Source organism: Scaptodrosophila lebanonensis, unplaced genomic scaffold (assembly GCF_003285725.1).
Source record: "Scaptodrosophila lebanonensis strain 11010-0011.00,11010-0021.00 unplaced genomic scaffold, SlebRS2 tig00000118-arrow-arrow-pilon, whole genome shotgun sequence".
NCBI classification, from domain to species: Eukaryota; Metazoa; Arthropoda; class Insecta; order Diptera; family Drosophilidae; genus Scaptodrosophila; species Scaptodrosophila lebanonensis.
The window spans coordinates 808541-878349 of record NW_022060578.1 but is presented as its reverse complement, the minus strand read 5'-3'; the positions used below and the strand labels follow the sequence as shown (position 1 = coordinate 878349).

The following is a 69809-nucleotide window of genomic DNA, read 5'->3' as shown; positions in this document are numbered from 1 at the left end:
CAAACTTTACAGCAGCTTTACAGCCGTAAACACCTTATGAAATTTTAATACTCTTCAACGTTTGCCCCCAAGCTAAAAGCAACAAATTTGGAGTATTAAAAAGCTTTAAGTTCACCAAATACTGGGCGGCTGTGGGTATTGATTTTTGAGTGGACGGCAGACTAAGTCCGAGGTTGCCGCACTATAGACTTACTCGTGCCTTATTGACTTGCCTCTTAGTGCGAGAAGTTGGCTGGACTTCTCTCATACAAGTAGTGCAGCACAGCTTAAAACTCATACTTGCAACCACTATATGTTGTAGTATGTAGTACAAGTATATAGTGTGTACGAGTACATAAGTGCGTGAGCTCCTGAGCATTCTCACATTTGCACATTACTAAAAGTGTCAATTGGGCTTATGAGGAAACGACAGTTATAACGACGTTATAAAGCAAGAGTTCATTGTGCCATAAGTAAGCGTCTAAGTACCATACTAGACACAAAAAAATAAATGCACATCAGAGACTGCATTTGCTTGGTGGCTGTTTGAGTCAAAAGGTGTTTTCCATATACAGGTAAGTATTAGTGAAAGGCTGTATTTGTCAGTGCCCGTGTATGAGTAGCCAAGTGAAGAGGCCTAATGAGCAAAATACCTTTTGTTGCCAGCGCTTTGTCTAATACCAGAAACAGCACCAACAGGAGCACGAATGCAATTCATTGCCTGCATTTCCTGGCAAATACCTTGGATGTCACCACCCACAGATTCACGATATACTTGTATAAGTAGATCAATCAAGTGTAGGTAACCCACAGTCCATGAAGTTGTGCACAAAGCCTCGTTTTGAGTGAAGACCTAATCACAGGCCACTTAAAATTGCATTTAGAAATACTTTTAGGAAAGTTCGTTCCAAATAGAGAAAAATATACAACATCAAAAACATATCCCATTAACACTTTACAAATACCTCTAATATGCACGGATCTCGGTTTGCGAGCATTATGTATGTATATTTTTGAGTTATCTTAAAGAATTTTTAAAGGGGCAAGAATAATTGTACATTTGAATGACATACAAAACACGTAACTATTGATTTTTTTAGGTATGTAACGACCGGATTTATTTTTGTTCGTCATAAATATTGTACCCATATATGATACAGTATAGCCTATCCTGAGTCAGAGACAGAATTGCTCGATTTTGGTCGACTTATCAATTATTGTTTACTAATTATTTTAACACTGCTCTGTAACTAACATACGAGTATGTCTGTAACTTGACTACGTCTGCAGAGCTCTCTTGCTCGAACTAACATAATGTAATTTGACAGCGCTCTCTCGATCTGTAAAGCAGCTCCACTGTTAAAGCCTTGCGCTAACCGAAATTAGTCCAGAAGTTGTTAGCTACATATGCAGACGCCAGCTTTGATCCAGCTTTTTGATGCTCGCAGCGAAGGAGACGGTCGGTCGAAGCCACAGCCATAATATAATTATAACATATAGTACAGTGGCTCACAGCTTATTGTTCCAGTGCTTTCTGTATTAAGTTAAGACATCGACTTAAAAAAATCGACAAATTAAAAAGAAATTGTCAAACATTTTATTATTTTGAATGTTAAACAAATATAAATATTCTGTACCAACTTCAAAAAAGTCTCAACTATTTTTAATTGCATTTTTTAAAACATAATTAATTTCATTAATTCAATTAATATATATAATTTAATTTAATAATAATATAATTTGTACTACTGTATGTGTGTAGTATAGAGTTCAGCAGCAACAACAAAACACACACACAAATGCTGTCGGAGCATGAGAAATTACAATTTACAAAAACAGAAGCACTAACCGATAATTGTCAAATTTGAGTAGAATTATTGTAGTTATGGGAAATAACTAATAGCAGGGGAATGCATCAAAGAATCTGTTCTAACTCCAATACTTTCCAATACTACAACGCACCATGTATTTATTGTCTGTCATAATATCTTAAGGAAATTGCTAAAAATCTGGGAAAAATTAAAAATATTTTTTTTTTCAAAAACGACAGAGTCCACATTAATCGAACTTGGTAGGTAGATTGCAACGCAATCTACATATATACAATTATTTACTTTTGTTTTTAAATTTCATCCAGTACTACGCCCACTAACTGCAGCTCTTCTTCTTCTTCTTTTTGCTTCTGCTTAAGGCGCATATAACTCAGTGCCGGAATTTTGTCTGGGTAAAGGGAATTTTACTGTGGGGCTTGCTCGACTGCAGCGTTCTCTCTTGTTAAAACTTTGTGGCGATGAATTTTATAAAGGTGTGCATTTATTTTCAAAAGTTTTCCAAAGTTACAATTAAGGAATGTAGGAATGAGTGTGAATTATAAATGCAAATATTGAATGTTTTCTACTGAAAAAGGGTTTGCAAGTTATTAAGTACATATTAGTGGGGAGTAATCAGGAGCCAATTCACATTTCAAAACCCCATGTCTACCCACAAACTCTGCCACTCATCAATGCGTGGCGAAATTACGTATCCACATCGCCGAGCAATGGGAAAGTCCCAAACCGGTCCCAAGCGCAAACAGCTGCGGTCTGCTACGATATTGTTGGCTCGGTTGCATGTTGCCAAAGTCATTGGAGTTGCAGTTTTTGAAGAACCAGGTCAAGGTTGTGGAGCTGTTTGTAGACTGAGTCTCAGACTGAGCTTCGACCATGATTATGGCAATGTTGAAAGTCAGGTTTTCATGTTGCAGTTCGAGCCATGATCAGTTGCGGCAACATGTTTGAAGCACTCTTGCCACGAATTGGCGGCCTGTCCGTTTTTGCTAAGACGGGGCATTGCTAGTACTGGGACGACTTCGTTCTGGCCCGCACTTGCAAGTCGGAATGCATGAGTAATAACACTGCCAGAGACATTAAGCAGCTCGAAATGAAATTCTTGCCCCCATTTTATCGTACAAATCAGACTACAGGCTGAAGTTCAAGTTTTGTATTAAAAATTGCTAATTGTTTGGACATCGGACGCATTACGACCAACACTTTGTGTTAACACACTTCGTTGTCTTCCACTGACATGTTTATTGTTCGTGAGGTATTGTTGTTCAATGTTCTCTCTGCAGCCGCAGGTTCAAGATTGTGCCGGTTGCTCGAATGCTGCATTAAGGCCCCCTCAAAAAAAAAATAAATAAATAAATAAAAACAGTGGAGCTGCCATAATGTAAGGGGGCGGACGCTGCCTGGTGAGACAGACTTAATTGCTCAAATGCGCTGGCAGTTATTCATTAAGAGGCCATAATTAGCTACCTGTTAAGGCAATTTTTCATAATTTTTGGCAATTTTTATGCAACGCTTCGTTGCATTGCAAGATGGTGTCATGACAAAATAGTACATTTGCTTCAGTCACAGCTGGTTAACTTAAGTTCAACGGACTCTGAGTGCAGGCTTATCCGAGCGCAGACACGACCCCAACATACCCACAACCCGCCAAGTCCAACAGGCCAGACAGAGCTCATCATTAAAAACAGAAGCCGTCGGAGTTACGATTATGAATGCAATGCACTTCCTGCTACAACCTAATGGCCTTTTAACATGCGTTTTAAATTAAACGCTACCGACACTTAAGCTGATATGTCATAGCGTCGATTCCAGTCGAGGGAGGTGGTGGGGTCCACCACCACCTGCCAGTTCTAAGTGCATTGGCACGCCGATTAATCATACGCACTGTAGTGCACATTTCTGTTTAGCGGACCTAAGGCATTTCCTTATTCACTTGTACGAGCATGTGCAAGTTGCTTTAAGATTGGAATTTACTAAGCTTGCAACGCTTCATAGTTGAATCTTATTATTGCAAACTAAATTATTTAAAAACAACAAGGGAAAGCTAAAGTCGAGAAGGCTCAACTCTTAAATACCCTGTACCACCCCACAAAAAAATATTTTAAAAATGTAATTAAATTAAAGCATACATACATTTACATTAACATTAGAATCGTGTCTATGCGTGTTTGTGTACTTGTACATATGTATGTGTGCATTAAATAATTTTGTTAAAGAAGCAACAAATACTGATATACAAAAACGGATACATAACTAACTATCACTAACTGATGTGACCAACAAATTGTAGTTTAAAATTCCAAGAAGCGGTGGAGTGGGGGGGTGCATCGGGAAAAATGAACAAACTCGTCCTTTCTCAGGTTTAGAAGAATGTGAATACCAAATATGGTTAATCTAGCTCTTATACTTTCTGAGATACTTGCGTTCATACAAACAGACAGAAGGACAGACAGACGAACATGGCTATATCGACTCGGCTTGTCATCCTAATCAAGAATATATGTATATACTTTGTGGGGTCAGCAACGCCTCCTTCTGTGTGTTCCATGTACACTCTCACAAAACTAATATACCCTTTTACCCTTTGGGTACAGGGTATAAAAATTAAATTTAAATTATCCGGAACTATAAAATGTACCATCAAGATACGAGTTTTATCGAAATAAATACAAATGTTCACTCTGGTGTCTTCAAACACACTATATATTGGCTATCATCCATATTTTATACACATAAGCATTTTACAATATTGACTTAAAAGTAAAATACTATTTATTATTATACGACCTAAAGGGATAAATGGTAGATCACATGTTATTGGAACTATATGTAAGTATAATCAGCATACAGACGTCTGCCTTTTCATCTAGCAGCTTTAGATCTATCAAACTACAACTTTTCCCTATTCTGATTCTTTGTTATCATGTTTTGTGCTCTGTACAAGAGTATATTAGGTTTGTGCAAAATGGAACATCTAACAGACAGAAGGAGGACGTCTGTTTGTCTCTATGAAAACCGAGATTCCAGAAGCTATAAGAGCAAGAAACACCAAATACATATTACGCACAAATGCCGTATATGAGTGCGCAGTACAAGTGTATTTCGATATTTTCCTCCGACTCCACCACAATTAGTGATTTTCCATAACTCACGTAACTATTCAAATGTTCCATTCACATTTGGTAAATACTTTCAGTTAGCGACAATGTCATGGTAGATCAATTTGAAAGGAAGTTAATCTCTGCCCAAGCTCTGGCTGCAACTATTGTTGTTGCTGATTTGGCTCAACTCCAATGCGACCACTTCATGTGTAATGATTTCAACTGCTCTCCCCTTTAGCTATTACAAAATTTTAGATCCAACAACTTACGCAGAGCTTTCAGTAAACACCATGGAAGACTGTTGGGCATGCAGGCTGTTGATGTGCTGTGGTTGATAGCCCTTTCCTTCCACCTTTCGGTAAGTATCCTGTCTGAGATGAAATGGCTTATAGATCAGCCCAAGAGTCTCTTAGAGACTTCTCCTTCTTGTAGCTGAAATGTTCTTGTAATATAGAGCGTTACTAGTCCATTTATCTCATAGTATCCCACAGATTCGATTGATTCTGGCACAACAGCCGTTTTTGGCAGCGTTCATGAGATTCGTTCGGCAGCGAAGAACGCTGTTCAATTCATTGTAACTCGGTTTCACAGTGCCCATCGGCACACTTATTGAAATAAATAAAATATAAAGCTATACAAAAAGATTCGCAAGTATTCGAATTTTCTAGTGACGTCTCAGAAAACAAATGGCGCTGTGTAACATGGTCTAAGTATTTCTACGCTAAAAGAATGCAGATTTTACAATGCAAAAGGCCAAAATTATTTTATTTTAAAAACTGTAACGACAAAAGAATCGGGCTCCTTAATTACTAAGATGACTCGACTCCAACCAAATATACATAAGTACATAAGTATACGTACATACAAATTCTAAGCGAGATTACAACATTTGTAAGAGGTTATATTTGCTTTAAAATGCTTTCTAATATTTACATTTTCAAAAACAGGTCCTTCGATTGCTTTCCTTTAGGAAGTAAAAAAGCACCGATGCATCAACGATGTTTTTAACATGATGCATTAATGTTTTGCGATGTTTTATTAGATGCGGTGCATCACCGAATTATGGATGTTTGCCCAAACATCGAACATTATTCATGTTTTCTTGGACGGTCAAAACACACAGAAAGAAATTATGGTCTAGCGATACGAATGTGTAGGTAATTTTGATTTTTGTTTTTATTGTTTCTTTATTAAATGGTGCATTTTATGATATATATTTCATATTGCTAAGCATTAGACCTCCATTCTGATTTGTGTACTATAATGTATGTATATTTATTTGCTTAAAAAGAATGCGTATAGTCACTCTATTTGCATACAGTTTGGATTTCCCCGTAATATGAGGGTATTTTATATGAAAATGTAATAATTATAAACATTGATGGTTTTATTCGATGCATCGATGTCACATCGATTTTTTGTTAAAAATAAAGAGAATCATTTCATAAAACTGCTCGTCTTACTCTATAGTACAGAATAAACTTATCAGTCACGAGCACAACAGAAGCCACAGGCTGAAAAATATTTTCCGTCTATCGACTTGCAAGACGACCTTGAACTTGGTATTAGATTTATTGCGTTTTGTTGTTGCGCTGATAACCAGTTGCCGTTGTCGTTTTCGCAGCCCTTTCCGACCCCCATTCAATGCTATTCTCCGCTTGAGCTGAATAAATTAACTGCGAAATTAAAGTCGATCCTATTTTTCCTGCAACAGCAGCAGCCACAAAAAGGCCAATAACAATTTTAATTGTTGCTAACAAAGCAGGGCATGGAAGGAAAAAGAACACGAAAAAAGAAAATATCTTTCCATAAAAACAGAAACCCTTTTCAGAAAGCCCGCCTAGTCGGTGGTCCGCTGTTACAAATAATGAAAAGCCAGCCCCAACATGTTCTAGGTGGCTAATCCGCATAAGCGTACTGCTAGAAGGCCCACAAACAGCATATTCATTAAGTGCCAACGCCATGCCGAGAAGCGCGACCGCAACAGCTCCTGCCACCCACCACCCACCACCCCACACCGCACATCCTTCGTCCTGCCAGTTGTGCCTTTCAGTGCCTGGGAAGTGGGGGCCATTTCAACTTTTGGGCGTGTTAGGGCAGTTAACGTTATCGGAAGCTGTAAAAAAGAAGCGGGACGTGATGCTGGAACCACAGTGCACATTTCTTTGCTACTCTTTAAATGTTTCTAGTCATTAGCTGCGAAAATTGTTAAAGTTGGACCACAAAGTATGCAATTTATTTGAGGTGTAACCTAATGACTTCCTCTAGCCCCCTTGCCAACTCCAATTCGATTAGAACATGTTCATTCATAATTTTCAGTAACATCTTGTCAAGCTATTATAGCTTAAAATATCCCAAAAGCTCTCATGCCATTGAGTTACAATTATAAGGGAATTTTAATAATAATAATAATTTTCAAAAAAAAAAAATTCCAAAATATACATCATCTGCGTATTCACATAAGGCATCTGGGACTAAAATTTGGTGTTCCTAGGTCCTGTAGTCTCCGAGATATAGGCGATTATACGAATGGAAAATCGGGAAAACCCCCATAGGGGGGAAGTGGGGGGAAAATCAAAAAAATAAAACAAACTCGTATAGAATACACACATAACGCATCTTTGTGCAAAATTTGGTGTCTCTATCTCTTATAGTCTCTGAGATCCAGGTGTTCATACGGACGGACAGACGGACAGACAGACAGACAGGGCTAGATCGACTCGTCTCGTCATGCTGATCAAGAATCTATACACTTTGTGGGGTCTGCCAAGCCTCCTTCTGCCTGTTACATTTTTCAGCTCCCGCAAACCTAATATACTTCTGTACATTTCATGTACAGAGTATAAATATATCTTATGTTTAACTATGAATATAGGTGCCATTTTACAACTAATATTAACGTAAGCGAAAGCGTAAAAAATTAGCTGAACGAGATGGATGTGAAGATAAAGGAAAATCCGTGCTGCATTCTGGAAAAAGTAAAATCGTCTCTCATGCCCCAAACTCCCTCTCTCTTCCTCCCTCTCTCTTTCTCTCTCTCTCTCTTAAAATTTCTAACTTACTATATTAAATGTAGCTCGTAAGTATTATGTTTTCCCTTTTTAATAGGTTTTTTCTTGAATTTGCTTGCTTAAATTATTCGTTGATGGTTAACAGTCTCCTTCCTTTTGAGCTTGCTTTAGTTAACTCGAACTTTGGTGGCACCTTCCACCTTTCGAGTTACTTTTATTTATAGCCAGCAGTTACTTAAATTACTTAATTAAAATTTGTATTTGTGGATTCGATGATCACATTACACTAGAACTGGAAAGGCTATCTTAATCATTGCTGACTGACTGAAGATTGCAAAGAATTTTGTAAATTTCTCGCCAGATTAAAACGCTTACACACATACAAGTACTAATACATTTGCCTATTTATATGTACATATCTAGCCAGCCATTTTACAATTTAAATACACCAGCAACAGCTGAAACGAATAAAGCGAAGGGCTGCCCAAAAAGCCGTAAAGAAAATTTTGTATAAACGGATATCCCTAATGTCTGTCTCAACGCTCACTTGAGCTGACAGTCATTTCCGTTTGGAGTTTTTCATTGCTTCCGCTAAGCACAGCAAGCGATTTTTGCGAGACCTGTTGCATCGGTCCCTACATGTGGGTATCTCTCGTCCAGGCTCATCGGCAGCAGAGCTGTTTGCTTTTACGGTTTCTATCGTAAAATATAGCAACTGAATCTGCCATCTGAATCTGTCGGGAATTTAATTTTAATGCCAAAGTGTGCGTGCGTCCGAAGGACTAAGAATGTTGCCTCAGTTGCCTCAAGAAATTTTTAGGCATTTCAATCACAGACTAACCGCATCTCGTCTCTATGTACGTATGTATGTATTTTTGATACGAGTATATGAATCATAACACCATGCAAGACAATTCCATGTAGTGGCGAAATCAGCAGATACCAGATGGTCGATGTGAATCGAAAGGTATTCAACACACAATTAAAGAATTGATTTCAATGCGTTTAAACAAAAAGACACCATTTTTGATCCTGGATATGATTTAATATTTATTTCTTAAAGCTATGTGGACATTAAAATTTAAATTCTGAAATATATATACTATATGTATATAGGCAAGATGTAAAAATAGCAATATATGGTTGTGGATACCGAGCCCCGATGACTGCCATTTCTTTTTAAAAAGGCGCACTTTATTTTATAACATCATATATCAGTAATTTATTTAAATAGTTTGTATTTGACAATTGTTCATCTTTACTTTCAATTTCTCTCTTACATACTATATATAATTGTACCTTCTCTCCTTAATAGGTTTGTTTACACTGCCACTCTAGTACGCAACTCCTTTTTCCCATCTGACTGCTAAATGATAATTGCAGGGGACTGTAATCATTATAAGTGTTATTAAAAAAATTACAAAATAATGATTATTTTTTAATGTTATTAATTTGCTCACAGTTTAATGATTAATTTTGAGTTTTACAAGTTTTATTTTATAAGTTTTATTTTTTTGCTCATCAATAATGATTATTGGTTAATTTTTAAAATTAATCATGATCATAATCATCATAATCATTAATCATCGTGAGCGAATGAATACAAATTAAAATTTACAAATCATGGTGAAAATACATAGATAATGTAATGATGTCAGTAAATTCCTCGCTTTCCAAAAGTTACTATAAGTGAAGGATTTTTTCGTTTAAAAAAAAACAAAATAATCATTATTTGCGGTCCCTGGATAATTGTATAACTGACTAGAATTATATATCTCTAGGAAAAATTAGTGCTGGAAATCTGGTGATTTGGCGCCTTACTTTCGCCACTAAGTTTTTTACCTCGTCAAGGGGATGTTTTATGTTATACATCATACACACATATATATGTATATATGTATATAAATATATATATAAGTATATATGTATGTACACCTTGCGCACACGCGCCGCCCATTAAACCAAATGCCATTTTCGTCTAACGGAAGTTGTCTGTGTTAATGGAATTACATGAATTTCAACTCTGAACCGCAAAGACTGGCAGGGACACTTCCGAAAAGGGCAGACGAACCATAAAGTTCCCAGTTTCTCCCTATCCCTCTGTATGGATGTAGGTATGTGAACGTGTGTTTGTGGGCGAAAGTTTCGGGCACAGGAAATGATAATAGCGTACTCTGCCATGTCGAGTCAAGTCGAGCCAAGTCGAGGCAAGCCGACTGCCGGTAGAAATGTGTGTCAACTCCAAATACATACAAACAAACATGCGTATGCGTGCAAGGCTGACTTCGGCAGGTTGTCATCCTGCATTGCATAGCCATAATCCACTTTAGGTTTGGCAACCAAAACATATGAAAGGAATGCTTAGCTGAATTTTCAATTTTCTCTAAATTACTTAGCGCTTCGCAATCCCCCTTTTGACCCGACGCTAAACTACTGAACATTTTTTATACCCTGTACCCGTAGGGTAAAAAGGGTATATTAGGTTTGTGCAAAGTATGTAACATACAGAAGGAAGCATCTCCGACCCCATAAAGTATATATATTCTTGATCAGCATGACGAGAGAAATCGATCTAGACATGTCCGTCCGTCTGTCCGTCTGTCCGTCCGTCTGTCCGTCCGTCTGGATGAACGCGAGGATCTCAGAAACTATAAAAGCTAGAATAACCAAAGTTGGCATCCAGATTCTCCTAGGTCCGAGTAAGGACGAGTTTATTTTATTTTTTGGAATTTTCCCCCCCTTCCCCCGCTACAGAATTTCGTCAATAGCGTCCACATTTCAAATGCTACATTAACCAAACTTTGCACACATAATTTATATATAATTGTCTACTGTTGTTCAAAATTTTATTCAATTCGGTCAATTCTAAGAAAAGTTATTAGCGAAACAAATTCTCGCCAGTACAACCCCCACAAACTGCAGCAACAAGTTCGCTCTTCTTCTTCCTCTTTTTGCTGCTGCTATGGGCGCATATAACTCAGTGACGGAAGTTTACCTGGGTACAGGGTATTACACTGTCGGGCTTGCTCGACTGTAGCGTTCTCTCTTGTTTTATTTTAATATGGTATGCAAATATTATTAATGTTTGCGCTTCGCAATTTATATATCTTCCATTGATTTTCAGGACGCACACACCACTTATGCATGTCTTGCTCGTTTCTTTTCAAATGATACTATACGAGTATAGTATTTAATTTTTAATACAGCTTAAAAAAATTGTTTGGTGAAGGATATACGTGACTTACAGTCTTTGCGACGGCACATACGGGCCGATTTTAAGTCCAGTTTTTGGCTGGCCCAATGATACAATCTGCTGGACTACCACTTTCAGCCTCGTCCGTTTCGGACTCAGAGTTCCACTCCGCACTATTAGTTTTTGGTATGGCTAGCAATGCTTCAGCTAACACAAAACGACAACTGAGTAATGCATGCGTATCCTTTGGTTGTTTTCCGATTGCTCGGCAATCCATTCGATACACCATCCACGCATTACAGCATGCCAAGTCTATGAAGTGTATAATTACATTCAATGGTTCTAGGGTTTTGAAAAAGCACCGATACACTTCCACCCATTGATTCAGTGTATTTGTGCCACTACAATAAATGTATATTGGTTTTGAGTCGACTTTGAGTCTTTCCATTATACAATGACAACTTTATCCTCAAGGCAACAAAACACCTCCAAAAAACAAATTTCCTTTTCCAGAAGAGGCAGAGTTGTGAAGTATCTGTCAAAAATATCCATTAAACCCTTCTATTTCCATGAAACTACTAACATCAAACCAAGGGCGTACGCAGCTTTTTCCAAAGGGTGGGGTTCAAAAAATTAAAATTTATATTAAATAATAAACGACGATTTTCAATAATAATCTATGCATATGATCAATAAAAAATACATAAAATTCAAATCAGTTCTATTTTGGGGCGAAAAAGTAAAGTGAATGAAGTAATAATGAATGTGTGGTCGACTTCATATTCCGAAAATTTATTAAGGGGGAGAAAGGCACAACTTCCCTCTGGGTATACCCTCGCATCACGCGAATCTTCCACTTCTAGGAATTAAATTTCAGGAAACAACACATTATTTTATTTATATTCGTTGAATAGAAGTGGAAATCGATGCATCAGGGTCTGAAAGGTACATGAACAGAATTACCACCAAGGAGTAGCAAACCAATTAAACATGAACTTTCGTATACATACTTAAACACATATCAATAGTATTTTCGGGTCCATTTGCGATAGTTTTTCACTTTTCTCTGATAATACTATAGAGAACGGCACTCCAAACTGTCCAAAAAGTCTTCATCTGTTTCTACCAGAAATTCCCCGTTCTCAACAGTTAGCAGCGAATTCGTTTTGACACATTGTCGAAACCGATATCGAAAGGCTTGAGTTCGACCTCATTTTTCTGCCGGAGAAGCGTCCTAATAAAATGGTGGATGGTGGTATTTCCGTTTTATATATTTATATATTTAAGCACAGATTAGCGCGTGGGTCGAAAAGCAACAATGGCAGCTACCTTCTTGCCGAATATGCTCTCTTCTGTGATATCAGGCTACACTATGAGCAGCTTTATTAATAATAGTAATAAAATAGAAGTATTTAAAATTTTGCGTTCGACAACTTATCCGATTTCCCTGGTTTGTATTCCACTAAATGATGACAGCAACTTCCCATTTTTTTTACCGAATCTGACAGAGTTCGCCATGATGACAGGGCGCTTAAGCCATCCATCAAGAATCAAAGTAGCCTTTGCTTTTAACGAAAAATTTACCATTGACTCAAGGCAGAAAAGTTGGTTCAGTTTACCGAGAGAGGTCGGACAACTAACATCGAAGTGTTTGCGAAGAAATTATAAAAAAAAAAAAATTATTGTCAAAAAGTAAAAAGGAAACAATTGGAAACCTACAGTTTTCGGTAAACCGTGGAACGCGCACAATACGCAAAGTACGATTGAGTGGGCTATGGAGCTGCCATCCATGGTGGAGCGCGCCGGTGACAAGCTGGTCGTGCGTAGCTTGGTGAGCGGATCGGCGGTGTATCAAACGACCCTGCCGATGGATGAGGTGGCGAAAAGCCAGAACGCAATCCACGCTAGTGCTTCGTTGCCGCAGCATCCGTTGATGAGTGCCGAAATGCTGGAACGCCAGTTGGAACACTATCGCTTGAGCACACACTCGGCTCCATCGATGCCGCCAAGAGTGGCGCAGACTTTTGCGAAACCTGCTGCACCGGAGCCGGTAGAAGCGAATGAGGAGGACCTGCCGCAGTGCAAGATACGAAGGAATTACAGCTGCAACCAATGCGCCTTTTTTACGCAGAATCCGCGCAGCCATCTCTCGCACCTGCGCGATGTGCACGGCGAGCGGATTGTGATAAACGAATGCAAGCTGTGCCTATATGCCTCGCGTCACTTCCAGAAGCTGGTGCGGCACATGAAGATGGTGCATGGATGTGTGGACGATGCGAATGCCAATGGCAGTGGCAGCGGATTAGCGCAGCTACGCGGCAAGAGGACCAACAATCGTGAGGCGCGCAAGAGGCGTCTGGAAGAGAGCGTCGATCCCGCCAACTTTGCCAAAATGATGCAGAGCGGGCCATCGTTGGACCAGGTAACACATCACCCTAGCACTCACGTACGTCTCACAAGTATTCCAACTCCTACAGCTAAAGTATGAGCTGCAACTGCAGGAACAGCAACTACAAAACAATGTCCAGGCCTACAATCGGCAGCAGGATCTGCAGCAGCTTCAAAGGATTGTGCTTAACAGCGATAATATTTTTTCCATGGCTTTTGAGTTCCAGACGCATGTGCAGAACCAGCTGCAGCTGCGTCGGTCCACAGCGACTGTGGCTAACATTAATGTGCCGGAGCAAGAGAACTCCTCGACGGATTCGGAAGCCTCGTCCCCGCCTGATGACTCCATGAACTTGAGTTCTTCGCCTTCAACATCAGCTAGGCGCGCAGATGAACCCATGGATCTATCCCATGCTCGTTCAAACTCGCCATTTCGTTGCAAGAAATGCTCTTATTCAACGCCTATTAGGGCACGCTTCAAGAAGCACGTAAAGTACCACTCCATGCCGCTGATAAAATGCGTCTCCTGTGACTTCCACACTCCATACAAGTGGAACCTGGACCGGCATACCAAAAATCATGGGGCAAACGGGATCCATCGTTGCAGCTCTTGCGATTTTAGCACAGATATTAAACAGTCCCTGACTATACACGAGCTAAACCATCACGTGCGCAAGGTTAACTTTCAAGCTGAGACCTGTCATAATGATGAAGAACCGGCCGCCAATCCCCTGATGGGTGAGACCGCCCAACCCCCAGGGGAAAGCAGTGAATCAGCCATCAACACGCCAAACAGTGCCGGCGCGACAGTGCCAGAGCTCGCACCAATTCACTGCTCCCACTGTCGGGAGACTGTGCCAAGTGCCCTCGACCTGCTGCAGCACCTCCAGCACTGTCCTCCTGCATTAAGGAGCACCAGCCAGCACATCCAGGCGACCGTTTGTGAGATGGAATTGGACTTTTCGATGCAAACAACAGAGGATGAGGTACCCTCCAGCAGCGACCTAAGCTACTACGGTGTGGAGACAGCACCCGGTTATGGCGAGGTGAGTGCATACCTGCAGGAACTCAAGTCCCGCGAGGTTAAAGCTTAGAAATTGGGAACCCATTGCTTTTTATTCTTGTTAGTATCGGCAAATTCATTACAATCGATCTCATACCTCAAGAGCCATTGAAAATAACTCAGAGCGGTACCCATTTCTGCAGGTTACAGAGCAGTTGATGCCGGAGGACTCTGTTGCTTTGAATGCACTCAAAAAGGTCTTTAAGTGTCCACACTGCACGTTCTGGGCGGCCACCGCATCGAGATTTCATGTACATATCGTTGGCCACTTAAATCGGAAGCCCTTCGAGTGCTCACTTTGTTCTTATCGTTCCAACTGGCGCTGGGATATCACCAAGCACATACGTCTTAAGGCCATGCGTGACAAATCGCACACCCACGCCGAGGTGCTGATGAACGATGAGACCGGACGGCGCAACTACGCCAAATATAATCAGTACCTAACGCTGATGAAGGTCAACACGGATATCGCCGACATGAAGCCATCGAGAAGTGGTGATGTGTCGATAAACGAACCTATTGAGGCTGACAAGACCGATCATCTAGACAAGCTGGATGCGAACTCTGCTTGCTTTGAGATGGATGAGAACGCACAGCGGGGCCTTGAGTAAGTAGAGCAGATGGCATAAATTAATCAGAGATCCTAACTTTTTTCCTAAACAGGACAAAGGCAGAACCAGATTTTTTGCAGGGCTTGGATTTACGTGTTCCACTCAAGCATACCGAGCAGCAAGAACCGATCAGTTTCGATCCCAAGGTGTCAACTCAATTGGCCAGCACAAGTATCAACAACACAGCCAAAAGCCAGGATGAAAAAAAGTACAGCATACATTCTGAAACTGAGGAGATGTCGAGCCCTAGCCCCACAATTGATGACTTTCAGGCTTTAGACTTGAGCAACCCTAGTGCTGGCGCCAACAACGAGGACGCTCAATACCAGACATTTCGTTGCGGCTTGTGCCACCAAATGTCGCATTGGAAGCACGTCATCCAACGCCACTGTCGTTTGAAACATGCTGGGGCCATATGCATGGAAGTGCTCGTAAACCACACTTACCAACCAATGAATAGTGTCCTTGCCGCAAAAGAAGATACTGAGGGAGGCCCCCTATTACCAGCGCTCGAGCCAATACCTATAGAATCGCCTCAAAAAAGCGATGAGGACAAGGCAAAGGTACAGCCGGAATCAGCCAAGTGCGAACTTTTCGATTTCAAGGGCCAAACCAAGTCCGAGCTGCGCAGGCATCGCTCCTTACATAAGCAAAATGTCCGAAAGTGTGAACAGTGCGATTTCGCTTGCTCGGGAAAAATAAAGCTGGCCAGGCATGTGCGCCATGCTCACATCAACAATCCCACAACAAACGCAGAGTTGAGTACAGAGCCCTCAACATCATCATCGATGCCGGCCATGGTCGATGGTGTCCAACTATCTCATTGCCCACATTGCCCGGCTCGCTTTCTACAAAGGACATCTTGCGATGATGACATTAACTCTGAGATGATGCGACATCTTGCCGGTCACGACCTGGTCGAGGGTTCCAGCCGCCGCTACTCGTGCCGCTACTGCGCCTATTACACCGATGACGAAGCGGAGCAGCGCCTTCACCTTTCCGTCCACAGCTCGTTCTACCAGTCAAGGAGCCAGACGCTGTTCCAGAACTACAAGATCAATGACAAGTTTCCGGCGCCCTTGCTGACCCAACTAGAGAGCGACTCTATTGGTCAAGAGCAGCCTATCTGGGTGGTGATCAACGATACACTAAATGATGTCGAAGACGTGGCTACTGAGAGCGTGGACTACGACGAGATATTCTTCTGAGGTCATGGCCTGGATCATTGGGCGCTTATACTCATGACTATATGACTCTGAGGCCTGTTTTGTAAATTTTAAACCTTGAAATAGGTTGAAGTCAAGCATAGATGAAATGTAAATCCAGAATTTCGTTCAAACAGGCACATTAAATAAACGCACATCCCAATGCATCCCATGGTTGTATTTCCTTTTGATTGCGCTAATGTCAAAATCATGAGCTACTCGTGCATATAAAATTTGGCGACAGAGCATAAGTTTTGTTAGTTTATGTTCAAGTAGATCCAATGCTCTCTGGGAATAAACGTATTAATTTCAAAGTTCAACAACTGATAAGCCTAGAATGTGCAAAAATTTGCTTCGTCTTTCTAGTCATTCTTCGAACTCGAAGGAAAATATTTATAAATACATATTTTATATATATGTATATATATTTTAGTTTGCAAAACAAGCAAAACATGTATATAATATAGTGACTGTTAAGTTTTTAATTTAAAACGTAGAATTTTGTCGGGCTTAAGATTATACATACACATATATAGTTAGTTCTACCTATTAGTATTGAGATACGTCGGCTAAGTTATTGGAATCGTTTCGCACGATTTCCCTAACATATACTGTAAAACAAATATATCTTGATCACGGTCCATGCTCACAGCAAACATTCGCAAATGAAAAATAATACTATGCAAATTAGAACGACTAGCGGCACAAAGAAGCACACTTCCTCCAGGCTAAGCGTGGTCAGAAGGTACCAAAGATAGAACCAGCACTAAGCTGTCTGGCACTGGACGCTCTCGTAATGCGGCGATTGGCCGTGTTCCTCATCATCCTCTGGATGTGAAGTACGAGGCTTAAAGTCCATTAGGTCAACCTCTTCAGCTCCAGCTGGCACATTAATGCGCTCACGTGGTGGCAATAGTTCCTCGAGCATAGTCAGCTGGGTTGAAGTGGCGAAATTGTTCTCGGGAAAAGTTACCTTAAACTTGACGTAAAGATCCCCCTTTTCTGCTGGCTTGTTGTACACCGGCATTCCCTCAGACCGCAGTATTTTTATGTGGTTGTGGTGGAGGACCTCACCGGGTTGTGTGCGCATGCATATGTTGCGCCCGTCGAGATGCTTAAAGCAGTGCACATAGCCGCACAACGCCTCCGTGATGTTAATTTCCAGGTCACGCATATAAAGCTGCGAGTTACGTCGCATGAAAACAGAATGATCCGCCTGCACGACCACCACAATCAGGTCGCCGTATTCTCCATTCCGCAATTGGTGGCCCTCCCCGGGGAAAGGCATCTTCAACATGTGCGGTACACCACACTCAATTTCCACCTGGCGTTTCTTGCGCTCCTCAATGAAGCCACTGCCGCGACAAGTGCTACAGCGCATATCTTCCTTTATTGTATAACCTCGTCCTTCGCAAGTGGGACACAACTGATTAAATAAACAGCGTAAGGTAATGACATTTTTTTGGAAAGCTTAAATTTACATACCGCATCGAAGGCACTCAGACCCATGAATGTGAAAGCAGCTGCGCGACCCATACCACCGCAAGCCTCACAACTTACGCGGCCCTCTTTCGGACCACCCTCCCCATTGCAAGCGTTGCACAGACGATGACGTTTATAGTCTACAGTTTTCTCCATGGAGCCCACATAGATCTCTTCCAACGTCAGGTCTAACTTTATTACTATCTGGCCCTCACGCTTGCTGCGGCCACCACCAGCGCCGCCGAAGGGGAACCATTGCGCGAAAAAATCGGAGGAATCGCTGAAGCCATCGGCGCCCTCCTGTAAGCCTTTTAGTCCGTAGCGGTCGTAGATACGACGTTTCTCTGGATCAGAAAGCACCTCATAGGCGAACGAAATCTCTTTGAACTTTTCACCAGCATCGGGATTCTTATCTGGATGGAATTCTTTTGCCAATTTACGGTAATTCTGCGAGAAAATATAAAATCTATATGAATAGGAAACATAAATGTTTATGAATAAAAACTAGAGAGGTCTCTTTTTGCTTTGCATAAACAGCCCAAAGCGGGAATTCACTGTAGCTTAGACGCCAAAGCAGACAGCCTCTTTTTTTTTGTAGTGCATTAATCCAAACATATTTGTTAGTTGTCAAACAATAACTTAAAAACAAAAAGAGTTAAGACCATTTCAAAGCCAAACCTTCTTTATTTCCTCATCAGTTGCATCTTTGCCCACACCTAACACATCGTACAAATTCAAATTTTCCATTGATTGCCTTAAAAACTAAATGTAAGTCCCAAATTAGATAAAAATTTCAACAGCTCCGCTGTTATTCTACTACCGCTTGAAAAATATTTATAATATTCTTGTTTGACAGAAAACAGGTGTTATGGGAACTACCAGATTGTTTCCCATGGTAGCCACTTCGGTGAAAAATGATTATTTTAGGCCAGCTGGTAACCACGCCCAACTATTCGGCCAGAGTTGGTAAACACCATGCTTATTTCATGCAGCTCTCGAATGCTGACGGGTAAATTTAGCTCGTTCGCGTTTGCCACGCTACGGCTACACTCGCCATATTGCTTTTCACGTCACATCATCGGAAATTTTCCAGAAAATAAGTGAGATAAATAACGAAATAATTAAATTTAAATTAGTGGAGAAATTTGCAATATCAAAAATAATCATAATTTAATAAGATAAAAGCTTCCTGATTAGAAAAAAAGCGCATATTATTGCATCTGGAGAATTTTTTCATCCATTAAAAATCAGTGCGAAGAAAAGACGTAAAAATTTTGTGTGTACCAACGAAAGAGCGGTGAAAACGTAACGCGCGAAAGGAGAAAGAGGAAAACGTAATAGCGTGGCTAGAAGAAGCAACAACCGAAGTAGTGTTGTTCGCTTGTGCGCACTGTGCCTAGAAAATGATGGAAAATTATGAGGACATCAGGCTAGCGCACATAAATTCGAAGGAAATCGTCGATATGCGCGAGGTCAAAATCCAAAGTAGTAATGAGTATTTGAATTTTGACCGCACACAAGCAAATTTCGGTTTTGGCGCCGAAATGTTGTCAATAAATACTGCGCCAACGTCGACGACGGCATCGGCAGCAACAAGCGAACACCAAGGCAAAGCAAATTGTGAAATCAAAACAAAAACATTGCTTCCAACAGAAGAACAAGAAATTGGCGGCAACGCCGACACATCGTCTGGGCAAATTGAAAGTGATTTAGAGCAGTTTGAAGACAAAAAATCGCTGGAAAAATCCAATGGCTCAGATCCCGATGATGATGATGATGAGGACGACGATGAAGAAGATTGTGAAGATGATGACGATGACGACGACGATTCCAGCTCAGAATGCTCTTCTCTCGGTCCAGATTGGAAAATGCGTTGGCTTCAACGTGAGTTCTACACAGGACGCGTCCCACGTCAGATAATCGCCAGTATAATGCCACACTTCGCCACAGGTCTGGCAGCCGATGCGGAAGATTCGGTTCTATGGGACTATTTGGCACATCTGCTTAACGAGCCAAAGCGTCGAACCAAGCTCACAAATGTGAACACCTTTGATGATGTGATTGAATTGGTACAGAAATCTGAGAACATCATTGTGTTGACAGGCGCTGGCGTCTCCGTTTCCTGTGGTATACCAGATTTTCGTTCCACCAACGGGATATATGCACGACTAGCGCACGATTTTCCCGACCTCCCCGATCCACAGGCCATGTTCGATATTAACTACTTCAAGCGTGATCCGCGGCCGTTCTACAAGTTTGCTCGCGAAATCTATCCTGGCGAATTCAAACCGTCCCCTTGCCATCGATTTATTAAAATGCTCGAGACAAAGGGAAAACTGTTGCGCAACTACACGCAGAATATCGACACGCTTGAGCAGGTAGCGGGCATACAACGAGTTATTGAGTGCCACGGTTCGTTCTCAACAGCTTCGTGTACCAAATGCAAATACAAGTGCAATGCCGACGCATTACGGGCGGACATATTTGCCCAACGCATTCCCGTCTGTCCTCAATGTCAGCCAAATGTGGAACAGAGTGTCGATGCCTCTGTGGCAGTCACCGAGGAAGATCTAAAACAGATTGTTGAGAATGGCATAATGAAGCCCGACATAGTATTCTTTGGCGAGGGTGAGTAAATCAAAGGCCATTCATGCCCCTTTATCGCTCTAATTTCACTTTTAATATTTTTGTGCAGGTCTGCCTGACGAATACCATACGGTCATGGCCACAGACAAGGACAAGTGCGACCTCTTGATTGTTATTGGATCATCGCTGAAGGTGAGGCCTGTGGCTCACATTCCCAGCAGCATACCAGGATCGGTGCCCCAGATACTTATCAATCGTGAGCAACTACATCATTTGAAATTCGATGTGGAGCTACTGGGCGACTCCGATGTCATCATCAATCAGATTTGTCATCGCCTGGCTAAGGAACCAGGCACCGGATCCAATGATTGGTTGCAGCTTTGCTGCGACGATGCCGTACTGAATGAGTCCAAAGACCTGCTGCCCATTGAGCATCTGCATCATCACCGCCACTCCACCTCGGAAAGTGAGCAACAGTCACAATTGGACACAGACACGCAGTCGCTGAAATCGAATGGTTCGGCCGACTATTTGCTTGGTTCAGCAGGCACCTGCTCGGATAGCGGCTTCGAGTCTTCTACATTCACATCAGTGCACAGCAAACGCGTACAGAGCAATGCGGCCGATCGTGCTGCCATTGAACGCATAAAATCGGACATACTGGTCGAGCTAAATGAGACGGCAGTGCTGAGCTGTGACAGATTGGCTGCGCCAACTGTGGTGAATCGTCATCTTTCGATTGACTCGTCGAAGGACAGCGGCATCGAGCAGTGTGAGTTCTCAAATCCCGCCCAGCCTGAGCCGTGCAGCAGCAGCAGCTGCAACAATGAAGCAACCCAACACAACATTTATGTTAGCAATGCAGGGACAAGTGGCGATGGTGGTGGCCACTGCGATAACGTCGTGCAAGAAACCAAAACCGCAGCTCCTAGTTTGACGCCAACACCACCGCAACGCAAACGACAAAGTGCAGCTGAACGTTTGTTTCCAGGCACTTTCTATTGCCACACAAATAATTGCTCCTACGTCTTCCCAGGAGCACAAGTATTTTGGGACAATGACTACAGTGACTTGGATGATGACGATGATGAGGATGATGAGAGCATCGCCGGTGGCGAGGATGACGACGCCTGCGATTTGAATGCAGTGCCTTTGTCGCCGCTGCTACCACCATCGGTGGAGGCTCATATAGTTACTGAGATAGCCAATAGTGCGTTGGATGTAACCGAAGAGTGCAGTCCCACCAAAAAGCGTCGCTCAGAAACTGCAGAAACCGCGCTCGATAGCTCGATAAGTGAGTCTCAGATGCCCGCCTTGATTTGCAGTCCCCCTCCGATTAAAAAGCGGCGATCCAGTGCTGAGAACTTGCCTGACCAAACTCAAGGTACAGAATCATCAAAAGAAAAATCAACGGCGCTTGCAATTGTATAAAGCTTTTGGTCGTATAATAGATTAATATATTTATTTAAATTACTTTTACCGCCAAGATCATCTCTTATAAAGTCTACGTTTATACAAGGCTTAAACATCTTGTATTGAATTCATGAATCATTTCCCTTTTTATGCATACGAAATATTTTTGTTTGAAAATTAACATATGTTCATGTTGAAAAAGAGTGAATGAATGAATCGTTCTATGTATTTCGATCCATTCGCAAAACTTAGAGTTCGAAAATTGTTCTATCCCATTAACTCGTGGTTGAATTAGAATGTATTGCAAACGAATGATTGAATCATTCAATTTTTTTGCAACCATTGTCAAATTTCGGGTTATGGTGAGACAGCAGTTTAGTTAAGTTTCATTTTCTTAGATCTGTAATGTTATGCATTGTATAAACGTAGGTATAGCTTTGTAGAAAATTGATAAGACACACACATAACCACGAGACCACTACGACTGAAGCTGAGGCCGTATAATTTGGAAATATGTTTTTCACCCAAATTTCTACGTCATTTTAAATCTATGTGCTGTCGAGGCAAATTAGAGCCCCATCATTCAAAATAAATGCAATATTTTTTCCATTTTTATTCAGCTATTGCACTATGCAGCTTTTATATTTTTGGTACGATTAAGGTTATAGTTGAGTAGATTTTTAATTTATGTTGAACTAAATCTAAACACCAATGTAAATGTTAGAATTTTTTATATTAATTTGTTATTGAGGCCTTTTTAGATAAAAAGCAAGCGTATACATATTTTAATGAAATATTGCCTCAACTTCAAAACTAGGCTAAGAACTTAAAATCTATATTTAAGAGTGCGAAAAGTGAGTATTTCAGCTGGCAATAGCCACAGACGACACACCCTGTATATATGCACACATAGGAGCTAGACATACGGTACATATTATTATTCCTATCATTATCAACTTATGCTTATTATTTTCGTTTTCTTCTTTCTATCGGTTATGGCTAATTCCCACACAAATGCTTACATACACACAGTTTTTTGGAAGCACTATATATTTATACCCTATATACATACAAACAAATGTATGTAATAAACTTTTGTCATTAGTGTACGTGCTTTTTTGGCTTTCAAGTCTGCAAGCACGTGTCACTAAAAGTGTTAATCAAAATCTAGATTTAGAAGAAAATAATAGCAACCAAATTAAATTTAACGTTATTTTATAAGTCCTAATTGTAAAGACATCCAAATGTATTATGCGAAATAAATTAAAGGAAAATTTATGTTAACAAAAAGAATATTAAAAAACGTGGTCATGTTTTTAATACACACTTTTCAAACCACTCAATTCATACTGATCCAATCCAATCCATACTGATTCCCGGATCGACCTTGAGAAGGATCCCGCAAAGCCTAAGCAGCTTAGGTACAAATTTTGTAATTCCCCGTTTGATTTTGCATCCAATCACATAACTTTTGGGAACTTAAGCAGGAATAGTTTGAATTTCATAAGGAACTAGCGTTCCCGACTTGCGTTGCTGCGCCACTGAATTGTTGTGCCTTTTAATCTTTCCCACGTCACATCTTTCCCAATACGTCCTTCGCTATTTATGGCTTCGATTACGTTCTTGATTGATTGCCGTCCACCTTTCGTCGTCTGTCCAAAGGATGTCTGTTGGTGTTTCTTGGATCAGATGAGGGGGCCCTTTCGCGCATTTGCCGGAGTCTCGACTTCCGTTCTTGTTTCGTATTGATGGCCCTAGACGTAGATGCCCTATATATGCCCTCTGTCAACTAATTGTTTGCAAAATGTCACACGGACTTCTTGCAGTCATTGTAAATATTATTGGCCAACTCCCTGAGTTGCTTGCGGTTTGATTTCAATGCTTTTTAAAATTTGTGAGCAATCCTGCCGAGAAAGCTATGGAAATCTGCCTTGAGAGCTGTTTAATTCTCTTTTTCGGCGCGGTTAATGTTATTATAGACTGTTCTAAGCTTAATTCGAAATGTTTTGGCCAACTGTTTGGCTGTTTTTCCGTTGCTATAATGGAAAAACACTAGCTGTATCAAATCATCATAAGTGCGTTTGCAAAAATGGTCAAAGTGACAGATACGTTACCAAACTGAAGCAAATTTTACAAGGAATTAGTGAAAGGAATACTAGTAAAAAAAATGCGATCGGTCCTTTTCGATTTGGCCGTCCCGTTACTTTTTCTATGGTCTTCTTTCAACCAGTGTTTGCATTTTGCAAACAATTAATTGACAGTGTCGTAAATGCTGTTGTTTTGATTTCTTCGTTTCTTTTACGTTTTCAATGGAAATTTGTCTCTCTTTTTTTTGACATACTCATAGCTAATACATATCTTAATAATAATTGATAAGCAAAATATTCCCAAATAATGCCATTATTTATAAATTTAATATTAAAGTTGAAATTTGGTGACAAATTTCATTTTGCAACCAATTAGTTGACAGACTGTATATATAGATAGAATCTAATTCGAGCCGAACTTGGATCATCAGTCAAAACTTTTAAACATATTCATATGTACTTGTATATACATTTGTATGCTTTTGAAGCGCATCCTGGCTCTATGTCACGTTCAGTCTATTTATTGCCCTAGCTTTCGCAAAGTAATTTGCTGGGTAGTTCGTAGAGAAGCATAAACATTATGGAAAGAGAATTAGTATACATATGTATGTACATATGTACATACATATGTACTCTATAATAAATGCATAAATGTACCTGTACCTAAGCAAACTCCCGGCACTGAGTTGTACGTACCCATAGCAGAAGAAATAATAAAATGATCTCTGATATCTCAGAAAGAATAAGAGATAGAATAACCAAACTTGGTATCCAGATTCTCCCAAGTCTGCGAAAGGACGAGTTTGTGGTTTTTTTTTTCTGATACACCCCTCCCTTACCCCGCTATTTGCAATTTTCCATAACTCCCGTAGTTCGTGGAATTTTGACTTCAAATTTGACAACTATCCCGAAGTGATAATATGTCCCGTTAGTGAGAAAGTGTTCGTATCCCAAGTATCATAATGGTAGGTCAATTATGAAGAAAGTTATAGCCATATATATTATATGTATATTTATTTATTTAGTAAATCAACAAATAGTGCTGTCGATACATATACAAAAACTATGATTTATATTATGATATAATATTAAATTATTAAATAAAGATATTTAATAACACAACGTTATAATTTCAACTTAAAAAATAAGAAAGCCTAAGATAAAACTATACAATAACGTCTACTAATGCCTCCGACCCGTTGGGGGACATTATAGACCTAACAGGCTAAAAAAAATAGTAATTACAGAAGGAAAAGTAATTCTAATTAACAGCTAATTAAGCATTAAGAGAAAGAGTAAAAGGGAAATCTCCAACCCGGTGGGGGAAAATTTGAAAGCCAGTCCGGCAAGCTATATAAGCACGCATAGACATGATTCTCATGCTGTTGAAGCTGCATATAAATTAAGTCTCCACTTATATTCATACTAACGTATCCGACTTGTGTTGCTGTGCTACTAGATTGTTGTGCTTTTTAAGCTTTTCAAAGTCACATCTCTCCCAATACGTCCTTCGCTTTTTATGGCTTCGATTAGGTCCTTGATTATATTTGAGTACCCACTGTCGTGCACCTTTCTTCGTCTGCATAAAGGATATCCGTCGCCTCTATTTGGTATTTCTTGGATCAGATGCCCTTTCGCGAAGATCTTGCAAACGTGTTTTTCGTGGGGGAATTCCCGATTTTCCGTTCGTATAATCACCTATATCTTGGAGACTATGAGACATAGGGACACCAAATTTTAGTCCAATATACCTTATCTGAATATGATGTAAATGTGTATTTTGGAATTTCCTCCCTTCCCCCTCTCCCCAGCAATCTCTGATTTTCCACACCTCACGTATTTCTTGGAACTTTTGAAAAAAAATTTGCAAATAACTTCAGTTAGTGATTTTATGTCCGCGTGTCAAGTTTCATTATGATAGGCCGATTTAATAGGAAGTTATAACCATATATGTAATGTCAGGCCAAGCACTTCCCGCAGCTGTTGTTGTTGTTGCTGCTTTGCGCAGGCACACGAGACATACACAGACACACACAAACACACGCAAGCACGTGAGACACGCATATTTATTCAACACATGTATGTAAGCCTCTCCACTTGTTTGCAAATATAATATAGCCTATGTTGACCGGGAATAGTGTAGCTTCCCAACAGAATCCTTTAAATCGACCCAGTAGTTTCTGAGCCTTTTCATTAAATAAACAAACAAACAATCATTTGTATAATATTAGTATAGATATGTATATATATTGTACCAAATGTACAAATTACAAAGATACTAGTACCAAACTATAGCATACCTTGGGGAATACTTTTTAATGTTGCAACCAATAATTGTATTGATACCCAAAGGTTACAAAGGTTAAATTACAAAGATACTAGTACCAATGTACTAGTTTGTTGCCTATGTACATTTACTAGTTACAAGTTTTGAATTATTTGGGGAATACTTTTCAATACGCATTTACACACTTCGCAAAACCAATAATTGATACTAGTAACAGAGTTACTAGTAAAGAGGGTACTAGTTTTTAATTTTTATGTGTTTGTCGGTGATGATCAAAAACGAGTATTACGAATGTGTACGGATGCATCACATAAGCGGGTCTTAAGTAGGTACCAGTAGTCACATTTTTACTGGTACCAACTAAAGTTAGAACGGTTCTAGTTACAAAGGTTCTAGTAACAAAGTTACTAGTGTTTGTGTTTGTCTGTGATGATCAAAAACGAGTATTACGAATGCGTACGGATCCATATCATGAGCGTGTCTTAAACGTACAACCAAATTTCTATCAAGCACAAAGTACAAGTAGTACTAGTAGGTATTAGTAACAGCGGTACTAGTTCTTGCAGAAGGGCATAGTGAATTTAAAAATTCCTTTGGGTAATGGACTGTGTCTTCGATATTACTCACGGTGCAGATCGATTGGTAATTTTTTATTTGTCTGGGGACTTTTAAATAATATTGCCTTAATATTTGAAGTGACATAATGTTCTATGATGATTCTGAACTAACAGTATCCCGTTCAGGAATTACATACATAGGTAATTTGTTGGTTACATTATTGGCGTTTTAGTAACGATCTCTACAATGTACACGAGTAAAATAGGTTTGCGGGAGGTGAAAAAATGTAACAGGCCCCACAAAGTATATATATTCTTGATCACCATGACAAAACGAGTCGATCTAGCCCTGTCTGTCTGTCCGTACAATTTTGAACAAAAATGCCTTATATGTGTACGCTATACGAGTTTGTTTTATTTTTATTTTTTTTTTTATTTTCCCCCCTCCACTTTCCCCCCATTAAACAAACTTGCACAGCGTAGGCCTGAGACCCAGGTGTTCATATGGACGGACAGACAGAATTTTAAAATGGACCAAGAAATGATTCCAAAAATATCATCAATATCAAAACTCTCCAATTAACTTGGCAATTGGTATGTAAGTATAATTTAAAACAAATTGTATTCATTATTTGCAATTTTAAATTCTTTTTATTAAGTATTTTTTGACATTAGCTGCTATATTTCCTTATATGTACGTAAGCTAATAAATAAGTAAGGTTCCTTTTTAAAAAAAGTACACGCATATGATTATTGCAAACTAGAATATGTGACAAGTTTCGAGATGAACTTCTCATGTAACTGTTTGCTTGTAACTCTGACTTACAGACTAGGTGCGGTTTTTTTTTTAAACTGGATGATGCTCTACAAGCTGTCTGATTTGTAGATACCTTCATTATTGGGCTTTAATATAGTTGGTTGAGTTAGCTTGCGGCTGAGTTTCCACACAAGCACAAAACCTATGTACATTTAACAATCTTATATATTTATTTCCTCTTCACTTATTTGAGCTATTATAAAAATATGTATGTGTAATAAAATTTATACCTTTTTCAATTCACGTTCTATATATGTATGTATATAGAAACTCGGACTGATAACATTGCGTATTACTAATCGCGACTAATCGTACAAAATAGCGCGATGTGAGACTTGAATTAGTTGTTATACAAATTGTATGTGGATATTTTATTCCATTATAGGCAACGTATGTGTTTCAATTTCAAGTTCTAACAAAATACTATATGTGTAGTATAAAGTAGTATGTATATGCAAATGTGTACGTTAAAGGGCATGTGTCTATGAACTCCCTGTTCGAAAATAACAATTGTGTGATCAACTAAGATGTGCAATAGCAGCTTATGTTTGTTATTTCATTTTTCACACATGTGTTTATGTATATTCTGCTTTTCCTAAACCTTCAGCCGAATTAGCAGCATTGGAAGAGTGCGCCAACTTAACACGCACTATAAAAACGACGTCTTGTTGGTTTTGTGCGATCGAGCCTTACCGGGATTTATTTTGCACTTAAGCTGGGCAATTAGATCGGAGATTTTCAGCGCTGGTCCCACTTTCATTCCCAGCAGGGGAATGATATCGTCCTTGGTCAGCTGCAGCAGCCGCTTGCCATCGATTTTGTTCCGACTAAATGTGTCGCAGTGGGCAGTGCAGTCGTTGACCCGCAAAAATTGCGACACATCGTAAACGTTCCAAGATTCGGGCATAAGGTCCACTTGAGCTTCATTGGAATCTATGTCCGCGAGACGTGGAATGTACTTGCTGTTGGTCACCGCTGAGTTCTATGGGAGCAATAAGAAATATATTAGCAAGCACTTACAGAAATACAAGTGGGGTTAGGGCTGTGGCTAGGGACAGGATAGGGTGTTGGGAGATAGGTGTGTGATATAATGAAATTGTGGCAAGTGGCAAATAACAGTGCGTAAACGAAAATTATGTTTATACTAGGGAATCGAACCGATATTCTTACCCAAGCTAAAATAATGATCAACGCTACGAAAGTTCTAGGAAACTATTTACTCTTAACCTATCTTACTCAATTTAATGGAATAATATTCAGTTTGATTCCCCTGCCTTTTACTCGTATATACATATTATTTGATGGTTGTTTATGCGAATGACCGACGCTTATGAGTTTGTCCAGCGATCATTAAGCGGCGGGCAGGCAGGCAGGCGGGCGGGCGGTCATGATTTTAAAGCTATACGCACTATTATCCACAAGTACTCACCGCAATGTAGCTAGTGGCTTTGCGACCCACAGTTGGTGGCGCAGGAGATTTAGTAGTGGAAGGTTTCTTTACCGTTGTTTTGTTGGCCACAATGGGCGTTACCGCTGCGGCTGGCGTTGTGCCGGCTCCGCCGCATCCCTGATCGGTGGCAATTGATTGTGTAGTTGACTGCTCGGATACATGGCTGGTGCTACCGTCCCCATCGGCATCTCCATACTCATCATCCTCCTCCTCGGGCTGGCTGTTTTCATAGAATGCTGCATTGTGATGTTCGGGCTTCAGTTCGAGCTTAATGCTTAGCTTGGGCAAATGGGGCGTTGTCTTCAAAGCGATTGTGCGTGATTTTACTGTCGCTGTGAAGGATAATTAGTGGATGAAGTGCAAATGATATATGTACTCTGAACATGCTGAGCGATCACCTACCTGTTGTTGTCTTGGTGTCAGGCGCTTGCTTAGTAGCTCCACTAGATGGCGAGGCACCATTGGTGCCTTTTTTGGTCTTCTTCTTTTTCTGTACCTTTGTCTTTGGAGTTGCTTTGGGCACTTGCTGCTGCGAAACCCGCGGTGGGCCTTCAAGTTTATGACCTACAAGTACACACCAGCCAACTGGATAGATGTCCGCGGACTCGCAGTCGAGCCACTGGTCATACTCATCCGTCCAACCGTCAAAGTGGACCTTCAACAGGCGACCAACAACGCGTGCCACAGTAGCTACACAAACGAGCCGGGGGTCCATAAGATCAGCACACTCCAAGCTCATGCCGGCCTTATTGGATGAGATTTTTTTATGAGTGTTTAATGATTGATGCTGATTGATTGGTTACATACCTCAAAGCCGTGATCAGGCACCACACGATGGAACAGATGCTGACCGGCCGCTATAGCACCAGTATCGCGCAAATAGCCATCCCAGGTGAAGGTGCGTGCATCATAGCCATTGGGCGGAGTCACAGTAATATTGTTTGAGGCACAAAAACCAGCTGGGAAGATGCAGGGCGACTTCTCGTGGTAGCAAAACCTGCAGATATTTGAAATGTACACACGCACAGTCAGTTAATTTGGCACTGGTCAATCAGTATGCGTTTTTCGCTCACCAATCTGACCCTGATGCGTCCGGCTGGTACGAATCTATGCGTATCATCATGTAGCCAAACTTTAGGACCGCCATAACAGTGGCCGGGCAAATAGAGCTAAGGTTGAGTGGATCAACTGCTTCAATTTTCATGCCTTCGATGAAGCCGTTCGTCTTGCCATCCAGGAAATATTCGTCAAAGGTGAAATTCATTTTGAAGAGTTCGATTGTAGCATCGTCCTCATGCACCTCAATCATGGCCTCACGACCCGCTGTACAGAATGTAATGAATCAGTGTTCCTGTATATTACAAACTAGACATTGCTTACCTAACATGCGCTCCAGATAGTCTTGTGGCGCAGCCAAATTATGTCCCACTGTAGTAGCCCACCCCACGGGGTGTATAATGGGCGAGTCCTCATGACACCAAAACCCATCGTCCGAGTCAAAGTAGCGCAAGAAGAGGCGCTTGCCTACAATTTTGGTGACGGTGGCTAGTCGCACTTGGGATATGCGATCCTTATCGACGCACTCGAGATTCAGACCTAGACGAAAACGTGACTGCATGCTATCGTTAATTTTGTTATAAAAACTCGAGGGGAGCGTCCGTGCGCCAGATAAGCGTTCCACCAGAAAGTCTTTCCAATCCTTGTACTTGTGCTCGATGCTGCGTGGTGGTATCAAAGGCTTGCCCCGCGTTGCACACCATCCGACGGAGTGCACCTCGGCATTGCATAGATTCACCCAAAAATCATGCGAGCCCGTATCAAAGCCCTCATAGCGCATAAGAGCCTTGTAGCCACTAATCTCCAGAATGGTGGCAACCCAAAACGAGGTGGGGGTCTGACCTGGTTGAATTACTTCGATGTTATCGCAATCTGTGTTCTCTACCTCCACCTTCATCTGCACACCCAAATTATCCCAGACTTCGTAGCCGGGTGCATGTGGAAAACAGGTGACGGGGGCAGCCACAAAGTTTGTTTTTCCCAGACGCGGCATCCAGTCGTGCGAATGTGAAGGATCGTATAGACGTCTCCGAATACTAATGATTTTCTCCATTTGCGGACACGACGCTGGAAGACGTTCATATTTGGGTATTTGAGGCAGCTCATCCTGAGGAAAAACATCGCGAAACATGCGTAAGGCCTTCGGTGTCGGATACGATGAGTTAGAGTTAGTTGCTGGTGAGGTATTACTGTTGGCATCACCCTCAATACCACCGCCCCCATTTGCTGTGGTTGGCGTCGCGGCGTCGCCAACCGCGCCTCCGTTTAGAGCTGCAATGGTCTCGTCTGCGGCCATTTGTACATTTGAGGCTGCATCGCCGATCAGGGACATGGGCTCACCGAAGCCATTGAGCTGTGTTATCTTCGATTGGTCTGTTATGCGGAAACGATAGTTCGCATTCTTAATGTGGGCGGCTCGCAGAGCGAGCTCAATGTCAGACTGATGTTGTTGCTGATCCTCACTGCTTGGCGGCAACGAGTCGACAACATTATCCAAGCTGCTGTTGTTGCCAGTAACGACAGGTGCGGGCGGACTTGCAGATTGCTGTGCATCCATTTTACTGTTCAAAACGAGGGAATATAGTTCGCCACGAGCGCAGGCCATACTACAAAAACGACGGGATTTTGTATAGAATGTGTGCTTCACACCGATGGCGCCGCAACGTTCACAGACAGCTGCAATTAGATGGAGGAGTATTAAATTAGTTACATTAACGTACGAGACAAGCACTCGCATACATGCCCTATTCAACACAAACCCAAATTCGCAAACATACAGAAAAGCAAACGCATAACTAAACTAAAATATGCGTACATTTATTTACATAAATAAAATGTGGAAAGTATAAACATACCCATGCCATCTTTTTGTATCGGTATCACCGACGGATCAATGTTGCCCTTATAGGCTATCGGCGTTTTAAGCACGAGTCCTGGCCTGTTTACCGGCTCAATTTTGCGCGTTTTGCGTTGGGAGCGCATTGTGCTGCCACCACTGCCAGCGCTACCACCACCACCACTGCCAAGTGCAACACCACTTTTACCACCACCATCACTCAGGCTGTATTGCTGGCTCTTGAGCGGTTCGCCTGAGACCATAATGTTGCCAAAGGCATTGCTTCCTGCATTGTTGGTGCAGAGAGACGGTAGCGGGGCGGCGTTCGTCGTGTTGACAATGGCGTGTGTGGTTCCCAGTAGCTTATGTTGGAGCAGTCCGTCACTGAGCGGTACCACCAAATCATGCTCCACCCCGGTACCAAGACCCGGTAGATTTGTCATGCATGATGATGAGGATTGCGACAAATCCTTATCCGAGGATGTCATAAAATCTGTCCCATCATATGAATTTTCCTCGTTCATCAATACAAAGTCATCGATATTTATAATTTCTTGCTTGGGTTCGAGATCAGACATGCCACCGCTTGCGCCGCCATCATCATATGTATCATCCACATGGCCGTAGACCTGCTGGTCATCATCCATTGCCGTGGAGCCAATGCCAACGCCGCCATCGTCGCCCATCAAGGTGCTACCAGCACCAATTACCGAATTTCCGCCACCGCCAATGGTCTCATCATCGTCCATGACACCAGAATAATTTTGAAAAACAGCTGCCGCGCTCTGTTGCAGCAATTGCTGCTGCAGGCCACCCATATGGGCAAACCCGTATAGATTGTTGGTATTATTTGCTATAAAGGTGCCCGGCTGCATGCCCAAAGCGGCAGCAGCTACCGCAGCCTGGCCCGTGAAATCCCCCCCAACAATGCTCATCATTGGATTGAGATCCTTTATGTGGTGGTCAAGAGCGGTGTTGGTAGTGATGATAGCAGTAGGTTGGTGTGGATATGTGTGTGTTGAGTTGAGTCGTATAAGATTGGTGGGTAGTTGAGTTGAGTGGGTGTCAATCGGGTAAATTGTTGAACAACAACGGTTAACCAATACATAAATCATAGAAAAGAAAGTAGAAGAAATAAGTAATAAATTCGAATTTTAAACTAAGCAGAAACAAGAGATTATATATACTACATATAATATGTATTTACATATTCAAATGGAAATGGATTGAAACACAGAATGAGTTGCAAAATTGTGAAATATTCTTATACTACACAGGCTAAGCCAAATGGAATTTGGGTTTGTTTAGCTTCGGCTGCTAGGCAAGTAAGGCGTTGCTGGATTTTCTTGCCTTACTCACTTGTCAAGTTTCCCACTTAAAACGTACCAATCAGCTAATCCCTTTGCCATTGAATTCAAATTAAATCGTAAACTTACCAAAGTTGGTTGATGTGTCATATCCTCCATAACAGAAAGACCTACAGATGGGTGACCAAGCATTGTAGCAGCATCCTCCAGTGAAATTCGCTCAGAGTTGTATTGACTGCTCATCCACATCATACGCAATTCCGACGGATTCATTGTATGTTTTGCTTTACTACTACATAAAACGCATAAACATTTATGTCTCTGACACGACCACGTTCTATTTCTGTTAATTTAAGCGGCTAGGCATTTGAACTGCAACAATGACGCGCACAAGTACACGCAACGCACTCACACTACCATGTTCCGTGTTGGTCGTTTCCCTGTGAAATTGCTTAGTTGCAACTCCTTGCAGCACAAGGCCATATGGATAAGAACAGCCAGCGCCTGTTTGTTTGCTTTATTTTTTATTATTATTATATTGTCCACACAACACAGCTCCTGCGCATGTGAGAGTGCTGTTGAGACCGCAAGGGTAATGATTAACGACTTCCGCTGCTTCTAGACTGCACTAAAATGTTAAAGCTATCCACAAAAACAAAGCAACAAGATCTATTGTTACAATTTAATATATTTATGTTTGCGAAAAACTAATACTACATGCTTTTGCACACTTCTACTTTTTCTTTCTACGCTCGAAAAGTCAATGAAGCGCACCAAAATCCGAGCGCGCAGACTACGAACGACATACAAAAGAAAACGCACAAAGAGTCTTACAAAAAACACTTACATTTAGTCACGTTTTATGTGATTTGTTGCACAAATGTTAGTCATCCAACGAATTGCTCTTTAATTTAACACATTTTCAACTGTTTTTCTTGAATTTTAAGAGGCTTTACGCAAGTTTTTGGCATTATTTTCGCGCAAATTCAATGCCTGTGTTTCTTTAGAGATGCGTGAAATATTAGCATTCTCGATTTTCTGTAATTTGGTTGGAAACAGTACTGGTAGCAGTGCTGCAAAACATAAAAAGTAAAGAACATTGTAATACATTTTAAAAAAATTAAACACATCTAAATCTAATTCATATAAATCTGGACTGCTTTTAAAAATTCGATTTTTCATGTTAACGTATGTATACTATCTAATTAATTTAATAATTTTAAATATTGGACAAAAGATATAATAGCAGTGGTATTCTTGCAACAGGAAATCGTAAAAAACCAGTTCAAAAGGCTCCTCCATGTAAAGAATACAAAGCAATCTGAAATATAAATTTCGCAAAATATGGTGGTATGACCTGTTAAAGTAATAACGAAATTAAACTGAATACGGATTTAAATATTATGAATTATGAATAAGTTGCAGGAATACCACTAATATCCAAATTTAATCGTTTTAATCAATGCTAACTCATTTATCGATTCAAACACATTAACCGATTGTATCGGGACCCCCCCTTCACTAACTCTCCTGACATCAGCAGCATACAGAAATTTAAACATTTTTTAATCTTGTTCAATCGCATTGTATATTGCTCTGACCAATAGAAAATTCTTAAAAGTTTTCCGTTTAATACTTCAATGGCGCCAAAGGTGAAATCAGTTGGTATTAAACCGAAGGGACAGGTCTTCAAAGACAAGTCTAAACCCACCGATGTTCGGCTGTCGAATATACAGGCTGCGAAGGGTAAGAAAAGTTTAAATTTATGACTTAAATGTATGTAGAATAAATATTTGCAAGGTGAATTACATAATGTTATGCGAAACCAGTTATAAAGTTCACTATTTGCATAAAAAAATGCAATACATGAACCAGACGCCGGTTGCGGTCGTCTCGAAAATTCTTAGGTGTAAGAAGAAGAGAATCTACTCACACTTCTATATGACTCATGTGATGCATGCAAACATGTTAATAATCTCCTAATATTTTATTTCTGTTATTCGGTATATCCTCTAGCTGTCTCTGATTCCATTCGCACCAGTCTTGGTCCTCGGGGCATGGATAAAATGATTCAAGCCGCCAATGGCGAGGTATCAATCACTAATGATGGCGCTACTATTCTAAAGCAAATGAACGTCTTGCATCCCGCTGCGAAGATGTTGGTTGAGCTGTCGCGCGCCCAGGATGTGGAAGCTGGTGACGGCACTACTTCTGTTGTGGTCATTGCAGGGGCTCTCTTGGAGGCATGCGAGAAACTCTTGCAGAAGGGATTGCATCCTACGGCCATTTCCGATTCGTTCCAGCGCTGTTCAAACAAGGCCGTTGAAATTCTGACACAAATGTCGACACCAATTGAACTCAACGATCGCGAGACTCTGATTAAGAGCGCTTCGACTTCGCTTAACTCCAAAGTCGTATCACAACAGAGCAGCCTTTTGGCCCCCATTGCTGTTGATGCTGTTCTTAAGGTAACAGAGCCTGGCAAAGAGAATTCTGTGGACTTGAAAAACATTAAAGTTATCCAAAGTCTTGGTGGCACTGTAGAAGATACCCAATTAGTCGACGGATTGGTGTTTACCAGCCGTTCGGCCGGCACTAATGCGCCCAAGCGTATAGAGAAAGCCAAGATTGGTTTAATTCAATTTTGCATTTCAGCACCTAAAACAGATGTGAGTAACGTGCCATGTTGTCGAAGATTTTACTATATTATTGCTTATTTTGTAGATGGATCATAATGTTATTGTCTCTGATTATGCGGCCATGGACCGCGTATTGAAGGAAGAACGTTCGTACATTTTGAACATCGTAAAACAAATCAAGAAAGTTGGCTGCAACGTCCTGTTGGTGCAGAAATCAATTCTTCGGTAGGCATCCGTGCTTTAACCAGAACCTTGATAGATACTTACATAGCTTTATTACAGTGATGCCGTTTCTGATTTGGCCCAACACTTCTTAGACAAGATTAAGTGCCTGGTCGTCAAGGATGTTGAGCGTGAGGACATTGAGTTCGTGTGTAAAACTCTGCACTGCCGCCCAATCGCCTCTTTGGATCACTTTACTGCCGAGAACTTGTCCAGTGCTGAACTAGTAGAGGAGGTGTCTAGTGGAACCAACAAATTTGTCAAGATAACTGGCATACAGAACCAGGGTCGCACAGTTTCAATAATTTGTCGGGGGTCGAATAAGTTGGTATTGGAGGAGGCGGCTCGATCCTTGCATGATGCACTGTGTGTGGTTCGTTGCCTTGTGAAAAGACAAGCTCAAATTGTGGGCGGAGGTGCGCCTGAGATTGAGATGGCTTTGCAATTGGCAGCTGTTGCACAAACGGTGGATGGCGTTGATGCCTATTGCTTCCGCGCCTACGCAGATGCCTTAGAGGTAATTCCTTCAACTTTGGCTGAGAATGCCGGCTTAAACCCGATTGCAACTGTGACGGAGCTGCGCAATCGTCATGCCCAGGGCGAGAAGACAGCTGGTATTAATGTGCGTAAAGGCGCCATAACGGATATATTGGCGGAGAATGTGGTACAGCCACTGCTGGTCAGTATTTCGGCGATCACCCTCGCCACTGAGACTATACGATCGATACTTAAGATAGATGATATTGTAAGTACCTTTTCTTCTGTGTTTTGATTGCTGTTTATAATTATTTTCTGTTCAAGGTCAACACCATGAGCTAAATGGTCAGCGAGTCGCCCCCACGCTTTAAGGCTCCAATTCGAAACCTAAATTATCTACTCTGCTTTTTTCATTTACGCCTGTAACCGTGCCCATTAACCGAATAAAATTCACATACACACAAACACTAATAAAAACTAAATAAAATTTGCTTTGTATTAAACTGATTTGATCAGGGATACAATTTTTGACCAATTTACTTCCCTTGATATTCGAACCCACGCAAATGGTGTATAACTGCACATTTAAATAATAATCGTGTCTATGTGAGCAGCAACAATAACAGCTGTCGACAGAGCTTGGGCAGAGATTACATTTATGCATATGGACTCATAATCACTAACTGGAGGTATTCGGTAAGTTGGTATCCAAAAGAGAATTACGGGAGTTATGGAAAATCTCTAAATGCAGAATGACGGAGGAGGAAGGGAAATTCTAAAATACACATTTACTGTGCATTCATAAAAGGAGTCTTGTAAATAAATTTGCTTACGGGAAAACCACATTATTGGGGGAGTGGGGAGAATCAAAAAAAAAGAAACTTGCACAGCGCACTTACAACACATTGTGCAATTTGGAGCCTCTAGCTCTTATAGTCTTTGAGATCCAAGTGTATGCGGACAGACAGATTAAATCGAGTCGTCAAGCTGATCAAGAATATACAGTGAAAACTCTTGGCCGGACACTCAAGGCCGGCCAATTTTTGTCCGCCCAAGGGGAGTGTCCATTATGGGTTTTTCACTGTATATACTTTGTGGAGTCTGCCACGCATCCTTCTACCTGTTACATTTTTCACCTCCCGCAAACCAAATGTACAAGGGTATAAATACAAAACTCGTGCAGAGTCGCACAGTTTCAATATAATGCATCTAACCTCTGTATGCGTTTATTTGTGCAGTACAGAGTTGGATCAAAGCAGTAACAAGAACAGGTGCGGGCATGGGCTAGTTTTCTTTACATTTGGCCTATCATGGAGAAACTTAACGCGAGGACACATAGCATATGTATGTAATTGTCGTTGTAATTTGTGTTGATTTCAAGTTTTAAAAAAACAATCTCATCCTTTCTCGGACTTAGGAGAATCTGGATACAAAGGTTGAATATTTAAGCTCTTATACTTTTCGAGAATCTTGCTGTCATAAGGTTGCCATACTGACCAGGAATATACAAATGTATATAATTTGTATGGTCTGCTCGCCACCTGTGAGTTACATACGTTCGCACAACACTAGTATATCCTTTTACCGTTTGCGTATAGGGTATAAAAATGAGCATAAGCTACCGGATATATCAGGGGCCGCGCTATAACTGTCCTGACTATTTTGTTATAAGACACCTCTAACCAAGGTTTACATCACTAACAGGAAAAATCCATTGTAATGTTCTATATCAAATCTATTCAAATTTATTTCCGCAGCTGTACGAAATTGCAGTAAATGTATTTTACGAAAACTAAGGTAGTAGTGGTCTTGGAGACATCAGTATCTATGGGAACGATAGATTTTAGTGAAGTTTTATAGTGGTTGGATAGATTACTCACGTCTGCTTGAATCCGTATTTTTTGCGTTCATAGAACAAATCAGTCTTTGAGCTGCCAAGATTGACGATTTTGGGGCAACCGTCTCTCTGCAAGGAAGGTTATGTTTATAAGAATCATATTTGCCTTTGAATTGTTTCCTCACATCTTTTTCTTGTATGGTGCATGACTTGCAGTAGTACGCATCTGATACTCCCGGACCGCCGCATATAACACAGCGTCCCTGATAGGATCCATAGTTGCATTCATCGCAGATTCTCACTAACGTGCAGGGGCGGACATAGGAATCACAAATAACGCATTTCCCGTCGTCCTTTTCACACAAGCGTCCAATGGCTATGGCAAAGTAAAAATTCAGAAAATTTACGATAACACAAAAGTTAAAAGTTACTTACCCACGCCGGGCTGTTTACGACAGAATATCAAGTCAGGATGATGCTTAGCCATAATATATATCTTTTTGTTATAAATCAAGCTACAAAACGTTTAGACAAATGCTAGGGCTGTAAGAAAACATCGATTTTTTTGCCGCCGTCGATGTTTTTATTATGAGTACTCGATTTTTTCCGATATTCACACAAACGCGCTACATCAGCGACCATCGATGCTTATGCAAAAACATCGAATGTTTAACATTTAAAGAATGTGAAATAGTAACCGATAAGATACAAATTGTTGTGAAAAGTAAAACAAAATATGAATGATGCCAAAGTATTAACAATTATAATTATAAAAATTAACATAATACGCTAATTCCTGAAATGCTAAAACCGTTGTCATCATGTACGAGTACATACAAAATAATTATAAAAATTAACATAATACGCTAATTCCTAAAATGCTAAAACCGTTGTCATCATGTACGAGTACATACAAATGTTTATCCCGGTTTTATACCCCCACATACGTACTATGTATGTACATACATACATATGTAATAAAGTACACATTCAGTCGGAAATTTGTACATGCCAGCAATTTGTTATTGTGTTTAGTGAAATGATATACATATGTATGTACATACATATATGTAAATTTATAGACTTTTTTATTGAAAGTGATACAAATATATGTATTTATTTTTTGTGTTCATTCGGCAACATGAAATAACGTTTGGGCGTTATATCCGAACTTACTTTTATTTTTGCAATATAATATTGTCAAATGATTTCTTTCCTGGTCCATTGAATTACCTGATGCAAATTTATGCAATTGAAAATGAGCATAAACAAAAAGTTGTGCGCGAATGGAGCGTTCAGGGCCCGTTAAATTGATTTTTCCAATAAGTTAAGACATAAATCCCACGATCGAAAGTACTACTTCATTCATCATTACCATATCTATTTTTGACTTGATTAGTCTTATTTATCATTTATATGCCCATGTGCCCATGTGACATGTCTGTAGCGTACCACCAAATTATCTGCTATTTTAAATTCACTCATATTTTTCCTTATTATGCAATCTGGCATCATTTCTACACGTAGTTCTTTTACGCAGCATATGGCAATATCTGGCATCAGCTGACTATAGGAAGCCCGCCGAAAAACAGGCCATGCAGCTAACCAGTAAAATTTAAAATTTGTTTGAAATTTTTGTAATATTATTCACCAAATAAGTAGTTAAATAAAGTATATGTTCATAAAGCATATGTTCATATGCTTATAGGATGACAATACAGAAAAATATCCTGTACCCAGGTAAACTTCCGACACTTAGGTATATGCGCCTCTAGCAAAAGCAAAAGGAAGAAGAAGAGTGAACTTGATGCTGAAGCTTGTGGGCGTAGTACCGGAGTGAATTAGGTGTACATACATTTATAATTATTTTACTTCGTTACCACTTTTAGAATCCCTTTCATCACAAGGAATACTATACATAGCCTTAGAACCATACGGAGAAACAGAATTCCCGACTCCAAACTCCTTGCAGATAAGCATCTATCAGAACAAGTTCGTGGATTTTCGGACATTGTCAACCATATAACAATCGATAAAAAATTATATACATAGATTTAAAACAGCCAAATATAGTCGCGGAATAGAATAGTCATATGGGTGGGGTGGATGTAATAGATGATGCTATCGTCTAATTTAATCATTTTTACGAAGCAAAAGATGGCAGGGCGAGCGCATGGATGATACTTTATAAAATGTCAGTATGGAATGAAATTTGTTGCAACCATTGTTATCGTCGGATTTCGTCAGGAAGGTGCCTTAATTTTATGTTAATGGGATTCAAAGGAGTATTTCTTACTTCGCCGAAGCAGAATTTCAAGCATAAAATGTAACCGTGTTTCTCCTGCTGCTGCAGGCCAGGATTAATTGGGTTGATACATATGGACGAAATAAGGTCTCGGTGTTATGACCGAGTCGATCTATGTATGTCTCTCTGTCCGTCCGTATGAGCACCTGGATCTCAGAGACTATAATAGATAGAGATACACATAAGTGTGTACGTTAAACGAGTTTGTTTTATTTTTTTGATTTTCCCCTCACTTCCCCCTATGGGGGTTTGCCCGATATTCCATTCGTATAATCACCTATATCTCGGAGACTATAAGACATAGGAGCACCAAATTTTAGTCCAAGATGCCTTTCTGAATACACAAAATGTGTATATTTTGGGATCTTCCATAACTACCGTAATTCTTGGAATTTGGAACTCAAATAGACTCAGATAGACCGATGTAACAAGAAGTTATGGCCAAGCGCTGCCCGCAGCTGTTGTTGATGTTGCTGTTTGGTTGGCTGCACACATGCTTACACAGACAGGAATAGACGCGCATAAACATACATACACTCACATAGATGCAATTGCTTTGTATATGTGCAATTATACACCCTTTACGTGAGTTTGAATACCGAGAGAGGCAAAATCGATCAAAAATTTATTTTAATTCTTAATATGTACAGAGTATTTCAAAGTCGGGACACCCAACCTTAGCTTTTTTACTTGTTTTTTCTGTATCAGACCCAGAAGGAGGAATGGTAGGTAGGAAGGATGACGAGACGAGTCCAAACCGTAGTGCTCGGCTTCCTGTCTGTCTGTCTCAATCACTTCTGCTTACAAATTTTTAAAGCATGATGAAAATTTACATAGAACAGTTTTTTTTAAACACACAAAGAATTTATCAGATCCGAATCAGATTCCGAAGATGTCAGATAACTTATGATATAGCTTTAGAATAGTTTTTGTATCAAAAGTGTATTTATTTGTAAGATATGGCAACCAATTAGCGTATCGAGCATGTTGTAGTTGATCTGATGGCGTTGCAACACTAGTGGGTCGCGGATGGTGACCATACCATAGATAACCAAAAGCACAATAAATAATATTTTGTAAATTCTTATATAGTATTTACATACTTACAAGTATGTATGTACAGGCGAGTTTATATGCCGTCGCACTACTTTAAGCAACAACATGCTCTCATATCTAAGTTTTAATCCCGCAGCTTAGATTTCAAAGGGTTGATTTTCTCCTTGTTTTCCCCCCAATGCCGTCTCCTGTTATTCCTTTGTTGTTAGAGTAAATAAAAGTCACTTGATGCGATTTTTATGATGTGCGTTAAATGATTACAACACTTGAAATGGTCTCAAATTGTCAGAAAAAGAGCGTTTTTTTTCGTTTTTTGGGCTTTTGTTTTCTTAGCCCATTTTTTTGTATGCTTGGTGTGCGTTTGGGTGTGATTGGATGGGTGCTATCTAAAAGCACTTGCGCCCGTTCCTTACTGAAATTCGGCCCCAACCGGAAGTTTTGGGAATGTGTAAGTTAATTAAATGTATAAACATGCCAGAGAAATAATTCTGATGGTGTGGATTTCACTTTCGCGCCCTTTGATATTCTTTTGTTTGGTGTTTCTTTGATTTTGGATCGTGTTCTCGTAGGCAAGCACTAATTGTCAAATGCATTAGGGGCGGATGAAAAGGGTGCCGGCAACACCTTGGAGTCAATTTTTCAAATTGTGTAAAAAGAAATTGCAAACTCAAACAATTTCCACTAAAACTTATTTTGGCAATACCTCTACTGGCAGCTCTTCAAATGCTACAATTTCTGTATTGTGATTGACAGTTTGTTTGCCTCCATGTCTTGGGGCACACATAATCATTGTCGTCATTTTTATGCTTCCCTAGACATATACTTACATACGTATAGTATATATACTTGTAAACACAAACGCACCCTATTTGCTTTGTGTACAAATATTGAATTGGCGCTTTTTCTAGCTTTTTTCCAGTCAAATATTTGCTGGCACGAGCCCATACTTTTAACTTTTCAATTCAGCTTGGAGTCGTGAGTATATGTACTATACTTATATAAGTAAGTATATCTACTATACTTGTATAAGTATACTTACTTATAAGTAGTATATATAGATATGTATCCTATTTGATATTTTCTTTGTTTCGCCGGTCCCTCTTTCTCGGGCATTTTAAGCTTGTTTGCTTAATTTTCGTATGCGGTTTCGCTGCTCAAAATATTTGATTTCTCTTTGTATGTACTTACTACATACTCGTACATACTACTTATACATATGTATGTATATACTATAGCCTTTCATATTTTCATTGTAATTCAATTGTATTTTCTGTTTTTTGGCTGTTGTTTTATTCGAATGTTTGCTCAAGTCTCGTGTTCACTTGACAGACGACGACAACAAAGACCTCGAAAGGGGTGTGCCTCTGGTTCAAGGATTTCGTTTTGCTCCTGGTTGCTTCATCGTCCGTGACAAGCAGACACCCGCCAATTGAAATTCAAAGCAGAAAATGCACATTCAATCACGCAGAAATCGAACATATGCTTGTTATGTAATTGTGGAGCACTTTTAATTTGCTCGCATAAAACCGCACTAAGGACCTGTGCATGTTGCTGGCAGGAGCGTCTGATGTTGATGCGGGGGCCATAAAGGATCTACATACAAGTAGTACACGACTAAACACAATCTTCTGCAATGAAACTTCATATCTACTTTCTAGAATTAAATTTCAGAGCTGCAGAAGGGTACAACGCAAAACTTAATATTCGTTAGCATTGTCGCGCTCTGTTTATTTGTACAAGTAGTTTGTTATATTTGGGGAGTTAGCCAGCAGCTTGATTAATGATGCCTCGGCGCATTATTATTAAAACGCATTTGAAATTTTCATGAAATTGTTATAAATGGAACAAGTGAGACAATGTAGAGCGAGAAAACACATTTTTCAAATCCTGCCACTTCAAATGGAATCAATTTTGCCAATGCAGCGGCATGGGTCGGCCCAGTAAAATCTATTAAAGAGCTAGAATCTTTTGCAGCCGATCTAAGCGCGCCTTAACGCATGCCCCAAATAATAGCCTCGAGCGATGTAAGGCCGAACGTCCACCCACCCCATTGAATGGGCTTGGGTTATGGCTTTTTGTTTGACCAGTGAAACGACCAGAAGCTGCTGGGCAGCTGAGCTGAGCAGCCAGGCCATTTTGAATATGCCAGAAATTGGATTTGGATGTGGGCTTGGGATTGGGCTTGGGCTTGGCCTGCCTATCGGCATTATTTCGGTTGAAAATTCAAAGTGATTTTCGTTGAGGACATTCCCATTGACCAGTTGAACAAGCGGCCGTCTGCGAATGACTGATAACATTCAAGGAGCAACGCTCTGTGTCGAGTGTTCCAATTATGTGTGAGTGGTGCTCGAGGGTTGTAGAGGGTTAGTTGTAGGATTTTAATAGGTAGCCACCGGGCACTGTGCCTTTTGATGTGTGGCAGCAACTGAAACGTACATATATTAGATTATAGTATTGAAAGGAGGATGGACAGAGGATATAAGCGAGAGTAACTTAAGGGAATCGGTGTAATGTTTGATGTTTTTAGAAGAGTCTAATGCTATTTCCATAAAATTAAAAATATCGAGCTGCTGAACTTTTAATCTAAATATTGCAAATGCAGAGCTGAATGAAGGAGCCAAAATAGAGAAATAATATTTCAGTGCGCCATATGACGTGCCAGTACGTGAGAAACCCTTTTCCATCTTCCCTTCTTTTCTGGCTTTCACATATCGCATTGTTCCAGGGACAATGCCTCTTTGGGCCGGCTTTGGGGTTGGAGACGTGGTGTAGGCTGGCAAAAGGATTTACACGCTTGCTTCCATATACAAATAAGGGCCTCTCTCTCTTTCTCACCCGTCTATGTCAAATCCATTTCGACTGTCGCACGGCAGAGATGAAGTGATTTCTTATCCAACAAATCCACTTCCAAAAAAGGGGTGGCCAGTGTGAGTTCGGATATGTATGCGTGTATGTGTGTGTGCGTGTGTGTGCGGGGAAGGAAGTTTATTAAAAAATTGTGTGTTTGTGTTTGGCGCGTGGCTGGCAAACGGACAAGCCGGGCAAGTCTTTGGCCTTTTCCTGGAATGGGGAAATCAGTTAACTAAATATGAAGTTAAATATTAAATATTTATTTAGGGAGCTACTAACGAGATCCAAGTGCCCCACTTGGACGGCAATTGACAAAACGAACCGTTGTTTAAAGGTTTTAAAATTACTTTTATTGAAATACATATGCATTACGTCTAAATATTAAGATCAATTTACAATTGGACATCGTACAACAATATCTGTATCCTGTATGCATAATAAATGTATTTGTCTATATACTTTTACATACATACTCGTAGTGGTTAGTAATAATGGAGAAACACAAAACAGCTAAGATAAATACTTGGGCAAAATTGAAAAATTCGTACGTCTAGGAACCTAGGAACTCTATGTTGTTGCAGTAGCTGGATGCACTGTTCCAATATACGAGTAGATGCATACCGCCAGAGTGCTCTGGTATGCACAGTTTACACGTGTTAATATAAATTCGTTATAGATTTCTGATACGGCTGGCTATCACCTAAGTTGTGGCTACCATTGGGGCATCAGGATGACCCCACGACTGATATGGAGAATGGAATGCTTGGGAAGATTCGGAGCGCCTACTCTAGGGGACGAGCTAGTTATATGTACACAAACTGTGCGCCATTAGAAACTACTCTGAGGGCCAGTCGCCGCTTCGCTGTAGTACCAACATCATTCGCCCTTGATGGCATAATGAGGAGACAGCGAGCTGATCGAACTTCCGCAGAGGGAGACGGCTTCCAGGAGGGCATTGCCACTAGCGTTGCCATTGGACATGTTCATGTTGAGAGCTTGCGGTGGGTATCCAAAGGCATGACTGCTTAGCGGCGTGCCTGTTGGACTGTCCAGATCCAGCGAAGGATTGATGCGCTTCTCTTTCTGACGTCGATTGCAGAACCACACGCGCACCACCTCCTTGTCCATGTGCAGCTGCTCGGAGAGCTGATTTATCTCGTCCGAGGTGGGCTTGCAGTTAAGCAGAAACGCCTTTTCTAGCGTGGTCCGCACGGTGGTTTCGATGGACGTGCGCTTCTTCCGCCGACGCCCTAGTATGCTCTCTGGTGTCGCCAAACTACTGGTCATGGTGTTGATGTTGAACACGCCGCCCGACTTGGCCACACTTGTGTCTGCATCTTCAAGCCATTTCTGCAGCAATGGTTTCAGCTTGCACATGTTCTTGAAACTAAGATTTAGGGCCTCGAAGCGCGAGATGGTTGTCTGGGAGAAGTCGTTGCCATAGAGCTTGCCCATGGCCAGCCCTACGTCGCCCTGGGTAAAGCCCAGCTTAATGCGGCGCTGCTTGAACGTTTTGGCAAACTGTTCCAGCTCCTCCAGATCGGTAGTTTCTTCGGGCGACTGATCGAGCGTACGTGCTGCGTTGGACATGGCAGCGGCTACGGTGGCGGCTCCGTGGTGCTGTTTGGAGTTCTGTGGAGTGCTCGTTGTTACTCCATAACAATGCGAAGGCAGCATGCTAGGCGTGTTAGGCGTCAGAACGGCGCTGCTCATGCCCGGACCGGGAATGGAAGAGTTGGGAGGCGTCTTCTGCTGCTTGCCATGGCGACCAACTGGACTTAGAGAGGGACTGCGTAGAGGGGATTTGGCCGGAGGCCTCGAGTAGTCTGTGCCTGTGCTCATTTCCTGTTGCTCCTGCTGTTGTTGTGCCTTCATTTGTTGGAGTGCCTGGAACTGCGCCAGCGCTTGCAGGGAGTTCTGGAGCAGAAACTGGGTGGCCATATTTGGATTTTGGAAGGAATCGGGCACCATTTGCCGCACCATTTCGATGTAGCTCTGCAATTGAAGCTGCAAAGCCTGATGCATGTCCTCCGGCCTGAAGCACATCGAATTCTGCATCAAAAACGGTGCCAGCGGAGTTTGTAAGCCACTCAGGAGGTTTGGTGAGACTTGATGGTCGGTAGCAGGCTGCTGCTGATCCTCTACTGGCTCGTCGACTTCTGATGCCGCACGCTTTGGTGTGCTGCGCGCCAGGTTTAACACCTCGTCCTTCAGGTCCGGACTGAGCTCACGCGCACTGCGCTTGTTGCTTAGATTTTGAGGCGCCTCACAGGTCTCGTCCTCCTCCTCCTCCTCGTAGCTCTTGTCGCAGTCTGGAAGTGAAAAGGGGAACAAGAAAATTGCGTTATCTTACGAGTCAGCAAAGGCAAGGCTGTGCAAATAGTTCAACTATTAATAAAAATATTTTGCTTTTCAATTTTCCAACCCAATGAAGTTCAAGTAGCCAGTGCTGCTAACAACACGCTTCGCATAATTTGATTTTAACCCAGTCTCAGCCTCCTTTGTGGCCCCTTGGCTTCCTAAACTGTCTTCACTTTTCAATATTTCTGCCTTTTTAAGGCAAATTTTATTCAATCTTCCAATTGAGTGCACGCCGACTGGCGCTTTTATGTCCTTGGGTTGTTCGTCTTGTGGTTTGCCTGCTGCAATTCCGATAAACGGTCAACTGGAAGGGTTTCCTTTGTGGCCATGTAGATGGCCAATTTTCGCATACAGAGTCGGAAAACTCAATCATGCATAATAATTCACAATACCATTATATACTATAGGCAGATATTTGATGTTTTTGCAGCTGTTGTAATAGAAATGCTATCTTTCCTATTGAGAAATGCGCAGCATCTCAAATTTCAATTTCAAATTGGGCTTTCATAATTGTCCTGAAAATATTGACAGGCTCGCTGCTAAATAATGGAGCTGACAATAGCATTGAGCTTCCGGAAAAGAAACTTAATATAATCGTGCAATAACTAAAGCCTAACTTAACCTTGTGATCGACCAGGTGTCCCATGAACAAAGATAAAAGGTTTAAATGATTCCATTAAATGATACTTTTAACCCGCTTTGCGAGTCAGTGCCGGCCGACCATCTAACCGCCTAATCCTACGGGTGGTGGGCAAGCCATGTGCCAAACTTTTGGATTGGATGCATGTGGGCAGCTGTTTTTATGACTTGTACATGTAAAAAATCGTTTTATATAATTAGCTGAGACATTTGCCGAAAATAAACTAGTGCGAAAACATGCTACATATGCAAGGGTTACCCGGCCCATACATACTATCGTATATACACGTAGCAGTGTGTATTTGCCGATGTTGTATCATTGTAAAATTTTTTAAAACACCCTCGGACGATGCAACCCTTAAACTTGAGGTAGGGGTGTCAAATTTAAACAATTCGTAACAATTGTACGTTGCTTTACATGCAGGGGGTGCGCCCTGCGATTGGCTTGCAAATAACCCCCGTTGCAAAAGGGTTCCTGGTGGCCCATTGCAAATGGCACCGATGCAGGCAGGACGTCTCTGGAACAACGTTGCAACTTGCATTGTTGTGATTGAGTCAAATAGAAGTCAAGAAGCTACATGCGCAACTCTTGCTTCAGGTTTTCCACTCTCATCTTTTCTGTAGCGTTCTCGAGCTCTTTCAGTTCCTTGCAGATCGCAGCTAGAGACTCACTTGCTTTGTTTGTTTTCAACGATTTTACCCATTTTTCCAAACAACACGGTTCCAATGGGCCCCAGACATCGTCCAGGTGCTGCCGGGCCACTCGCTGAGTGTCCCATTATTGTTATTGGTACTGGTTTTGTCTATTAAGGCAGATGTGTTGTCGTATTTCTGGTAGGGCCGCACAATGGAAATGTGTGAACGTTTTACTGACAAATGAAATATTCGCCGTTCAGTTTGTTTCGGGGTTTGTGTGTGTGTGTGTGTGTGTATTTACTTAGGGGATGCTGATCTGAGGGGATACTTTTGGACAAAAGTGCATCTACATACGCGTAGTGCCGTGCGATTGATGGGAATGATATGGTATGCTATTCCGTGCCGACTAATCTAATTATCTGTATTCTAGTCTCTAGTCCAGCAAAAGTTGATCTCAAATACGATGCAATTTAAAAAAAAAAAGTTTAAAAAGATATTGGTTTCAAATTGGATAATGGGAAGGTTGTTCTAGTACCTGACATGGTTCATCAAACGCGTAATAGGTAAGAATAATTCTCGTTTTATAGTATATACCTTCATTTGATGATTCAAACTAGCGCAAAGGCGAGAAATCATATCCTTGTATAGATAGAAATCCGAAGGCGGGTAGACGGATACTATACGAGTATGGGCATAAGGTATTATGAGCCACATTACGTATGAGAATAATATGCTAATATTGACTTGTAACTGCAACTGCAGAGGACTTTCCACGCTCTGTGTAGAATGCGTGTCTGCCTTTCTGCGCCGCTAAAGAAGGTGGCTGCCAAAGCATTTTAAAAAAGCACACAATCAATCAAAACCAATCATTATACGCGTACTATAATGCGCAAAAAGGGGCGGCAGCACCCAATAAACACACATTGTGCCATAATTCCATGTTACCCCAACTACAATTAACATCACGCAACAATAATCCTTGCGTACCCTTTCGCGCGTCAAGGAGGCGTTCGATTTGAATACAAAAAGCCGACGAAGCGCAGTCAACAAGTTGCGTTTCCCATAAGCACCACTTAAAAAACGAGTATCCGTGGCTGTCGGGGTCGTGGCGAACCCTTCACTTAGGCGCACGCTTTCACACCTCAACGCTATTCAAATGATATGTTAAACAGAGTGGCAGGAAGCAACAGTTGATTGGCTGCGGGCAGGGTATTCCTCGTTTTTTGTTAAGGCCTGTGACACAAGAGCAACCCTTTTTGCTGAGTCTGTTGTTGTTGCTGTTGTGACACATTTGAATACTCTCGCATTATGAAGGACGAATATAAACTAGGGCTGTTAGCACCCTAACGGAACAAGGACTTGCTACCTAATTTGTGTAAACCAATAAAAATACAATTTTAATTACAATTATCAGACGCCGTAACCCCAAGACGACCTTATAACGCATTTACATAGTACTTGGCAACCCTGTTAATTTATCCAGCACAAAGGGTGGGTTCCGCTCTCCATGGTTGTGCCCTATGCATGTTTTTGCATAGATTAGTTGCAGTTTGTTATGATCTGGGGAGGGTCGCCCGCTGCAGCATTATATAATTGCTGGCAATCATTTAAATGCGCAGTTCTACCAAAAATTTACATTTGACAAATTGTTGTTTTTGTTTGTGCCCTGGGTTTGAAGTAGGGACCGGGGTCGGGGTCAAAAGTGTGCGATTCGTGTGCCGAGAAGCAGGGACCTTTTGTAGTTAAGCGGGTGGTGGTTGCTATTTGCTTTTCAGAGAACTGCGAGGCATTATTTGGACATTTATCTCTGGGCCTGTCAGAGTGTTTTGACGCTGTGCGCTATCGTGGGTGTAGGCCTGCCTATATGGCGACTACGGAAATGCCCTAAGTCCGGTAAATGAGCTTTTCTCATCTTCAATGATTTAACAATGTCTGTACTTTTCCTAACTTTGAAAAAAAAGCACAAAAATCTTAAATACTTATGCTCTGCAATTAAGAACAATTTTAATATTATTTAAGAAACTTTTGCCTATTTCCCGTATTAGTTCTACCAAGCCGGACCAAAAATTCATTGTACGCACAGAAGATTCTTTTAAATTAATCGCTAATAACTTTTCTTAGAATTCACCGATTCGGATTTGATATATATGATTGATAATAGTGTATAGATGTATAGTAGCTTTTGAAATGTGGACAGTATTGACGTAATTCTGCAGCGGGAACAGGGGGGAAAGCAAAAAATAAAATAATCTAATGTTGCCTATTGACTAGGAGCGTTTACATATCAAGTTTGGTTAATGTGCGCTCAGCTGTTACCGAAATCCAGGCGTTCATCCATACGGATGGAAGGACAGACGAACGGACGACGACTTCGATTTCTCTCGTCAAGCTTATAAAGAAAATAAATACTTTGTGCGGTCGGAGATGCTTCCTTTTGCATGTTATATACTTTGCATAACCCTAATAGACCCCTTTTACCTTATTGGTAAAGGGTTTAAAAATCCTTGTCCTGCTCAGTAAGCAACATGAATGACAAGTTTGCTTATTCTAGATTTTAGATTTTAGCCTTCATGGCTAAGCCACAGGCTAGAACAAACCAGAGCAAGGCCGGAACATTATTATTATTAAGAGCATTTTTAGACAAAAAATTGTTATGTGGTTAAAGCATTTCATCGAAAGCAAGGTGAGCAACACAAATGAAAATGCATTTATTCTCTTTAACAGGAAACAGGAAAGAGGACTGCGTTTGTTCTTTGGTGGCAGAATTCATATCAGACATCTAACAAATTTTTATGTTGCTTTTGGTGTGTACTTTCTTTTAAAACTCACTATGTTATATAATTTCGTGCAACGCCATTTGGTATGTATGGTGATTAAATTTAATTTTCGTGGGTTTCGCGGCATATAAAACCAGAATATGGTGTGTGTTCACGGTCTGAGCTGACATCTATGTTTCTTCCCTATAATTCTTAAAATATGAACTGGCGTGTCTCACTTCGGTCACACTTTCGTCACGTGCGCCTTATGCAGTAAGGAACCTATCAATGCATACAACTATACCTAGCGCAAACGCATCCTTTTGATGTCGGGGGTTGCTGCCAGACAGCAGACAGTATCAATAAATATTTTTCGGCTATAAAAAGAAAAATACTGTGAGCAGCGCGCGTGCACCTAATGTGAGTCTGCCACAAAGTGGCCACAGCTCGGTCCCCGTGCCGAGCGAGGAGACCCTCAAAAATTGAAACATGTTCCCTGAATTGTGGTAAAGGATTAGAGGAAACTGCAGTTTCTTTCTTGCTACATACCTGATAAAGATCGCAGAGGTGACGGCGGGGTCGGTGAGTTTGACATGCGTCGCAAAACTGGAAAGGAGAAGTAGGTGGTGCGGTTAGTTTTGCAATAAAATCACGTATGGCCGCATAATTTTGACAGCTTATATGGCAAAAGCAATTAGGTGTAGATATGCAAAAATCATGCTTGGCCGATTATCGATTATTCAGTAAAAGCCTTCGCAATCGAATGCGTTGCACACTCGAGGGGTTCCAACTGAGGGTAACGCACCCTTAGTTCTATCTTTCTTCCTCCCATCTTTGACCATTTCGAGTGGCCGTTGCTCAAATTTGTTAATGCCGTTGACTATTTATTTATTATACTTCATGTTTTCGCTACTCAGCAGTCGCAAGCTGTAAACTTTAATGCAAATGGCACGTTTTCCTCCGCTCTGTCAATTTGTTGCAGACAGCGGGCAATGACAACGCCCAGTTGCATGTGGCGTTGTGGTCCGTGCCTCGGTTTGTGGTGAGTGGCTCTGACACATTTGGGCAGAGTCTGCCTGCCTCAAAGGCAGGCAGTGTCTGTCCATCTGCCCATATGCCAATCTGTCCACTTGGCTCGTAAAATGTCCATTAGTATTTACGGTTTTTATAGCGCAACATGCAAAGTTTTCTGGCCATGCTACGATAGTCGTAGCACTCGGATAAGACTTTTCTCACTTTAATACTTTGTATGGTGAACGCTGTCATGCAAATCCGCATACATCCACATACACAATCCTATTGCCAAATTTCAATAGGACCGAGAGTGGCAAACAATCCATTCCCCTAAACGTTATCCTGGTCCACTCACAGAGCATACCCATGCTTAGCCACTTTTTATGCCATTTGCCTTTCCTTTTTTTTGGTTTGCAAAGTAGATATTAAATTTATAGCTCCCCCGGGGCGTAAACAAAGTAGTGTCCTCTGCTCAGCATTTGCCACAATGAAGAGGGACACAAGAGTAACAAAAAAGTAACATATTTTTACGACAATATATGTACGCTGCATGTTCTCGCCCGAATCCTTGTGCATAATGTCCAGGCACTGGCCATCCGTATTACAAATATACAGATTACGCCAAAAGTCAAACTCACGCCATTGGACAGTGTGTTGATATAATGGGGGATATGTGTGTAGATGCTACTAAAAAAATTACTTTGCTTTTGTTTGCAATGTGAGGGGGCTTATACATACATATATTCGAATTGCCAGGGGAGTCCTAGTAGCGGTTTTCATTCAGCGATTACACTACGTGCAAAGGAATGGATTTGCTCGTCCTTGATTTTCAAAAGTCAACTAATCTGCATGCAGCACAGTGAGAAGTTCGGCCGAAGGGGAATTCAATAGGGTCATGAAAAGCAATTTATAAGGCAATGCCAACACCGCATTTCCGTGTACTTTCTTCGGCTTAAGTGTAATTACAGAAAATTTGGCTATTGTGGTTAGCTACAAAATATAGAATTTGTTTATGGTCAAAAAGATCTAACAGAAGAAATTTATAAAAGATGCACGACCTTCCAGCAGTTTTTAAGGGAAAAGGTAAGGCCTTTTTTGGTTGTTTTTTATGTGACTGCAAAATAACTGGGACAGGTAGCAGGAAAAGAGCAAGAACTGTGTGTGACTGCTGCAGGATGTGTGCCGAATAAACAAAGTATGATCACACGCTCAGTGGGTCGTCGGCCCTAACAGCTGCCGCCAAGGCCCAGGCATCGTATGCAAATCTGCAGGAGGCGGCCACACCGCATTATGCAGATAATGGACAATCACAACCCGGCATTGGCGTAGCAAATGTCCTGAAATTAGAATTGTCTCGACCCTGACACTGACGTGTGGGCGTGCTCATTGTAATCATCGGTATTGGTAGTTGCGGAATGGTAATAAAATGTATTGTCATTATTGGCATGAAAGTGAAAGTTGATACACAACTAAAATTGTCCACTCTAACCTACAAATGCATGCCTGCATAAGAACTACATATACATACATATGTATGTACATATGTATGTATGTATGTATGTACGCGCGAAGGAGTGCTATTTTTTACGACGTTTTAGAATTCTATTCCGAAAATGAAATACTTTGATATTGCTTTGAAAATAAGTGAATTAAATTTTTCATTTTGAAATTTCATTTCACAAAGTTGTAACTTACATACATACATATGTATATATTTTATGATTATAAAAGTTGCGCAAGTATGTACATATGTATGTATGTATGTAAATAGTGCCACCATTAATTCAATTTCAATTGTGACACCCTGGTAAGTACGTAAAAAAGTTGGCAACTCTATTATTAATTTGACATAACACAAATGATGAACTGCCTTCAGAAATACATATGTATGTATGTACATATGTACGTATGTACATATGCATGTATGCAAATTAATTTAAGACGTACAATGTGCTGAATCCTTGGGCTCCTCTCGTTCCCGCTTCACACACGCATCCTTGCTGTCCAGTAGATTCGTAGGCGGTTTACTGGCGGCTTTTGTTGAGTGCACTTGCACCGCAGCCGCTGCCGAAGCGGCTATTGAATTATTCCCCGTTTCCCAGAGTCTTTGTTGTTGTTGCTGTAGCACCATCATCTTTGCAAACAAAAATCGCCTTAGCACACACACGCACCAGCTGATTCGCAATGTTAATTAACTATTTAATATTTATAAAATATGCAAATAGTAATTTATTTATTTCAATTTGCGTTGATCACTGCTTCGTACTAAGAGTTGCAAGTCACGACGCAAAAATTCGAATTCGTTTCTATCGCACTTTCTCAACCCGACTGACGACCGTCTCGTCGTATGCGCTTGCCATATGCAACTAAAACACTCATTTTTTTGTCGCTTGCTGCTTGCCGTTGCTCGCACAGCCATGCAGCCAGCGCCGTTATGTGCATGCGATTGCGTGTGTGTGTGTGTGCGCTGAGTATGTGAGACACACCGACATGGTTTATGCAGGAGTTTTTCCTTGTTTTTTGTTGTTGTACTTTTCCACTGATTCTGTGTGCATGTGTGAGTGCGCTCGGTATTGTGGCGTTTCGTATTGCCCTTCGCAGGGTTTTGCATTCGCTGTGCATGTGTGTGTGTGTGAGTGTGTGCATTGGTATAAAAGGAAATTCATTTTCCTTATTTTACTACTGCGACATTGTTTGGCCTCTGCTCGCTCACTCTCCCGTCTCACTCAAGCAAAACTCACTCACACTCGGGAGCACGCTTACGACACGCACACTGTGGCAAACAACCCCGCACCGTTTGTCGTTTACTTTGTGGAACGTATTTCTGTCGTTGGCTGCATTCTAATCAGACTTTTTATATACACGGCTTTTTGTTGTTGTTGTCCATTACCCCTGAGCAATACTCACATTAGCATACGTAGCGGGTTTAGTGGCTTTACTTGAGTGAAATGGGTGTGGTCTATGCACTTTTACATACATACCTACAATATGTGTTGACGTGCACTGCTTTATTGCCAATAAAGTCTATGCAGTTTTTCTCAGATATATACTATACCCAATTTCCCCAGCTGAATCATAATTAAGTGGTGTGGGGATAACAGCAAAGTTGCAACTTATAAGATAATAAGGACCTATGAACAATTTGAAGTGAAAGTGAACTCAAGCAGCTTACATTTCTAAATTCGTACTAACATCAGGCGAACATTAAAAATGAGTGCATACATATACCCATTTACAAGTTTTTTCAAATTTTAATTTTTGGGTGATTTTGAATACCAAGTCTACCTCATAAATCCAGACATCCCTGCATTCTTACAGAAAGGCAGACGGACGGAGGAGGGTAAAAGTGGGACGGATAGACGAATATGGCTAGATTTACTTGTATAAGTAGATTCGGATCAATATATTGATCAAGCATTTGTACATACGTAGATCTTTCTAGGGTGTGCTTTTGAACATATCATTTGCATATACGTTTGTAAATAAATAACAACAAAGTTTTTGGCATAAATTTAAAAGTGATTTTTTACAAAAAGGATACAAAAGTATATACTATAGTAGTTGCTATGGAACTAAAGATTATAGTGAGGATGATAGCTTATGAAAGCTATGTAAAATAGAGACCTGCTGAATAGAGAATTGCTAAATAGAGAATTGAGAATTGTCACATATGTGTGTACACATATATGTACATATGTTTAGAGTTTATAGTACACCGTTTAAATGTGCTCAATTTCTTTTAGATATCTTAATAAATGAGAGTGTGGTTTTCATATTGGTTCTATAGCAGCAATCAAAAAGATTGGACATCTCTACACACTAAGTTTGGTGTCTCTAGATGTTTTGGATCAAAAATTCTCGGTGTTAGTAAGGACCATCAGATTTTTGACAGTACACGTATATACTTAGTTTTGCGCCACTGTAAGGAAAGCGCATACTACTATATACCAACGATTGACGCCCATAACGACGAGCATTTTGGTGTGATTATACTCACGTATATAAGCAGAAAAACACATTCATACAAGAATCAAGGCGGTCATTGGACTGAAAGTTGGGTGTAATTATAACAAGTGTTGCTGTTGATATGCTTGTTGTTGCTGTTGCTGTGTGGTGCAGATATGGTAGGATGTTGGTAGTTGGTGAGACGTTTCCCTGTGTACTTGACTTGAAGGTGGGCGAAGGTGTGTGAGTGTGTGTGTGCTTGACTATGTATATCTATATACTTGTACTCTTTGCATGGACGGACGTGTGGGGAAGTCCCCGAACTGGGCCTGCCCCACAAGGTCCTGAACAGTGCAGTTCGGTGACAGCGCATTTTATGATTATGAGTGCACGGGCTGGTCGAGCTGCTATTGTTTTTTGCCTTCCACAGAACTTTGTAGAAAGGAGGAACTGAGAAATGTAAAGGTTTGGGCGTTGGCGTGGCTTTGTATGTGTGTATGTGTGGGGGTTGGGGTTGGGGTTGGGGTGTTGGTGGCACGAAACATTTTAATTAAAACTGCAAAATTAATGTTTGTTTTGTGCTCCTTTCTGCGGAAGCTTAACGCTTGCAGAGAACCGCATTAAAGTCTTGCAATGATTTAAGGGCGCAGCAGTGAAAATCAATAGCCAAATACTACCCCAAAAAACAAATGCAAACTAATTTCAATAGTTATCCTTTTGACTTCGTCCTGTCTACTTGTCAGAGCGCCACCGTTCGCAGTCTGATTAAACTTGTCACTGGGAAACAAAAGATAAACAGCCTCGGTCGACAGTGTCTATGCAATTTGATTATTTGCCAAAAACAGACCACGCAGGACAACGACAAGGCTCTAAGCACAGACAGATACTCGTAGACTGGCAGATGGACTAAACATACGCACACGCAGATGGCCGGACGGCTGTAAATGTAAATACGACTGGCAACAGAAAAGTTTTTGTTGAAATTAATCAAGAAACTAAACGCTTGGCAGGACCAAACCGAAGGGGCGCACTTTGCATGACGAACCGTGGGCAAGCACGCAGGCTGGCAGGCAGGCAGTTAGATTTGGGGGAGGCTGTTCCTGCGGCTGAGGTTACGGGATAGCCAGAATACAGAACAATGCTCAGTTGTTGTGGGTGAAATTTGCTCGTCTTTGTTGATGTAGAGAATTAAAATGACATACCAATTTTCGTTAAGCAAATAAGACAAGGCTTGTAAGTTCCGTGCAAGGGGAGAATCAAGGATGTGAAGCTTTAATGGGTAACTACGTTTCGGTGGAAAGATTTATGGCAACATGGATAGTTGTAGTCATTTTGAATAGCATTTTAAGCATGTGTTTAATTGTGACTAATGCTTGACTCACTGAAAACTCGCGCCAAAACTACGAACCATAAGGAATCGTAACGGAAATCAATGCCAAATGACAATGTGACCGGTTTCTTCCTTTACTTCCGCATTTGATGCTGGGTCCCCCTATTACCTACTACTACCCTACTACCTACACACTCATTTCTCAACGCTTACCGAATTCGACTTTCTTTGATATCTGCCACAAAAAATCGCTGCCTATCGCAACCCTTCGCATCAACGCGAAAAAGATGCATTTTCTACAGATTTTGTTTTCCGTAAAAAACATAAGAAAAGAGCGCGCTCAATTTTTGGGCAAGAAAACTATCAAAAGGAAACTGAAAAATTAAGGGTAGAAATTGAGGATCACTGTCAAAGATTACCCGGGATCTTCCACAGCTTAGCTGTAGGGTAAACACACTTGTACAGTAGCAACCCCATAGGTCCTGCCGCATACATTTTTCCTTTATTTTTTCTTACCTACGCACAATTTTCGGCACTTTGGGGTAAATGCACGGTAATAGTGCGCAATTTTTGTAGGGAAAAAATGTGCGTTGTATTAAAAGTAAAAAAGGTAAAAAGGAAATTTTTTTCAGACATTAAGAATTGGAAATTAATTTTTTTTTGGGTGTTTTTTGTACGATATTGTAGCTGCGTTTCGGGATAACAAAGGAAATGCCGTTGCGGTTATTGGGTGCCGTTGATTTAGTACTGATGGGCAAGGCTTTGACAGGGCCGTTCGTCAGCTAACGGAATTTTTGGCAAATTTTCTCACAAGTAGTTAGCGATCGTTTGAACAGATTTTGCTTATTTTTTACAAAGGGGTGTTTCCCATGCTTGGAGCCAACATACGCCATTTTTTAAAATAGCACAGCAGCTACCCCTTCCTTGCACTGATTTATGCAAATCTAACCCTAACGGCATCTTTGCCGCCATTATGTTGAGTATAAAACCCTCGCCCGCCATTCCAAAATTCGAGTTCAACAGGTCGAAGTTTGTGTTTGGATTTATGGATTTTGCTTTACAACTTGTAAAGCGTCTTTATTGGATTTGCTGCCAACCACTGCCAGCAGACTCGCCCTTATACCACCCCCTGGGCTCAATTGGCCATAAGTCGCTGTCAGGGCGCAGTTGGTAGTGACACCGGTTGCCAGTAAGCTTTTTTCTTTCTTTTTTTTTGTTATTCAAAAGGGACTTTTCTTTGCGTTTTTAAATAAATGGCGAGGGTGTGTTTTTACGTCGACATGTCAGAGGTTACCTCATGCAATTGTGGTTCCAATACTTTTGTATTGTGCCGCAGGGCTGCTAACGCCAGCAAGCCGCAATACCCCTGCCCCCAAGAAACATGCTTACATCCACAGTCACATAAAGTGGTTTTAAATTCCATTAAATAAAGTTGTAAAGGTTATTCCCCGCACTTGAGAATTTTCACGCATATTTTGTTCGCACTTTTGTAAAATTTATTAATATTTTAGTGATTTCAAATGGAGTTTGTGTATTCGCTGGTTGTGTAGTTGGAAGGGCGGTTTCTATGGGTGGCTTAATATTTTGGGTGGCTCAGCTTTGTACTGAATGTATTTTGTGAAATTCTATCCTGGAAATTTCAGCTGAAAGCAGTACTTCAATTTGTTGAATAAATACATCTTGGCCAAAAACAAAAAATGCCAAAAGGCAGTATTCACCTTGATAGGGTCGGATAATTCTAGTTTCAGATTTATTTTAATTTCTTTTTTAAGTTAAAAATGTATAGCTGTTATACAATACACCTACCCCTTGCTTAACACAGGAGTTGCGTACAAAATATGTGATTACGTTCCTAGGTTAAATTTGCCCCGGTTTTAAGGTCCAAACATTTTACAAATTAATAAAATGTGTTAATTATTTAACATTACCAAATAAAGACTTTTAAAAGGCAAACATTTGCAAACGTAAGAAGTGTTAAAGCATTTGGTGCCAGTGGCATATGATCTAATTATAAGCCGTTTTCATATTAAACAAGTGGTTCTCTTGGAAAAAAGGGGCTTGCGATTGTTTAGTGGCATTTAAGGCTCCTTTGTAGCACGTCATATAAGGTAAACGTATTTTTTTCCAACTCTCTTTAAAACATGAATGAATTTACGATTTCAAGCCTTTTTAGGGGTTTTCTATGGTTTAATCATTTATAGGTTCAGTTTATTTAGAGTTAATACTACCCAATTTCGGATTGTTTTCTTCATCCACTGCAATTTTGAATATCAACTCGTTGCTCTTGAACCCTTCAATTAAAAATTAATTAATTAAAACCTTCAATTAAATGAGCAAATTCCACTTCACATTGTATTTTATAGTTGTAAGCAACTGCTGATCATTATTTCTTCCAATATTCATTCAATTTTGACTCCTGTACGTCTTCTCGAGAAAAAAAGAGCCAATTCTAGGCATGGCAATTTTGTTTCAAGCACTGTTTAATGTGTGTAGGGGGGGGGGGGGGGGGTTAGGGAGGAAATTTATATTCTTGTTAGACCAAGTTTGCGGTTAAGGGGTTTAACGAGATTAAAAGAACCAGTCTTTCTATCTATACTATAAGCATGTAAGTATGTATATCTAAACATACATTCATGATTATGGCGCACTATTTCTCCTTAGAGTGGAACTGAGTTGGATTTGTTGAAGAATTCATTGTAAAATATATTCTAATATACAAGTACAGCTCTTACAAATCTAATTGCAAGGAAAAGTCAATAACCAAAGCGGAAAAGCATTTTGCCACATTTTGCGAATTTCCAAATATAACGTACTACTTGTATACTATATATACCAACCCCTCCAACTATGAACGCAATCAAATCGCTCACAAAACGTCCTCCCTGTGATTTTTTTCTGGTTATCAATTAGCAAGCAGACATGAACTCACCTTTGTTGGTGGGGCTGGGGCTCGGACTGGCACTGACATCGAAGCCGAAACGTCCATTGGGCTGTTTTCCCTTCGCTGACTGCCTCATGTAATCGTAAATATTAAGCTCCTTATGCTTATGCTTCAGACGACCACGACCCACATCAACAACAGCTATTCCCGGCACCTCACCCTCATCCCTAACCCCCAACGGCAACGGCCACGGCACGCTGTCTGCGCTAAACTTCCGTATTTCCCTGCTTGCATTGGCGCCGACCGTCAAACTGTGGGCGGGAGGGACTGTTGCTGTTGCTGTTGGTGTTGTTTTTGTTGGCGTCATGGCATTGCTATTGCCATCATAGACAACACCATCCCAATGATTGTTATGCGCGCTGGTACTGGTAGTGGTACTGGTACTGGTGCAGGTGGTGGTGGTGGTTGTGGTGGTGTTGTTGGTGGTGGTGTTGGCAGCCTGCGACTTGGTCAGACTGCTTTTGACCTCCAACAGTCGTAGCTTTAGTGCGTTGTGGTCGTCGTTGTCGTCGTTAGGAATGGGGATGGGGATGGGGTTACGGGATATGCCAGAATGTGGAGGAGGGGGAGGGGGAGGTTCAGAGACGGGGACGGTGTCGGTGTCGTCTGCGGCATTGTCGTTCACAAAATCACGCAGACGTTGCTGTTTTAATTGATGCTCGCGTATGAGACGATCTCGTTCGTGAAAGTGACGAACGAACAGTTGTTCGCCATTGTGTCGAGCTGGCTGCTGTGGTTGCTCCAGGCCGGGTCCTTTTACGGCGATGGTCGTTGGTTGCTGCTGTTGTTGCCGCTTTGACTGTGGCTGTGGGGTTAACGACTTTGTAGCATACGAGCAGGCGCTCGCCAGCTTCTCTGTTTTGGCTGCCGTCAGCTGAGGACGCAGTCTAGGCAGACTATTAATTAAGGTGGCCATGGTAGCTGTTGTTGCTTTTGTCGTTGTGGGCAACACTCTGCTGCCTGGATGGTGTTGTTGCTGCCGTAAATGTAGTTGTTGCTGATAATGATGTTGGAACATAATTTCGTGTAGAGGTATTAGAAACTCTTGCAGGGATTCTTGTGGCTTGGCATTGACGGATGCTGTCGTTTGCTCCTCTCTCTGGGCTTCCCCAAAGTATGACAGACATGTGTGTGGCATCGGCCGCCCCATTGACATCATCATCGTCATCGGCAGTGGCACTGGCAGCGGCAGAGGCAGCGGCAGCGGCTCGACGTCTGCTGCCCCAAATGGCGTCGCAAAAGCGCCGTGCATTGGGCTCATCAGCTGGCCAGCGGCTGTGGGTGGTTGGGGGGGCGGGCTTTCTCTGCTGACTGCTCCGGAAGTTACATATGACGGCGTTTCAATGTCAGCAGCTTCCGCTTGGTTGCTGTAGCTGTAGATTTTGGTGTTGTTTTTGTGTTGACTATAATTATGATATCTGGTGCCGAGGGCGTCGCACTCGACTGCCTGCTCTGTCGGCCCTAAATACCAAGGATTTAGTGCTGCCATTGTTGCGACAATTGTTTTTGGTGTTTGCTGATGACGACAGCCTGCGCCATTTAGCAGCGGTTCGGCTATAAATCAAGAGGGTAAAGGAGGCATAAAAAAGATTGCATTTTTATTAACTTGACAAGCACAAACAAAAATATACTGAAAATTTGTTGTTTTTGGCCCAAAAAAAGGGTTTAATGTACCCAGCTAGGCACGACGCACATCATTATCCACACTTGGTGCGTCGTCATCCCCTAACCCTTTAACAGACACACACACACACACTGACACAAACACACGGAGTTACAAATCAGTTATGCAACTACACCCCTTTGCCACATTCGGCGAATAAAATCATTTTCCTAAAGAGCATAGGAACAGTTGATCCTGTAGCTGCTGCCATATTGCTTGAAGTTATGTCACTATCAATTACTCATCATTATTAAGCACCACCACGCCGATTCCCGGATCCCCATCCCACCTCACGCCACTCCCGGACCGGCTGTGTCACGTTGTCGGGGGTTGCACGCCATTTTTTAAATATTTAATCAGTTCGATCAGCTGCATGGCGTCATGCTCTTCAACTGCTCATCATCGCTGGAGCCATTTATGACTTTGATTGATTATGAATCTGTATATAATTTGTATTTTGCAGTAATTTGGTCATTAGATTGGGTTGGCCTGATGGGCTGAGGGGTGTGCTACGAGGGAAAGAATATTTTAAATTTGAACATTTGTGCGTTGTGTGGGCGTTGTAGGAATAATCGAATCAGACCCGCCTAGAAAGCAATTCTTGTAACTTTATTTCTGAGTAGTGGTGCGTCGACGAATAGCAATGCCAGTTGCCAATTACTGGGCTGACCAAATGGGACATTTTTTATTTTATAAATTTAGTTCTGAAGAAGTATTAAATCTTTAATACAGTTTTTATATAATAAATGGCATATTTCGTACACAAAAACCTCTTAAATATCATCTTGTGAGGTCCCTGAGCAGACAATACTTTCCAAGTAATAATGAGAATATAACGAAAAACACTCATTGCATCCGAATAGTTTAAAGTCGTTGAAGATTCTTGCATGAATACACGGATATATACGCATCGGCCAACCCAACAGTCTTGCTGCGTCTTTCTAATGTGTTTGCCAGCCGGTGCATTGCACAATGCAACAAAGGATAAAGGATATTGCCGCAACAAAAATCAAAGCGCGTATAGGAAAGCAATAAAGCAGCAGCAGAAACCAGTCTGTAGATAGGGAAGAAGGGTAGCAGGGGCGCCATCTGAGTGTGCGTGTTAATCGCCATGTTGCAGGTAAATAATCGCAAAGTAACAACGCCAAAGATTTAATGGCAGAAAACCGCCAAAAATGCTATGACCCGACATCCCGCCAGACTGCGAAGGATGTGTTTTTTAATGTCTTCTTTTTAGGTTGTCCGACAAAAGGGGCGTTCCGTCCGTTCTGTCCATATATGTAGTAGGATGGCGGGGCCGGTGCTTTGTCTGTGCGTTCGGTTTAGTTGGCACAGCTTGCCTTAAGTCGCTTCGCACACGTTGGAAGGATGCTGCTATTGCTGCTAGTGCTGCTGATGCGAGGATGCGAGGATGCAAGGATTCATCAATTTTTAAGCCTTCCCGTTGCGCTGTGATTGGCGTTCAACCGGCTGCTGTTGCTTCTCTTTCGCTGTAACAAATTGAGCCTGAAAAAGGATTTAATTTTCAGTTCTTTAACAATTGCAGTTTGTGGCTTGTGGCGCGCTTCTTCTTCGCTGTGGCTTGTGGCTGGCAGCTGTCGTTGGATCTTTTTAACAAAGCTGTATAGTATTGCGATACAGAATTACTCCTCCAATATATTCTTTATTCTTTCTACCATTGCACACGGCTCGCGAAAAGGGCGCCGCCGTCAAATACTTTCACCTTTTCGGCCTCATTTTCGATGAAAATTTCGGCATATTGTGTGAATAGTTTCGTCAGCTGGCGGGGACATGCATTCACCGAGTTGACAGGCATTGAGGAACTGCCAGTTGCTTTCCGAAAAAGTCAGCTTTCGCTTATTGCTACGCCCTCCCGTTCCACACTTGCCCCTTCCTCATCGTCTGCAGTTTTCATTTTCATATGCGCAATCCCACTCTCACTATTTTGATATTCGATTCACTTCCTGTCACCTTTGCTAACCCCTTTTTGCATCCTTAAGATCTCCTCTAATTGTTTTCGTGAATTTATCGCAGGCGCGTGCCAAAAACACACCCCAGCCTGAACACGCTTCGCCATTTGATAAGTATGTTCAACGGGGTGTAAATGGTAGTTAATATTACCGTTATTATGCTAAATTCGTTGAAAACGCGTGGCCGAGTTTTGTTCCCCTATCAGTGTTTTCTGTGGCTCCAGTTCTCGCATGTAACGTTTGTTTATTGCCACTCACTTATAGCTACCTGGCGTAGATACATACTATACAAGTATGTACATACGAGTATGCGAGCATAAATCAAATGAATAGTGCTACCTGATAACCACAATACTCGTATGTAACCAACTTCAAAGGCAGCCCAGTAGCGCATTATTCAAACAGTTCTATTTTCGACTTTTTGAATGGCTGGCTGTTCTAATGAACATTCTGTGGTTTCCTAATCTAGTGGAATGCTCAATGCATCATTAGGAGCGGGGCAGCATAGTGTTGGCCAATTCATTCATTCAAATTGTGATTGTGGGGCAAGACAGAGCAATAAGTGGACCAAATGAATTCAACGGCACAGGCACACAGTAGCACATATTCAAAATGTATGGACAGGAAAAAGAGTAGAATGCTGTATACTCTTTATTCTTTGATATTCTTTATCTTTTCTTGAGTTCAAAATTAAAACTAAAATGCTTGTGCTGGCGTCATGTTTCAATACCTATATGGGTAGTAACAAGCCGATTTCCCTCTACTTAAAAATTACACAATACCCCAAAAATCGTTTCAAAATGTTACCTTATAATTGCGGCTATTATTTCGAATGGGGTCATTAACATATGGCTCTCAAACAAAAAACCAAAACACAGCCATAAAATAATTTCGGCTAAGCGTCGAACGAACAAAAAAGTTTGATCTATAATTAGCGATAAAATAGGTAATAAACTCCAAAAGCTGTATGATAACTGAACTTTGATAAGAGTGCCGGTACCTTGATGTAAAGTGCTAAAATTTCTCCGAGCCACGCTTAATTGGAGAATGCGCGCATCTCCAGTTTCAGACGAGATTCCCGATGTGCCAGTTTTCGCCAGACTGTCGCTTCAATACGCGAGCGAGCCAGGCGCATTCACCTCATTAGGAGAAAGAGGCAAATCAGATTTAGAATAACAATAAATTTTTCCACTCTTCAACGACGTATAGCCCTGCTGTGTGGTTGGCAATCAGCAGCCGGCAGCCAGCAGTCAGCAGCCGGCAGCGGTTAATGCGTATTCTGTGGTGAGTTGAGGAATGAGCTTGGATTAACCGAATTTATGGACATTAAAAAGCAACAGCACGCGCGTCAGCTGTGCCAAACAAAGCGTGGCCAAGGTTCTATATAAATTGGCAACGTGTGATGCCAAAAAAGTTTAGAACATTTGCGGCAGCGGCTTGGTGCGTACGTTAGGCAAATTAAACCTGTAAACGGTCCGTTGAGTTCAAGTTCAAATGACACTGTCGCGGCAGGGCTTTTGCTGTGCTCTATTGGCCACTCTAATAGCCCAATCTGCCTGGGCCCAGACCGGTACAGAAGTTCCGTCAGTGCCATCAGCATCAAGCGACCTGTTCGAACTGCCGCCCACCCGCTACAATGACACCGAGGACTTGCTGGAGCAATACGCAACCTTCATGCTGGGAAACATGAATCAGAGCGTCGATCCCTGCGAGAATTTTTATGAGTATGCATGTGGGAACTGGAAAAAGGCAGAGCTGGTGCCCATCGAGGCTCGCAACGACAGCTTTCTGCATGCCATACAAAAGCGTATTGACACCTACGTGCTTGGCTTTCTCCAAAATGCCACCGAGTCGGAGCTGCAGGCCTACAATACCAGCTCTGCGGAGCGCAAGGCAAAGCAGTTCTACGGCAGCTGCATCAAAATGAAGAGCAACCTCACAGCGGGCTACCGCTCCCTCTTGGAGTACCAAGATGATCGATATAGAGCCCAGCGTCCGAACGAGACGATGGACTGGATCTACATTAACTTCATGTCCCCCTTCGATATGTATCCTCTGCTGCCGCTCAAGGTGCACTACAGTACACCCACGCGTAAGTTCCATATCCTGCTTTCAGTGCCACGCAAAGTACTGGGTAGTGTGGACGCCGCCACTCTCAAGAACATGACGCGGGACTTTCAAATAGCGGAAGGAGATCAACAGAAACACTTCATGGATGAGTTTCACAACCTCACACAGTTCGAGCGAAACCTGACTGACTTGGTGGTGGCTAGGAACGAGACGGAGCAGCTATCGCTGGGCGGGTTCCTAGTCAGACACAAGCAGGATCGTCTGAACTGGACGCGCTACTTCGAGATGGCGTTCAACGGCACACAGCAGGAGCATTGGCAAGTGCTTAATGTTGTGGATGGTGTTGGCCCCCTCGTGCATTTCTTGGAGCACACAAAGCTGGACATGCTACGTGCCTATGTTCGTTGGCGCGTCTTGCTCAAGTTCTACGCCATATGGACGCAGGACAGCACGGACAAGGCACAAGTTGAGCGCGCCTGTCGCGCCCATGTTGAGAGCTATTACAACTTTGCCCTGCTGCCTTGGTTCATAGCCAATGTGTTCGACAGTCAACGGCGCGCCGACATATTGAGTGTGGCCAAGGACATCAAGGAGACTTTCTATGATCTGTTGGATCGCTACAGCTGGCTCGACGACGAGACCAGGTCCGAGGCAAAAACAAAACTCTTGTCCATGGATGTCCTAGTGGGCTACAGCGATGAGTTGCGCCACCGATCGCTTATCGACGAGGTCTACAGCGACATCAACATGACTGGAAACTGGTATGAGGATCTAATGGTCCTGGAACGCAATCGGGCACGCATTCGCTTGAAGTCTGTGGACAAGGCGCTCATACCGCTGCTCATGCCGACTCGAACTGTCAACGCCTACTATGCGGACTTTCTGAACCTCGCATTCATCACCATTGGCATGGCGCAGTGGCCTTTCTATCACAAAGAATTTCCCCCAGTGCTCAAGTATGCCGGAATCGGAAACATTATTGGCCACGAGATGGCCCACGGCTTCGACTCCTATTGCTACCAATACAACTATGATGGCAAGAAGGTGAACTGGTGGTCGGCGGGCTCGCTGCGAAACTTTAAGGAGCGCTTCCGCTGTCTGGAGTCGCAGTACAACAAATTCATACTAATGGGTGTGCAGACGAATGGAACTCTGACCTCTGGCGACAACATCGCCGACAATGTAGGCACACGTATGGCCTATTACGCCTACAAGCGGCGAACCGGGGACAAGGCATGGGACTTGAAACCGCTGCGTAGTTTGAAGTTCTCCAATAAGCAGCTGTTCTTCCTGAAATTCGCCCAGACCTGGTGCTCGGGAAGAGACAGTGCATCGAAGCTGAAGAGACTGAAAACGGACGTACATGCCTACGAAGAGTTTCGGGTGACGGGTGTGCTGAGTAATATGCCAGAGTTTAGCGAGGCTTTCAAGTGTGAGCTGGGCACGGAGATGAATCCGCTGAAAAAGTGCGTGGTATGGTAGAAGTTAGGTACAAATGACGATTCTTGGGTGTATATAATAAAAATTAATTGATTTTAAGCAGAACCTGCGAAGAGTGGCTTCAATGGGCGAGGCAAGCAATATTTTTCTTCGACTTTTCAATGATGACACCTTTCTCACAACGAATTAATGGCATTTTAAAATGGCAGACAATGGCCAGACAATGAGAAGCAGCCGAACTACTGAAAGATCAGGCAGAGAGTCGGAAAGGTGTAGAAAGTCGCTCAGGTGAGATGCAGGCATGTTCAGCTGAAAACGCTTCACTATCATTAGTCGGCACTCGAAAAACTAAGAACAACAATCAAATAAATAACAGTTCCTGCACAATAATACCAGGAAGGAAAAAGGACAAGGCATAGAAGTTAGCAAGCCAAAAAGGCAACTAATGTTGCTTCTTGCATATGAAATGATGTATTCAGTACGAGTGCATCTGATATTTGTTTAAGAATCCCTTGAGCCAGAGTGTGTCCGAATTTATCTGTCTGTCGACGACCTAACGGATTTTCATGCATTTCTGGTGGATTTTCGGCGCCAGGTCTCTCTCCTTCTGCCTCTTATTAGCCAGGACTAGGGTCAATCCGTTGCAGGTAGGCGCAGGCGTCGTCCGCTGTGCGCTGCGTGAGGAAAATGCGTGACTTGTGCATGTCTGACTTCAGAGACTAATCTAAAGGTCACAAAAACAACGCATTACAATAGATCATTAATTTAACAGATTTTCCTTTTCTGCCCTGCCCGTGTCGAAAATGGCAAAAATTGTTATCTCTTAGGCAGCAGCCTAAGATGCAAAGTGGACCTACAGCAGTTGGGTTAATGGTTGAACGTTCAGAGTGGCATACATGCAGGTGGTCCTCCGATCTTCATTTATTCCGTAATTGCAATTGCAATTTGTTACTATGGTGCTCGGCGGAGCTGAATAAATTACAAATCAGGTTAATGACAGTTAAATAAGTCGGAGAGCAATAAGCTACAATGAATAAACACTTTGAAATTTCCTAGCCCAACTAAAAGAATCTCGACTACCAAAGGCGTAATCGCGCTGATGTGCAATATTCATACTTGAAAGTATTGGATGAGGTCAGTTTGGCAACAGCAGGATGATGATGATGATGATGATGATGATGACTGAGAGGAGGAGCGGGAAAGAAGTGAGCTCGCAAAATATCCAAATATATACGAGTATTGGTTATTGCTTGCTGAAAACATTTCGGTACTAAAACCGAACGAAGGGGCGTTCCAGCAGCCACAAGAGCAGCCACGCATTCGATGAACCCAGCCCTGCGAGCCAACTCCAAACAGGCCAAGATTAGCCGGTGTCCACAGTGAATTATGAAAATGGTTGCGAATTGAGGCAAGAACTGTGCAGGAAGCTCACGAACGAGCAGAGTGGCCGCCGCAATCTGACGACCAGGTTTTATTAAATGAAGATGATCAATTTAAATATTTTGCTGTGCCGGTGCTGTTCAGGTGCACATATTTATGGGTGTGCATGTGTGCGTGCGCGCTTGACCCAAACCTCCTGCAACACGCCAGTTGCATTCATCTTGATGCAGTCGGTTGGCCGACGCTAGGCCGTCGATTTGTATAAAAAATTTGCTTCATTTCATTTGCTCACTGGCTTTCTGGCTTACTGGCTCACTGGCTCACTCGTCCGCCTTCGTTCGGGCAACGCCCCCCTAAAACGCAACGCCCGGCAAAGAGGCGCAACGGCGCAGCAAACAAATCGCATATGGATCGTGTGGTCGCTCCGCCAGTTTGGGGGACTGGCAGGTTCTTTCTCGACGGCGTTGGTTGCTTACCGGCTTCGCGTTTGGCAGCTTTCTGCCAACGATTATCTAAATTGCATACGAAATTATTTTAATTAAAAATCTAATTTTCCTTCTCCTGCTCCGCCGCTCCGTTCTACTGTTCTGCTGTCCGATTTTACTGCTGCCGTTTCAGCAGGAGTAGTCGTTGTTGTTGCTGATGTTTTTGTTATTTAACATATTTCGGTGCTGGACTTTTCTGGACCTTTGTGGAGGGAATTTTCGAACTGGCGCTTGTTTGTTCATTGAACCTTTAATTTGACACGATTAAAATGATATTAGCGTGGGTTTCCTTGGGGTTAGTTCCAAGCGGGACATATGCTATCCATTCCCTCGAAAATTGGACTACGTTCCCCGTGCGTAGGAAGTGCGAAGATGTGACGTTGCCGCGCCGTCAGCTGGGCCGTCTAATTGTCAGGTATGGCTCCTTACGTGACTATTCTACGCCATTTATTGATTAATGATGCCTATGCGTAGCTTGGTTCGAAAGCATTGACGCCATTCCGGTACGTGTTAGAGGGTTAATGCACATCCTAGTAT

The 69809-nt window shown here is 41.6% G+C and overlaps 8 protein-coding genes across 11 annotated transcripts; 4 read left to right on the top strand and 4 right to left on the bottom strand.

The window, feature by feature from the left end:
* Positions 1–12769: 12769 nt before the first annotated feature.
* LOC115628548 (zinc finger protein 423) lies at positions 12770–16544 on the top strand. Its single transcript, XM_030524709.1, has 4 exons — positions 12770–13532; positions 13588–14544; positions 14627–15168; positions 15225–16544. Exons 1-4 carry the CDS (start codon positions 12885–12887, stop codon positions 16378–16380), a joined length of 3303 nt encoding a protein of 1100 aa, XP_030380569.1. The 5' UTR covers positions 12770–12884; the 3' UTR covers positions 16381–16544.
* Positions 16545–16836: 292 nt separating this feature from the next.
* LOC115628521 (dnaJ homolog subfamily A member 2) lies at positions 16837–18690 on the bottom strand. The gene is made up of 3 exons (XM_030524674.1): positions 18538–18690; positions 17863–18306; positions 16837–17803 (listed from the first exon to the last, which is right to left on the bottom strand). The coding sequence occupies exons 1-3, from the start codon at positions 18604–18606 to the stop codon at positions 17144–17146; spliced, it is 1173 nt and encodes a 390-aa protein (XP_030380534.1). The 5' UTR covers positions 18607–18690; the 3' UTR covers positions 16837–17143.
* A 248-nt stretch (positions 18691–18938) lies between these two features.
* Positions 18939–21993, top strand: LOC115628542 (NAD-dependent histone deacetylase sirtuin-1). Its single transcript, XM_030524703.1, has 2 exons — positions 18939–20487; positions 20555–21993. The coding sequence occupies exons 1-2, from the start codon at positions 19263–19265 to the stop codon at positions 21874–21876; spliced, it is 2547 nt and encodes an 848-aa protein (XP_030380563.1). The 5' UTR covers positions 18939–19262; the 3' UTR covers positions 21877–21993.
* A 5469-nt stretch (positions 21994–27462) lies between these two features.
* Positions 27463–34226, bottom strand: LOC115628496 (polycomb protein Sfmbt). 4 transcript variants are annotated; one of them, XM_030524631.1, is made up of 9 exons: positions 34104–34226; positions 33386–33898; positions 31969–32899; positions 30437–31789; positions 30130–30379; positions 29864–30053; positions 29459–29801; positions 29036–29388; positions 27463–28588 (listed from the first exon to the last, which is right to left on the bottom strand). In XM_030524631.1, exons 2-9 carry the CDS (start codon positions 33527–33529, stop codon positions 28256–28258), a joined length of 3897 nt encoding a protein of 1298 aa, XP_030380491.1. In that variant the 5' UTR covers positions 33530–33898; positions 34104–34226; the 3' UTR covers positions 27463–28255. The 4 variants fall into 4 exon arrangements, with proteins under 4 accessions (XP_030380491.1, XP_030380492.1, XP_030380495.1 ...); XM_030524632.1 differs by lacking the exon at positions 34104–34226 and having other exon boundaries at positions 29108–29388; positions 33386–33529; XM_030524635.1 differs by lacking the exons at positions 31969–32899; positions 33386–33898 and having other exon boundaries at positions 34104–34215.
* Positions 34227–34799: 573 nt separating this feature from the next.
* Positions 34800–37081, top strand: LOC115628485 (T-complex protein 1 subunit delta). Its single transcript, XM_030524613.1, has 5 exons — positions 34800–35002; positions 35273–35925; positions 35981–36120; positions 36178–36862; positions 36919–37081. The coding sequence occupies exons 1-5, from the start codon at positions 34897–34899 to the stop codon at positions 36934–36936; spliced, it is 1602 nt and encodes a 533-aa protein (XP_030380473.1). The 5' UTR covers positions 34800–34896; the 3' UTR covers positions 36937–37081.
* A 1233-nt stretch (positions 37082–38314) lies between these two features.
* Positions 38315–39005, bottom strand: LOC115628566 (PHD finger-like domain-containing protein 5A). Its single transcript, XM_030524729.1, has 4 exons — positions 38867–39005; positions 38617–38807; positions 38475–38560; positions 38315–38419 (listed from the first exon to the last, which is right to left on the bottom strand). The coding sequence occupies exons 1-4, from the start codon at positions 38916–38918 to the stop codon at positions 38413–38415; spliced, it is 336 nt and encodes a 111-aa protein (XP_030380589.1). The 5' UTR covers positions 38919–39005; the 3' UTR covers positions 38315–38412.
* Positions 39006–45129: 6124 nt separating this feature from the next.
* LOC115628526 (POU domain protein 2) lies at positions 45130–54203 on the bottom strand. Its single transcript, XM_030524686.1, has 4 exons — positions 53996–54203; positions 51584–51640; positions 46767–46954; positions 45130–46694 (listed from the first exon to the last, which is right to left on the bottom strand). The coding sequence occupies exons 1-4, from the start codon at positions 54180–54182 to the stop codon at positions 45519–45521; spliced, it is 1608 nt and encodes a 535-aa protein (XP_030380546.1). The 5' UTR covers positions 54183–54203; the 3' UTR covers positions 45130–45518.
* Positions 54204–65508: 11305 nt separating this feature from the next.
* On the top strand, positions 65509–67449 carry LOC115628527 (neprilysin). Its single transcript, XM_030524687.1, has one exon. It carries the CDS (start codon positions 65572–65574, stop codon positions 67447–67449), a length of 1878 nt encoding a protein of 625 aa, XP_030380547.1. The 5' UTR covers positions 65509–65571.
* The last annotated feature ends 2360 nt before the right edge of the window (positions 67450–69809 follow it).

Excerpts from the sequence above, each read along its gene's own strand:
- LOC115628548 (XM_030524709.1), top strand. The coding sequence starts at position 12,885 with ATGGAGCTGCCATCCATGGTGGAGCGCGCCGGTGACAAGCTGGTCGTG. Across the intron at positions 13,533-13,587 it reads GCGGGCCATCGTTGGACCAG|CTAAAGTATGAGCTGCAACT; the intron begins GTAACACATCAC and ends CAACTCCTACAG. Across the intron at positions 14,545-14,626 it reads CAGCACCCGGTTATGGCGAG|TATCGGCAAATTCATTACAA; the intron begins GTGAGTGCATAC and ends TATTCTTGTTAG.
- LOC115628521 (XM_030524674.1), bottom strand. The coding sequence starts at position 18,606 with ATGGAAAATTTGAATTTGTACGATGTGTTAGGTGTGGGCAAAGATGCA. Across the intron at positions 18,307-18,537 it reads CTGATGAGGAAATAAAGAAG|AATTACCGTAAATTGGCAAA; the intron begins GTTTGGCTTTGA and ends ATTTTCTCGCAG. Across the intron at positions 17,804-17,862 it reads GTCTGAGTGCCTTCGATGCG|TTGTGTCCCACTTGCGAAGG; the intron begins GTATGTAAATTT and ends TTATTTAATCAG.
- LOC115628542 (XM_030524703.1), top strand. The coding sequence starts at position 19,263 with ATGATGGAAAATTATGAGGACATCAGGCTAGCGCACATAAATTCGAAG. Across the intron at positions 20,488-20,554 it reads CATAGTATTCTTTGGCGAGG|GTCTGCCTGACGAATACCAT; the intron begins GTGAGTAAATCA and ends ATTTTTGTGCAG.
- LOC115628496 (XM_030524631.1), bottom strand. The coding sequence starts at position 33,529 with ATGAATCCGTCGGAATTGCGTATGATGTGGATGAGCAGTCAATACAAC. Across the intron at positions 30,380-30,436 it reads CTATCTGGAGCGCATGTTAG|CGGGTCGTGAGGCCATGATT; the intron begins GTAAGCAATGTC and ends CATTCTGTACAG. Across the intron at positions 30,054-30,129 it reads GACGCATCAGGGTCAGATTG|GTTTTGCTACCACGAGAAGT; the intron begins GTGAGCGAAAAA and ends AAATATCTGCAG.
- LOC115628485 (XM_030524613.1), top strand. The coding sequence starts at position 34,897 with ATGGCGCCAAAGGTGAAATCAGTTGGTATTAAACCGAAGGGACAGGTC. Across the intron at positions 35,003-35,272 it reads GAATATACAGGCTGCGAAGG|CTGTCTCTGATTCCATTCGC; the intron begins GTAAGAAAAGTT and ends TATATCCTCTAG. Across the intron at positions 35,926-35,980 it reads TTTCAGCACCTAAAACAGAT|ATGGATCATAATGTTATTGT; the intron begins GTGAGTAACGTG and ends CTTATTTTGTAG.
- LOC115628566 (XM_030524729.1), bottom strand. The coding sequence starts at position 38,918 with ATGGCTAAGCATCATCCTGACTTGATATTCTGTCGTAAACAGCCCGGC. Across the intron at positions 38,808-38,866 it reads TCGTAAACAGCCCGGCGTGG|CCATTGGACGCTTGTGTGAA; the intron begins GTAAGTAACTTT and ends ACTTTGCCATAG. Across the intron at positions 38,561-38,616 it reads GCACCATACAAGAAAAAGAT|AGAGACGGTTGCCCCAAAAT; the intron begins GTGAGGAAACAA and ends CCTTCCTTGCAG.
- LOC115628526 (XM_030524686.1), bottom strand. The coding sequence starts at position 54,182 with ATGATGGTGCTACAGCAACAACAACAAAGACTCTGGGAAACGGGGAAT. Across the intron at positions 51,641-53,995 it reads GCCCAAGGATTCAGCACATT|TTTTGCGACGCATGTCAAAC; the intron begins GTACGTCTTAAA and ends TCTCCTTTCCAG. Across the intron at positions 46,695-46,766 it reads TAGAGGATCAGCAGCAGCCT|AATTCGATGTGCTTCAGGCC; the intron begins GCTACCGACCAT and ends TTTTTGATGCAG.
- LOC115628527 (XM_030524687.1), top strand. The coding sequence starts at position 65,572 with ATGCTGGGAAACATGAATCAGAGCGTCGATCCCTGCGAGAATTTTTAT.